The sequence below is a fragment of the Anolis sagrei genome, chromosome 2 (assembly GCF_037176765.1).
Source record: "Anolis sagrei isolate rAnoSag1 chromosome 2, rAnoSag1.mat, whole genome shotgun sequence".
NCBI classification, from domain to species: Eukaryota; Metazoa; Chordata; class Lepidosauria; order Squamata; family Dactyloidae; genus Anolis; species Anolis sagrei.
In genome coordinates, this window is record NC_090022.1 from 148,586,277 (window position 1) to 148,656,697 (window position 70,421).

The 70,421-nt window shown below is 45.0% G+C and overlaps 8 protein-coding genes across 9 annotated transcripts; 4 read left to right on the forward strand and 4 right to left on the reverse strand.

The window, feature by feature from the left end:
* Positions 1-9,042: 9,042 nt before the first annotated feature.
* LOC132768175 (histone H4) lies at positions 9,043-9,449 on the reverse strand. Its single transcript, XM_060763831.2, has one exon. The coding sequence runs from the start codon at positions 9,427-9,429 to the stop codon at positions 9,118-9,120; it is 312 nt and encodes a 103-aa protein (XP_060619814.1). The 5' UTR covers positions 9,430-9,449; the 3' UTR covers positions 9,043-9,117.
* A 2,447-nt stretch (positions 9,450-11,896) lies between these two features.
* Positions 11,897-12,515, reverse strand: LOC132768174 (histone H2B 5-like). The gene has a single exon (XM_060763830.2). It carries the CDS (start codon positions 12,354-12,356, stop codon positions 11,976-11,978), a length of 381 nt encoding a protein of 126 aa, XP_060619813.1. The 5' UTR covers positions 12,357-12,515; the 3' UTR covers positions 11,897-11,975.
* Positions 12,516-12,849: 334 nt separating this feature from the next.
* LOC132768172 (histone H2A type 2-C) lies at positions 12,850-13,292 on the forward strand. Its single transcript, XM_060763829.2, has one exon. It carries the CDS (start codon positions 12,869-12,871, stop codon positions 13,256-13,258), a length of 390 nt encoding a protein of 129 aa, XP_060619812.1. The 5' UTR covers positions 12,850-12,868; the 3' UTR covers positions 13,259-13,292.
* Positions 13,293-16,241: 2,949 nt separating this feature from the next.
* LOC132768171 (histone H3) lies at positions 16,242-16,705 on the forward strand. Its single transcript, XM_060763828.2, has one exon. The coding sequence runs from the start codon at positions 16,264-16,266 to the stop codon at positions 16,672-16,674; it is 411 nt and encodes a 136-aa protein (XP_060619811.1). The 5' UTR covers positions 16,242-16,263; the 3' UTR covers positions 16,675-16,705.
* Positions 16,706-18,987: 2,282 nt separating this feature from the next.
* Positions 18,988-23,732, reverse strand: LOC132768170 (histone H2A-IV-like). Of its 2 annotated transcripts, XM_060763827.2 has the most exons (3): positions 23,263-23,732; positions 20,723-20,800; positions 18,988-19,566 (listed from the first exon to the last, which is right to left on the reverse strand). In XM_060763827.2, the coding sequence occupies exons 1-2, from the start codon at positions 23,639-23,641 to the stop codon at positions 20,778-20,780; spliced, it is 402 nt and encodes a 133-aa protein (XP_060619810.2). In that variant the 5' UTR covers positions 23,642-23,732; the 3' UTR covers positions 18,988-19,566; positions 20,723-20,777. The 2 variants fall into 2 exon arrangements, with proteins under 2 accessions (XP_060619810.2, XP_067320052.1); XM_067463951.1 differs by lacking the exon at positions 18,988-19,566 and having other exon boundaries at positions 20,725-20,800; positions 23,284-23,716.
* A 6,854-nt stretch (positions 23,733-30,586) lies between these two features.
* On the forward strand, positions 30,587-31,138 carry LOC132768176 (histone H4). The gene has a single exon (XM_060763832.2). It carries the CDS (start codon positions 30,636-30,638, stop codon positions 30,945-30,947), a length of 312 nt encoding a protein of 103 aa, XP_060619815.1. The 5' UTR covers positions 30,587-30,635; the 3' UTR covers positions 30,948-31,138.
* A 1,657-nt stretch (positions 31,139-32,795) lies between these two features.
* On the reverse strand, positions 32,796-33,464 carry LOC132768169 (histone H2A type 2-C-like). The gene has a single exon (XM_060763826.2). It carries the CDS (start codon positions 33,422-33,424, stop codon positions 33,035-33,037), a length of 390 nt encoding a protein of 129 aa, XP_060619809.1. The 5' UTR covers positions 33,425-33,464; the 3' UTR covers positions 32,796-33,034.
* A 282-nt stretch (positions 33,465-33,746) lies between these two features.
* LOC132768168 (histone H2B 5) lies at positions 33,747-34,337 on the forward strand. Its single transcript, XM_060763825.2, has one exon. It carries the CDS (start codon positions 33,790-33,792, stop codon positions 34,168-34,170), a length of 381 nt encoding a protein of 126 aa, XP_060619808.1. The 5' UTR covers positions 33,747-33,789; the 3' UTR covers positions 34,171-34,337.
* Positions 34,338-70,421: the final 36,084 nt, after the last annotated feature.

Consider the following 70,421-nt stretch of genomic DNA (forward strand, 5'->3'; position numbering starts at 1 on the left):
TAAAACTGGTGTCATTTCAAAGATTACATTCTTTATTTAGATGTTTAAAATGGCCAGTGACATCATGTTGTAGAGACAAATATCAGAGAGATATTTGACTACTTAACTACTAAAGGAAATGAGAATGCTTGTGTTAGAGTTTGTTGTAATCATTGTGTTTGGAGGATTCATTAAAAAAATTGTCAATTAAAAGGCAATCCAGAATTTATTTTTACGAATACTTTTGGGAATCATAGTTGAAACATGTCTTCTTTGAAAAGAGATGCCTGCTGTGTTGTTTCTACAAAGTACTTCATGGTTAGTTCCAGATTTCCTCAGAATGTAACCAAGAGAGAGGAAGTTAGAGCCCTGAATGGTGGCTGCTTTACACACATTCACATGTATAGTCAAACCTCCACAATCGCTGAGGCTAAGGGCACAGAAGCACCATGGAAGTTGAAAATCATGAATACAGAAATTGCTGGGTTGTTGTAGTTTATTTCAGCTGTATGGCCATATTTTAGAAGTATTCTCTCCTGACTTTTTGCCTGCATCTAGATGTAGGCAAAATGTCAGGAGAGAATGCTTCTAGAACATGGGCATGCAGTCTGAAAAATCTACAACAAAAATCACTTTCACAGCCAAAACCATTTCACTTTGAGCCTGCCAGTCAGGAAAGGACTGAGGACATTGACCATTTGATGGGATTCAAGGCTAGCTTCAAACTGCAGCAGCCAGACAGCAAAACTCCCACAATTGCACTCTAAAGAAAGTTCCTAATGGGCACCACTATCCAAGTTTCAGACTGGCCCCAGGATTTTCTATGTAATTATTTATCCAGCAAAACCACTTTTTTCAATGCTAGCTTGAAGCTGCATTCAATAGTCATTCCTCCAGTTAGGGAGCAGCCAGGCTTTGAAACTGCAAGGCCATTCAGTGCTAATCAAATAATAATAAATAAAACTTTATTTATATACCACTCTATCTCCCCGAGGGGGACTCAGGCCAGTTTCCAAGTAACATCACCGAAACATACAAAGTAAACAGCAGAACATAAAATTAACAAAACAACATAAGCATAAAATTATCACAACAACACGTGTATATTAAAAATAATCCTGCCTGTTCAGAACAATTAAAAAGCCAGGCCAAGGTTAGTGAAAACTCAAAATATGAGGGAGCCGGGAATTAAGTACAGTGTTATAACAGGCACAGGTCTGTAGTTGCTCATTTCCAGGGCCTATTAGATGGATGACTGGGGTAATAGGTAAGAAGTGCAAGGCCATATTCAACTATATTTAGGGCTGGAATAGAACTGATCGTTCTCAAAGGCTTGTCTTCAAGCTCCAGGTCTTCACCATGTCGCTCTTACGAAAGGAGGGAGGATGGGGCCTGACTTATTTCCCTTGGAAGGGCATTCCAGAGGTGGGTGCACCACCAAGAAGGCCCTCTTTCTCGCCCCCACCAACCACACTTGTGGTATCAAAATGGCCAATTGTAACATCCACCCTTGCCTCAAGCAGACAAGAGTTCTTTCTCCCACCTTGGATATTCCATCTATATCTATATCTATATCTATATATATAATAAAGAAGAGTGTTTGTATCGGACAGAGGAATTGTGGAGGGCGGAAGGGCGGAAGGGCGGAAGGGGTATGTGGCAGCGTTCTGATTGGCCAGCCTGAAAGTTCCAACATTCGGATTGGCTGCCGCAGTGGTGCTATTTGCATATGGTCTCTGATTGGGCAGCTTCAATAGGAGCCCCTGGTGGAGAAGAGGGTTCATGGCAGAAACAGGGCATGACAGAAGGAACTTTGCATATGCTCTCTGATTGGCCAGCCTCAAATCCAAGATTCCGAGATGAGAAAGAGAGGAAAGGAAAGGCCGGGGGCTGGGTCAGAACACTCCCAATACAGACAGAAATAGGCACACAGAGCCCCCATCACCCACTCTACATCCTACTGCAGTTTGGAGGAGGATGAACCATGGATGATGGGACTTGCAGTACCACCACTCACATTCTGAGACCGCTGTTAACCTTATCCAATTACTGATCAGGACCAAACTTCGCACATAGACCTCTCATGGCCCACTTTACGTCCTGGTGTCGTTTGGCCGGGGATGGACCATGGATTATGGGACTTGCAGTACCATTGCTCAATTCATCAGACCACTGCAACCCTCATCCAAATTCCAATAAATACCAAACTTGGCACACTGAGTCTCCATGATGCACTCTACATCCAGGTGCAGTTTGAAGGAGGATGCACCATGGACGATGGGACTTGCAATACCTGCACTCCCTTCCTAAGACCAATATAACTGGCAACGATGATGGATCAGGACCACAATTTACACAGAGACCCAGCATGACCCACTCTACATCCAGGTGCGGTTTGGAAGAATTTGAAAATGGATGATGGGACTTGCAGTCACTTTACTCACTTCCTGAGACCACTGAGACCCTCGCCAATGACTCATCAAGACTAAACTTGGCACATGGAGCTTCAATGACCCACTCTACATCCTGGAGCAGTTTGAAGTACGACAGACCATGGATGATGGGACTTCAAGTACCTCCACTACCCAAGACTGCTGCAAAACTCATCTAATGACCAATGAAGACCAAAGTTGGCACACAGAGCCCCCATGACCCACTCTACATTCTGCTGCAGTTTTGGAGAAGGGTGGACCATGGATGATGGAACTTCCAGTACCTTCACTCACATTCTGAGACCTCTGCAAACCTCATCCAATGACGGATCAAGATCAAACTTGGCACATAGACCTCTCATGACCCACGTTACGTCCTGGTGTTGTTTGGAAAACTTTGGAGATGGATGATGGGACTTGCAGTACCTTTGCTCACTTCCTGAAACCACTGAGACCCTCACCAATGACTAATCAAGACTACACTTGGCACATGGAGCTTCAATGACCCACTCTACATCCTGGTGCAGTTTGGAGGAGGACAGACCATGGATGATGGGACTTCAAGTACCTCCACTCCCTTCCGAAGATTGCTGCAACCCTCTTCTAATGACCAATCAAGACCACACTTGGCACACAGAGCCCCCATGACCCACTCTATCTCCTGCTGCTGTTTGTAGGAGGATGGCCCATGGATGATGGGACTTCAAGTACCTTCACTCACTTCCTGAAAACAATGCAGCCGTTATCCAAAGTCCAATAAAGACCAAACTTGGCATACAGAACCGCCATTACCCACTTTCTCTAATAACCCGGGCAACGCCGGGTCCCCAAGCTAGTATATAATAAAGAAGAGTGTTTGTTTGTATCGGACAGAGGAAGGGCGGAGGGCGGAAGGGCGGAAGGGGTATGTGGCAGCGTTCTGATTGGCCAGCCTGAAAGTTCCAACATTCGGATTGGCTGCCGCAGTGGTGCTATTTGCATATGGTCTCTGATTGGCCAGCTTCAATAGGAGCCCCTGGTGGAGAAGAGGGTTCATGGCAGAAACGGGGCATGACAGAAGGAAATTAGCATATGGTCTCTGATTGGCCAGCCTCATTTCCAACATTCCGAGATGACAAACAGAGGAAAGGAAAGGCCGGGGGCTGGGTCAGAACACTCCCAATACAGACCGAAATAGGCACACAGAGCCCCCATCACCCACTCGACATCCTACTGCAGTTTGGAGGAGGATGAACCATGGATGATGGGACTTGCAGTACCACCACTCACATTCTGAGACCGCTGTTAACCTCATCCAATGACTAATCAGGACCAAACTTCGCACATAGACCTCTCATGACCCACTGTACGTCCTGGTGTGGTTTGGCCGGGGATGGACCGTGGATTATGGGACTTGCAGTACCATTGCTCAATTCTTCAGACCACTGCAACCCTCATCCAATTACCGATAAATACCAAACTTGGCACACTGAGTCTCCATGACGCACTTTACATCCAGGTGCAGTTTGAAGGAGGATGCACCATGGACGATGGGACTTACAATACCTAAACTCCCTTCCTAAGACCATTACAACTGCCAACAATGATGGATCAGGACCACAATTTACACTGAGAGCCTGCATGACCCACTCTACATCCTGGTGCGGTTTGGAAGAATTTGGCAATGGATGATGGTACTTGCAATCATTTCACTCACTTCCTGAGATCACTGCGACCCTCGCCAATGACTGATCAAGACCAAACTTGGCAAGCAGAGTCCCCATGACCCACTCTACATCCTGGTGCACTTTCGAGGAGGACAGACCATGGATGATGGGACTTGAAGTACCTCCACTCCCTTCCCAAGACTGCTGCAACCCTCATCTAATGTCCAAACAAAACCAAACTTGGCACACAGAGCCCCCATGACCCACTCTACATCCTAATACGGTTTGGAGTAGGGCATGCCATGGATGATGGGACTTGAAATACCTCTACTCGCTTTCCGAGACTGCTGCGACCCTCAACAATGACTGAACAACACCAAACTTGGCACATAGACCTCTCATGACCCACTTTATGCCCTGGTGAGGTTTGACTGTGGATCGTGCATGGATTTTGGGACTTGCAGTACCTTCGCTCAATTCCTGAGACCACTGCAAAACATCATCCAATTTCCGATAAGGACCAAACTTGGCACACCGGGTCTCCATGATGCACTCTACATCCTGGTATGGTTTGGAGGATGATGCACCATGGACAATGGGACTTAGAGTACCTTCACTCAGTGAAACCACTGAGACCCTCATCCAATGACTGATGAAGAGCAAACTTGGCACACAGAGCCCCCATGGCCAACTCAACATTTTGGTGAGGTTTGGGAGAGAACAGACTATGGATGATGGGACTTCAAGTACCTCCACTCACTTCCCAAGACTGGTGCAACCCTCATCTAATGACCAATCAAGACCAAACTTGGCACACAGAGCCCCCATGAGCGACTCTACATCCTGGTGCTGTTTGGAGGAGGACGGACAATGGATGATGGGACTTGCAGTACCTTCACTCACTTCCTGAAACCACAGTGACACTCATCCAAATACCAAGAAAGACCAAACTTGGCACAGAGAGCCCCCATGGCCAACTCAACATTCTGGTGATGTTTGAGGGAGACTATGGATTATGGGACTTGCAGTACCTTAACCCATGTTCTGAGACTGCTGTGATCCTCATCCAATGACTGATCAAGACCAAACTTAGCACACAGAGCCCCCATGATCACTTTACGTCCAGCTGCAGTTTGAAAGGGGATGGACTTTGGGTGATGGGACTTGCAGTACCTTCACTCACTTACTGACACCACTGCCACCCTCATCTAATGACTGATAAAGACCAAACTTGGCACACAGAGCCCCCATGACCCACTCTATATCCTGCTGCTGTTTGTAGGAGGATGGCCCATGGATGATGGGACTTCAAGTACCTTCACTCACTTCCTGAAAATAATGCAGCCGTTATCCAAAGACCAATAAAGACCACACTTGGCATACAGAACCGCCATTACCCACTTTCTCTAATAACCCGGGCAACGCCGGGTCCCCAAGCTAGTATATAATAAAAGAGAGTGTTTGTATCGGACAGAGGAATTGTGGAGGGAGGGCGGTGTATGTGCCAGCGTTTTGATTGGCCAGCCTGAAAGTTCCAACATTCAGATTGGCTGCCGCAGTGGTGCTATTTGCATATGGTCTCTAATTGGCCAGCTTAAAGAGGAGCCCCTGGTGGAGAAGAGGGTTCATGGCAGAAACGGGGCATGACAGAAGGAAATTTGCATATGGTCTCTGATTGGCCAGCCTCAAATCCAAATGACAAAAAGAGGAAAGGTAAGGCCGGGGGCTGGGTCAGAACACTCCCAATACAGACCGAAATAGGCACACAGAGCCCCCATCACTCACTCTACATCCTACTGCAGTTTGGAGGAGTATGAACCATGGATGATGGGATTTGCAGTACCACCACTCACATTCTGAGACCGCTGTTAACCTTATCCAATGACTGATCAGAACCAAACTTCGCACATAGACCTCTCATGACCCACTTTACGTCCTGGTGTGGTTTGGCCGGGGATGGACCGTGGGTTATGGGACTTGCAGTACCATTGCTCAATTCATCAGACCACTGCAACCCTCATCCAAATTCCAATAAATACCAAACTTGGCACACTGAGTCTCCATGATGCACTCTACATCCAGGTGCAGTTTGAAGGAGGATGCACCATGGACGATGGGACTTGCAATACCTGCACTCCCTTCCTAAGACCATTACAACTGCCAACGATGATGGATCAGGACCACAATTTACACAGAGACCCAGCATGACCCACTCTACATCCAGGTGCGGTTTGGAAGAATTTGAAAATGGATGATGGGACTTGCAGTCACTTCACTCACTTCCTGAGACCACTGAGACCCTCGCCAATGACTCATCAAGACTAAACTGGGCACATGGAGCTTCAATGACCCACTCTACATCCTGGAGCAGTTTGAAGTACGACAGACCATGGATGATGGGACATCAAGTACCTGCACAACCCAAGACTGCTGCAAAACTCATCTAATGACCAAAGACCAAAGTTGGCACACAGAGCCCCCATGACCCACTCTACATTCTGCTGCAGTTTTGGAGAAGGGTGGACCATGGATGATGGAACTTCCAGTACCTTCACTCACATTCTGAGACCTCTGCAAACCTCATCCAATGACGGATCAAGATCAAACTTGGCACATAGACCTCTCATGACCCACGTTACGTCCTGGTGTTGTTTGGAAAACTTTGGAGATGGATGATGGGACTTGCAGTACCTTTGCTCACTTCCTGAAACCACTGAGACCCTCACCAATGACTAATCAAGACTACACTTGGCACATGGAGCTTCAATGACCCACTCTACATCCTGGTGCAGTTTGGAGGAGGACAGACCATGGATGATGGGACTTCAAGTACCTCCACTCCCTTCCGAAGATTGCTGCAACCCTCTTCTAATGACCAATCAAGACCACACTTGGCACACAGAGCCCCCATGATCCACTCTACATCCTGCTGCAGTTTGAAAGGGGATGGACTTTGGATGATGGGACTTGCAGTACCTTCACTCACTTACTGACACCACTGCTACCCTCATCTAATGACTGATAAAGACCAAACGTGGCACACAGAGCCCCCATGACCCACTCTATATCCTGCTGCTGTTTGTAGGAGGATGGGCCATGGATGATGGGACTTCAAGTACCTTCACTCACTTCCTGAAAACAATGCAGCCGTTATCCAGAGTCCAATAAAGACCAAACTTGGCATACAGAACCGCCATTACCCACTTTCTCTAATAACCCGGGCAACGCCGGGTCCCCAAGCTAGTAGATAAATAAACCTCAGTCTCTATCAGACCCATCAACCTATGAGGATGCCTGCCATAGTTATTGGGGGGGGGGGGGGGTGTCGTGTCAGGAGTGACTCCTGGTGTGGGAGAATTGGCCGTCTGCAAGGACGTTGCCCAGGGGACGCCTGGATGATTTGATGTTTTTATCATCCTTGTGGGAGGCTTCTCTGATGTCCCCGCATGAGGAGCTGGAGCTGATAGAGGGAGCTCATCCGCCTCTCCCCGGATTCGAACCTGCGACCTGTCAGTCTTCAGTCCTGCCGGCACAGGGGTTTAACCCACTGCGCCACCGGGGACTCCATAGATATGGGTGAAACGTCAGGAAAGAATGCTTCTGGAACATGGCCATACAGCCCGGAAAATTCACAGCAACCCTGTGATTCCAGCCATGAAAACCTTCAACAACATGTCAAAATGAAAGCATTTGGAAAGAGGTGAGATCAACCACATTGATGAAGCAGGCTGTGTCAATGAATGCATCTACACTGCAGAATTAATGCAATTTGGGACCAGGGCCCAAGGCTATGGAATTATGGCAGTTGTTGTTAGTGAAGCATTCGACTCTTTGACAGCAAAGGCTGAAAATCTTATAACCCTACAACTCCCTTGATTCCAACCTGTATCCATTCTACAGTGGAGATGCACCTTAGGGAAGTTTATGCTGCCCACATCGCAAGCTAGTTGTATTCAAAGAACTTGCTTTGCAACTGTGAACTGGAAGGTAGTAATGTGATTTCGAGATAAGCAACACAAAAAACTGGGGGGGGGGGGGGCGCAATAGTACATTTTGGAGAAAGGTGATCCATTCCATTTTATTTGTTTTTGTAGTGAGATATAAGACAGACTCTGACACCGCGACGCTATTTGTTTGGATGGCAAGGCTCATATAGCATAGCCCTCAAACTACTGTTCCCAGCGTGCATTGCGCGTTTCAGCAACAGAATCACGCTCACATACACAACTGCGGTTCTTATTGGCTACAGTCACCGTGACGTCATCGAGGAGCGAACAAAGGATTTCACAAACTATTGTCGAAGGCTTTCATGGCCGGAATCAATGGATTGTTACAGGTTTTTCGGGCTGTATGGCCATGTTCTAGAAGCATTCTCTCCTGACGTTTCACCTGCATCTATGGCAGGCATTCTCAGAAGTTGAGGAGTCTCACAGCCTCCGAAGATGCCTGCCATAGATGCAGGCAAAACGTCAGGAGAGAATGCTTCTAGAACATGGCCATACAGCCCGAAAAAGATACAACCCAGATTTCACAAAGGCTGCAGGAAAGACGGGCTGAAGCTTCTGCAATGGGAACACGTGCCATCCATATTTTTTCCTGCTCTAGTTCCTCGGTCCCTTTAAGAGAGCCATAGTATTTCTAAGCTAAGATTGTGATCATAACAACGGAAGATTTCTTGCTGGCTGATCAGATCAATCCCTTTGAAACCGGGCTGTTTAACAGCCAGAATGGGTGCATCTAGAATAATTTAACACCGCTTGAAATGCCATGTTAAATTGTAGTTGGGCAAGGGCTTTAGCCTTCTGTCAAACTAGAACTCCCACGATGAGCCATAATCCCAAAATTACGTAACATTCTAGAGAAGAGGCACCCATAATCATGCTACCCAGATATAGCACTGACTCAAAATGAGCTAGCAAAACCACCTCTGGGGATTCCCTGCCTTGCCAAGTGACCCTAGGATAGGCATAGACTGCAGACAGCGAATGAAACTCTTTTTTGAAAATGTGGTGGCCCTTAAAAGGGCCTTTAGGTTCGCTGGGTGCTCGGAGGCGCTGTCTTTAGCCGCCGAAGCCGTAGAGGGTCCTCCCCTGGCGCTTGAGGGCGTAGACCACGTCCATGGCGGTCACCGTCTTCCTCTTGGCGTGCTCCGTGTAGGTCACGGCGTCGCGGATCACGTTCTCCAGGAAGACCTTCAGCACGCCGCGCGTCTCCTCATAGATCAGGCCGGAGATGCGCTTCACGCCGCCGCGGCGAGCCAGGCGCCGGATGGCCGGCTTGGTGATGCCCTGGATGTTGTCCCGGAGCACCTTCCGGTGGCGCTTGGCGCCTCCTTTTCCGAGCCCTTTCCCGCCTTTTCCACGACCAGACATCCTTAATCACGTCCTCTCTCTTCTCCGAACAATGACAAACTGTGCCAGCGGCTCCAGAAGCTCTGCTTTATATTGTCTGCAAGCCGACCAGAGGGAAAACTTCATCCTGGAGGCGGAGGCTACGAGCCGCGGGTTTCCGCCTCACCAGAGAACGCCCCTCAGCAGCTTCCGCCAGTGAACAACGAGAGCTTTTTGAAACGACCAATCAAAACATCACAGCTTCAAGGAGGACAAAAGCGCGCCTTTCATTTCCTTTCCTTTTTTGTTTTTGCCGAGTCTGCGCAGAAAAGACTCTTGGTGCCTGTCATGCTTTGAAATTAAACCCTTCTTATTTGTATGTGTGTGAAAGAAGGAGGGGATACTTGAGGAAGTGTTAATAATGTGAGCAAACTGATACAAGATTGCCTAACTATCCGGTCTCATTGCCTCTCTTATTCTGTTCCTTTCGCCTTGGTGCTATTTTGTAGCAAGAAATAAAGCAGTGCAGTTGTTGAAAGAGAAAGCTACCACTTCCCATGGAGCTTGCTCTGACCCCTTCCACACAGCTCAATAAAATCCCACATTATCTGCTTTGAACTAGATTATATGGCAGTGTGGACTCAGCTAACCCACTTCAAAGCAGATATTGTGGATTATCTGCTTTGATATTCTGGATTGTCTGGCTGTGTGGAAGGATTCCTGTTCTAGTATTTAGTGGTGCTTAAGATAGGGTGCCTGCCTACAGGGATTAAGTGTGGTGTACTAAACCAGGACTCAGGGAGACTAGAACTCAGGCCTCCACTTTTTCAAGGAAACCCACTGAGGGTGCATCTACACTGTAGAATTAATCTAGTTTCACACCACTTGAACTGCCATAGCTCAATGCTACAGTGTTGTGGAGGTTGCAGATTTAGAAGAGCTTTTTGGCTTCTTTAGAAAAGAGTGCTGGTACCCCAACAAACTACATATCCCATGACCTCATAACACTGAGCCATGGCAGTTAAAGCAACATCAATTCTAAATTGTAGCTGCACCCTTCATCTGCTGATGGCCAAAAGGAGAGAAATCAGTGTAGCCTCTCAGAGATTTCCAGAGATTAGAAGCACCCACCAAAAGATCCTTCTTCCCACAAATGTAGTCTACACTGTTGAATTAATGCACTTTGGCATTTTGACTGCCCTGACTCCCTGCTGTCCAATCAGGGGAGTTGTAGTTTTACAAGATCTTTAGTCTCTCTGCCAAAGAGTGCCAATGCCTCACCAAACTACAACTCCAAAGATTTCAAAGCATCTCTCATGTCCCTGCATGGGAAACTGGAGCTGACAAATGGGACGCTCATTTCATGGCAGTTGGATTGGTATCCGACTACTTTAATTCTGCAATACAGAGTATATGCACCCTTAATTGTAATATTAGCTGGTGGAGCCTCGGTGGCACAGTGGGTTAAACCCTTGTGCCAACAGGACTGAAGACCAAAAGGTTGTAAGTTCAAAATCGGGGAAAGTGTGGATGAGCTCCCTCTATGAGCTCCACCTTCTCATGCGGGGACATGAGAGAAGCCTCTCACAAGGATGATAACACAGCAAAACATCCGGGCATCCCCTGGGCAATGTCCTTGCAGATGGCCAATTCTCTCACACCAGAAGCAACTTGCAGTTTCTAAAGTCACTCCTGACATGACAAAAAAGTTGGTTGTATCTATATTTATCTGACCTCTAGTTTTAGGAATTGGACATGCCCCCTGCCCTACTACCCTACTAATACAGATAAACCTCAAACAAGCTTGTCTTCTTGATTTACAGATATATTTTTTAAAAAAATCACAATTATAGAAGAACCATGTTTAGTATTAAATCAATAAGAAGTCAGGCATGTATCTTAAATCCAAACCCCAGTCTCCCGACTAAACAAAACAAACTGCAGCCTTCCGGATAACACTGTATCACAACTCCTATTCAGCTCTGGTCATGATGTGTAATGGTGAGGATTTATTTATTTATTTCAAATACTTGTACCTCGCCTTTCTCACGCGCGAAAGGGGGACTCAGGGTGGCTTCACAACAAGCACCATTCGGTGCCATCACAATAAGAACAATCAACAAATTCATTAAAACATAACATTAAATAAAGTTTCTAAAACATGCCATTTAAAATCAAAGTCCAGGTCTTCTTCTCACTAGCTGCTATTCAATGGTCAAACACAAGGTCCCACAACCAAGTCTTGAGTTTCCTTCTGAAGGACACGAGGGAAGTGGCCAATTTGAGGGCATTCTACAGATGAGGGGCCACTGCTGAGAAGGCCCTAGTCTTATAGTCCAGCATCTGGACAGACACATACAATGGGTGAGTTGGATTTAGGCCTGTGAGCCTTGGGCTTGATACATGTGTATTAAGACATTCTTTGCAGTGCTTGTCTCCTCAAGATGCGTTTAACTCTAAATAAGCACTAAAGAGTGTACTGATGATTGTCATTGAAAACTTTTCAGTGAGCCAAGCTTTTTTTGTGAAAGGGTGTGTGGCTCTGAAAAGAGCCTTTGAGATCCCTGGAAGCAGACAGAGCCCCTTCTCTACTTGGAGCTGGTGTACTTGGTGACGGCCTTGGTGCCCTCAGAGACGGCGTGCTTGGCCAGCTCCCCGGGCAGGAGGAGGCGCACGGCGGTCTGGATCTCGCGAGAGGTGATGGTGGAGCGCTTGTTGTAGTGGGCCAGGCGGGAGGCCTCTCCGGCGATGCGCTCGAAGATGTCGTTGACGAAGGAGTTCATGATGCTCATGGCCTTGGAGGAGATGCCCGTGTCGGGGTGCACCTGCTTCAGCACCTTGTACACGTAGATGGAGTAGCTCTCCTTGCGGCTCTTGCGCCGCTTCTTGTCCCCCTTCTTCTGGGTCTTCGTCACCGCCTTCTTGGAGCCCTTCTTGGGCGCGGGAGCGGACTTGGCAGGATCAGGCATTGTGAAATCAACAACACAAATCAACACAAGGGCAGCTGCCTCTCTTTTGACGTCTAAGTCGAAGGAAAGAAAGCAAGCTCCTCCTCTGCGTCTCCTCTATTTAAAGGCTGTCTATGCAAATGAAGGTAGCCTAGAAGCAGTCTTTCATTGGCTATTTAAAGCCTGTCTATGCAAATGAAGGTAGCCTGGAAGCAGTCTTTCATTGGCTATTTAAAGCCTGTCTATGCAAATTAAGGTAGCCTAGCAGCACTCTTTCATTGGGTGGCGTGGTTTGCCGAGACGCGCGCACATGCAAATCCTAGGCCTGTGGCATTCTCAGTTCCGATTGGAAGGAAGCGGCTTTCTGTTCCCTCATTGGTGAGGGCGACACATTCTATTTGTTATTGGCTCAGAATACCTGGCGTTCGGAGCAACCAATCAGAAACGTCAATTCCGAGTATGAGGAGGACATAAAAGGCCCCCGCTTGGCTCTTTAGTAATCAGTGTGTTGGGAGTGTCTTAGTGGACTCATAATGTCTGGCCGTGGCAAACAAGGAGGCAAAGCGAGGGCGAAGGCGAAGTCTCGCTCTTCCAGGGCAGGGCTCCAGTTCCCCGTCGGCCGTGTCCACCGCCTTCTCCGCAAAGGGAACTACGCCGAGAGAGTGGGAGCCGGAGCCCCAGTTTACCTGGCCGCGGTGCTGGAGTACCTGACGGCTGAGATCCTGGAGTTGGCCGGCAACGCGGCCCGGGACAACAAGAAGACCCGTATCATCCCCCGCCATTTGCAGCTGGCCATCCGCAACGACGAGGAGCTGAACAAGCTCCTGGGCAAAGTCACCATCGCCCAAGGAGGGGTCCTGCCCAACATCCAGGCCGTGCTCTTGCCCAAGAAGACCGAGAGCCACAAAGCCAAGGGGAAATAAGGCCCTCAACGAAATAAAGAAGCCCCCCTCTGAACGTCGAACCCAAAGGCTCTTTTCAGAGCCACCCACACTTTCAGAGAAAGAGCTGGATCTACACTAGAGGCCCTCGGCCAAAATAAACTCTGGCACAATAAATATTGCTGGACTCCCAAGGTGACTTTAATAGAATAGAGTTGGAAGACACCTCATAGCTCATGACTAACTGGAGATCTCTTCCAAAGGGCACTTAGAATCATAGAGTTGGAAGAGATCTCATGGGCCATCTAGTCCAACCCCCTGCCAAGAAGCAGGGAAATTTTCATTCAAAGCACCCCCGACAGATGGCCATCCAACCTCTGCTTAAAAGCTTCCAAAGAAGGAGCCTCTTAACACACTCCGGGGCAGAGAGTTCCACTGCTGAACAGCTCTCACAGTAAAGTTCTTCCTCGTGTTTAGATGGGATTTCCTTTCTTGTAGTTTGAAGCCATTATTCCACGTCCTAGTCTCCAGGGTAGCAGAAAACAAGCTTGCTCCCTCCTCCCTATGACTTCCTCTCACATATTTATACTGCTATCATGTCTCCTCTCAGCCTTCTCTTCTTCAGGTTAAACATGCCCAACTCTTTAAGCCGCTCCTCATAGCAATTGTTCTCCAAACCCCTAATCATTTTTGTCATAAGCTGTCTTAAAGAAATCCAGACTTAGGTTTTCTAACCGCGGAAGTGCTTCTCCTTGGCTTCCTCAACAAACAAGGAAGTCTGATGTCTAAGGGGCATCAACACTCTAGAATTATTGCTCCTTGGCATTACTTGGTTTATATTAAGGAATCCTTGGGCTTGTATTGATTTTGCAGTGTGGAAGTGAACCCCAAAAGAAAGGTTTTTGAGAGCCAATTCCCAGCCTGTTCTCTCCCTGAGAAGAATCCGGTTGAGCCAATCATTGCGCAGCGCGGGCTATTCAAGCCAACTCCCGCCCACTCCGCCTCCTCCAATGAACGTCGTGGCTTCCTTCTCGCTCTGGTGATGTCCCCGCCCATAATATGCCACCTTCACTGCCATGGCTCAGTGCTGTCGAAACCCGGGAGTTGTAGTTTGTTGGGGACAGACAGCAGTGTTTGGAAAAGAGCCTGTTCTAGACTAATAATATAATATAATATATTGTATATTCATATAATATTTATAATATAATATATTGTATATACATATAATATTTATTTATTTATTTCAGGTATTTTTACCCCGCCCTTCTCAACCCCCTAGGGGGAACTCATTTATAATATTATAATGCTATACAATATAATACTACTACTAATAACACAATGTTATAATAACATATTTTATATTACATGTAATATGACTCATAATATTACAATGTAATGGTATAGTGCAATATAGTAATATATACTACTGATATTGTACTATGCGAATAATATAATATATTGTATGTATATATATCTTGTAAGCCGCTCTGAGTCCCCTTTGGGGTGAGAACGGCTGTATGACTATGTTCCAGAAGCATTCTCTCCTGACGTTTCGCCTACATCTATGGTAGGCATCCTCAGAGGTTATGAGGTCAGTTGGATATACTAAGCATATGGGGTTTATATATCTGTTGATGTCCAGGACGAGAGAGAGAATCTGACAAAGCATTCCCCCAGGCAGGAAGCAGCCAGACTTTCAAGCTGCAAGGCCATTCAATGCTAATCAAAGTGACCAATTGCAACATTCACACTTGCCTCAAGCAGACAAGAGTTCTTTCTCCCACCTTGTACAACAACTATCTGGGGATTAAATCAGAACCAGAGAGTGTGTGTCTTGTGTGTGCTTGCCAATGGTAATTCCATAGATATGTTATAACAACCTCATGGATTTCATAGTTTTCTTAGGCAAGGAATACTCAAAAGGTGGTTTTACTGGTCTCTTCCTCTGATATAAAATGTACAGCTCCAGCTTTTCCTTGGTGGTCTCCCATCCAAATACTAGCCAGGCCTGACTCTGCTTAGCTTCCAAAATCAGCTGGATCTGATGCACCTGGGATTTTCAGGGAATTATTTCGCTCTACATTTCCTAAAATTATAGTTTTCCTGAGCCAAAGAGGGGAAACCCTATCGAATTGATCCATGGCCTTTCAACTGCTCACAAAAAAGACATGTGGGGAGATTCCACATTCTGGGGTTATGTCATAAAAATATGAAAAAGGGTTTAATAAACCTGCAGCACATTTTGCTATAGCTTTTCAATGAGTATCTCATCGAGTCTCAACCCATTCAATTTATGGCAGCCACAAAAACAATATTTCTGGAGCATAACAATTCGTTTTAAAGGAAGTACCACACAATCAAACAGGAATAACATGTTCAAATCAGGAACAGATTTTCCCCAAACTTTGCTACATAGTATTATTACTGCTGTGTGCCTTCAAGTTTTCTAAGGCAAACGTCTCATAGGAGGGGTGTTTTTTTTGGCTAGTTTTCCCTAGAAGAGGTTTGCCAATACCCTCCTTTGAGGCTGAGAGAGTGTGCCTTGTCCAAGTGGGGTCTATAGCCAAGTTGGTGTGGTTTGGCACCACTTTTAGTGCCTCCGGGCTATGGAGCTGTAGTTTGATAAGGCCCCAGCACTCTTTGGCCGAGAAGACTCAAGATCAGACATGAGCCTACTTGGGCCCTCACTCCAGGTGTTTTGGACTTCAGCTCCCAGCATTCCTAACAGCCTCAGGCCCCTTTCTTTTCCCTTTCCCGCTTAAGAGGCTAAAGGAAAGGGCCTGATGCTGTTAGGAATTGTGAGAGCTGAAGTACAAAACAGTAAGAATTGAATTTCCCGCCATTCCTAAGGGGAATCAGTGGAAGCTTCAGACGCAAGAGAGACGCGAGACCAGTGAAGGTTCTCTCGTCCAATCCCTTCACAGCGCGGGGAGTTCAAAGCGGCGACTTCAGCCAATCAGAAGAGGGTGGTTTCTCTATAAATACCCCGTCTCCGCACGCGCTGCTCCAGAAGCCTGTAGGCGTTTGGAGAGCGAGGAAAGGCAGCTATGGCTCGTACCAAGCAAACTGCTCGCAAGTCCACCGGCGGGAAAGCTCCCCGCAAGCAGCTGGCGACGAAAGCGGCTCGGAAGAGCGCCCCGGCCACCGGGGGAGTGAAGAAGCCTCACCGCTACCGCCCGGGCACTGTGGCCTTGCGGGAGATCCGCCGCTACCAGAAGTCCACCGAGCTGCTCATCCGCAAGCTGCCTTTCCAGCGCCTGGTGCGGGAGATCGCCCAGGACTTCAAGACCGACCTCCGCTTCCAGAGCTCCGCCGTGATGGCCCTGCAGGAGGCCAGCGAGGCCTACCTGGTGGGGCTCTTCGAGGACACCAACCTCTGCGCCATCCACGCCAAGAGGGTCACCATCATGCCCAAGGACATCCAGCTGGCCCGCCGGATCCGCGGAGAGAGGGCTTGAGGGAGGGAAGGAGGCCAGCAAGAAGGGCTCCCCCCAGGACCCACGCCCACAAAAGGCTCTTTTCAGGGCCACTCACAGGACCCCAAAGGGAGCTGGCTTTACTCTTCTGGTGCCTTCATTTGGAGTTTTGTCCCAATTCCACCAATGCTTAATATGAGTATTGAGGGATTTTACCTAGGATTTGCAGAGCCCCTCGGTTCAAACCGAGGAGTGGCTCCCGCTATTAGCCCCAGCTTCTGCCAACCTAGCAGTTCGAAAACATGCAAATGTGAGTAGATCGATAGATATCACTCCGGTGGGAAGGTAATGGCGCTTCATGCAGTCATGTCGGCCACATGACCTTGGAGCTGTCTATGGACAACTCTGGCTCTTTGGCTTAAAAATGGAGATGATCACAATCCAGAGTCAGACACGTCAGGGGAAATTTTTTACCTTTACCTTACCTAGGATTTAGCAACAAAAAAGTATTTTCAGGACACAACTGCAACTTGATACCAGTGCCCCTGGGAGTTGTAGTTTTTGCTAAACGTGACTTGATTAAACTATAGCTCTCAGGCTCCCATAGCACTCTGCCAGCGTGATTCAAGTTGAAATCAAATTCCATTCCTTCTAGATGCATCCTCCCTGAGGATGAGGCCCTAGTGCAGAGTTTCTTAACCTGAACTGAAGGGGATCGTGAGGGGGTGTCAGAAGGGTCACCAAAGACCACCAGAAAAACACTATTTTCTGTTGGTCATGGGGCTTCTGTGGGAAGTTTGGCCCAATTCTATCATTGGTGGGGTTCAGCATGCTCTTCAATGGTAGGTGAACTATAAACCCTTTTACCTTTAACCTTACAACTCCTAAATCTTGAGGTCTATTTTCTCCAAACTCCGCATTTGGGTATATGGAGTATTCGTGCCAAGTTTGGTCCAGATCCATCATTTGACAAGCTGGAATGTGTCCAGAGGAGGGCGACTAAAATGATCAAGGGTCTGGAGAACAAGCCCTATGAGGAGCGGCTTAGGGAACTGGGCATGTTTAGCCTGAAGAAGAGAAGGCTGAGAGGAGATATGATAGCCATGTATAAATATGTGAGAGGAAGCCACAGGGAGGAGGGAGCAAGCTTGTTTTCTGCTTCCTTGGAGACTAGGGCGCGGAACAATGGCTTCAAACTACAGGAGAGGAGATTCCATCTGAACATTAGGAAGAACTTTCTGACTGTGAGAGCCGTTCAGCAGTGGAACTCTCTGCCCCGGAGTGTGGTGGAGGCTCCTTCTTTGGAAGCTTTTAAGCAGAGGCTGGATGGCCATTTGACAGGGGTGATTTGAATGCAATATTCCTGCTTCTTGGCAGGGGGTTGGACTGGATGGCCCTTGAGGTCTCTTCCAACTCTTTGATTCTATGAACTTCTATGAACTATTGTTTGAGTCCACAGTACTCTCTGGATGTAGGTGAACTACAACTCCCATACTCAAGAGGAATGCCCACTAAACCCTTCCAGGTCATGGGAGTTTTGTGTGCCAAGTTTGATTCAATTCCATTGCTTGTGGAGTTCAGAATGCTCTTTGATTGTAGGTGAACTATAAATCCCAGCAATTACAACTCTCAAATGACCAAATCAATCTTTGTTTACATTTAGAGAAAAGACTACATTGAAATCTTTGTGATGTCAAACTCTGCAGGGTAATGGAGGACTCTGCATTGTTTTTACTCTAGGAGAAGCATCCTCTTTTATGATAATCTAGGATTCGCAAGCCAGTGGTTCCTAAGTCAAAAATATTATTAACTAAAAGGGAAACAGCTTAAACGGAAAGGTAGCTTTTCCTCTCAAAGCTGAATCCTGCTTAAGAAATGTATACTGTATATACATATAATATTGATACATTATATTATAATGTAATACAATACTAACAATATATTATAATTATATATTTTATATTACATGTAATATTACTAATTATTACAGTATAATGGTATAGTACAATATAGTAATATATAATACTAATATTGTGCTGTGGTAATAATATAATATATTGTATTTACATATTACTTGTAAGCCGCTCTGAGTCCCCTTCAGGGTGAGAAGGGCGGCATATAAATGCCATAAATAAATAAAATAAATCTGCGCTCTTTGAGATAGGGAATTGTAATTTGGCAAAATGCCAGTGTTCTTTGGCAGAAAAGGCTCAGGACTCCATAAAACTACAACTCCCAGGATTACACAAACACATATCCTTTACAGTTGAAATAAAGTTAGCTTTTCTTCTATAGTTCTCTGCGAACCATTCTCTGTGAGGTTTTTAAGCCATGTGAAAAATAACAAGGCGACACTTGCAAGCTCGTGTTTATTTAACGTCTAAGAAAGAAATTCAGCAAAAACACAAATAACTATAACTTCCCCCCAGTTGTTTTGCCCCTCTTCAAATATAGTCTCCATCAATACTTTAAAACTTTCCTTAGCAACATCAGCTGAAGATATTGGAAGCAGAGCAAGAAAAGCTGCAAGTCTTTGCCACTTCTCTGTGAATCTCAGAAGAAATTTCTTGGAAAAGGAAATATTTGTTTTGGTTCCGTCTTTGGTTTTTTTTCTTCGTGTTCCAAGACCAAACATTCTAATACTATTTGCAGAAGCTGCATTTTTGCTCCTGCAAAGGATGTTTGTGAAAATATTCATTTGTGCCAGGGGTGCAGCTTTTCTTATTTATTTATTTACGACATTTATATGCCACCCTTCTCACCCCGAAGGGGGCTCAGAGTGGCTTACAAGATATATATAAATATATTATATTATTAGCATAGTGCAATATCAGTATTAAATATTCTATATTCTTAAGGTCTCTTGATACAATTCTGCTTGAAATAGGTGCCAGATACATATGCAGGATGTCTGGTCAGCAGCTCCACAGATTCCTAAATATGAAAGAAAGTGTTTTTTTAAATAAAATTTTATTAAGCTTTCAAAAAATGTTACACATAAAAAGCAATGTGGAGGGGGTAAAAAGAGGGAGGGGAAAAGGGGGGAAGTTGGGATAGGTATGGGTAGGGGAAGGAAATAAGGTAAGTTAGAAAGAAAAAGGGGGAAGCGAAAGAACAAAGGAGAAGGGGGTTTTGTCTTCCATTTTTATGCATTGTAGTTCTATCATTTGGTAATTTTTCTCTCTTCATAGTCTATACAAAGCTATGGAAAGAACAGAAAATCCTATCAAAGGAACAATGATTAGAAAAAAATGACAGAGATAAAAGATATGGACAGACTGACTTTTTTACTTAAGGAGAAATACAGGAAGACCTATAAAACAAACTTTTCCAAGAATATCTAAAACTTGGCAGGTTATTTATTTATTTCATATCAAAAGCATTGTATAAATTAGTATAAAACTGGTACTCTCACATTTAGTAGCAACTTCCCATCACACATAGGGGGCGGGGGAGCAATGCCAGCTAGCTTGTAGAGTTTATCAACAGGTGTAGGTTTAAGACATCCTGTGGATTTTCTGCATGTGTCATTCAATGCAATGTTCACCTGCTTTCCATGGGCAGACCTATGTCAAACAGGGCAGGCACACTCAGCAATTGAGTAAGACAAGGCCAGGGCTGATGTTCTTACTAATTTTGGGTTTGCACTCCATGTGCTGCTAGTAAATTTTCGCAGGATGTTATTGCACACAGCTACTTTGTGCTTGGTGTTCAAGCAGTGTTTCCTGTATGCTAGTGTTCAATCTAAGGTCTTAGCACAGTGGTTCTCAACCTGGGATTCCCAGATGTTTTTGGCCTTCAACTCCAGTGGCTAAACTGGCTGGGATTTCTGGGAGTTGTAGGCCAAAAATATCTGGGAATCCCAGGTTGAGAACCACTGTCTTAGCAGATAAAGAAGTAATAAGGTAGCATTGAGATCTTAGCAGATAAAGAAGCAATAAAAAGAAAGAAAGAGGACAACAATTACCAGAATAAGGGGTTAAGTCAATTGACAGTTCTCTCTGATTATATGAAAATAAAGTGTTATTAAAATGCCTTTCTGTTCATTATTAAAATTCCACTGAAGATTTCTCTTGATATGTTCACAAACCTGGACTTCTGTAGATGCTGGCTTCTGCAAGCAATAGTGCATGGTTCCCGGACCATCACCAGAGTTGGTCCCAGCTTCCTACAAATTAAAAACACAGATTCTTCATATTTTTGTATTTTGTTTCGAGTTACATTGCAGTGTTCTCTGCTGTGAAGGGCAGTCCAACACAAGTTGCTTCTCTTGGAAATAGCAATCTTCTAAAAGCCTCCTAGTGAACATCTTCCTCCTGGAAGTTCTGCAAAGGTCTCTGTTCGGTAAGGGCCCTTTGCAGCAACCATAAAGCAGATTGGACCAGGTGTAGGGGCCCCACGCCAACAGAAGAGAAGACAGATTGCCCAGGGTAGAGGTCAGGGATTTTCCCAACAGTGAAGAAACAGTTGCCTGCCCTTGGGGGCAAGATCAGGAAAGCCAATAGTTTGTTAAGAAAACTTTGAATCCAATCATTGAAGATTTGTTATTTGTTCAGTAATAAAGATATTGTTGCATCTTTAAAGACTTTGAAACCCATCTTTCAGGAAAATCCCAAAAACCCACTCTTTGAGGCAACCCCGGCGTCCCGTTGGTCTCACAGAATTTAAGTCCTGTTTATAGTCTTTTATAGGAGCCCAGTGCACAACAGCACACTATCCAAACAGAGAGATGCTTTGGAGTGTTAACCATACGGAAAATGCTCTGTGTTATCTGCAGATAAACTACTTCAAACCTATCTTTAATTTGATTGATAAGCAATGTACCTGTATGCTGAATGCATGAAGTTTGTAAGTAAACCAACTATGTTAGTTTTAATGTTAGTTTTATTTTTTGGTCCCTTGAGAGCATGATTTAAAGCCAAATATATTTTATGGGAGAGTAGATTGCCATCTTGTCCCTGTGACATCAGCGCCCCTCCCCCAGCACCAACGGCCACTCTGGGGCCAGAATTGTTTTTATACTATGTCTTGTATTTTCTTGTTCCTATGTTGTACACTGCTGTGAGTCGCCCCTGGGCTGAGAACAGCGGTATATAAGCAAAGTAAATAAATACATAAATAGATGCTTTTGAGGCAATTGAAAAGAACACTTCTGAAACTCTGCTATGTATTTATATGCATTGGCATATATTTGTTCCTAACAGTTCAAAGAGATATCTAGCCAGCTCCTCTGGCTGCGGATAAGCTTCTGGTCCCAATTCAAGGTGCATGCTATCATCTACAAAGCCCTAAACGGCTCAGGACATACCTATCTTCATGATTGCATTTTCCCCTATGAGCCAGCACGAACTCTAAGATCATCCGGGGAGGCCCTTCTCTCACTTCCACTGTTATCTCAAGCACAGTTGGTGGAGATGAGGGAGAGCGCCTTCTCAGTGGTGGCCCCTCGGCTCTGGAACTCTCTCCCTAGGGAGATTAGACTGGCACCCACCCTGTCCACCTTTTGAAAGGACCTAAAACATGGATATGTGCCTATGACTAAACAGTTCACCAGATAACTGGCCTCTAACTGTAATTTTCAACAGATCCTACACTTTAATACTTCCCCCCTGCCCCATAGTCCTGGCATTCCAATGCCAAATGACATTACCCTTCCAGCCCTAACTTTCATCGGATTTTGCACTTCTCCTTTACCCCAGTCCTGAAACTATTGCACAAACTTAGCCCTCTGAGCTCAGTATTTATTGCTATTCAGGCTAAAGATTGCTTTTATGATGTTGTGTTATTTTAGTTTTGATTATTTGATGATTTTAATTTTGATTTGATTTGATTGCATTGTGTCTTAATCTGTGTTTTCCCAGGCTTGTCCCTATGTAAGCTGTCCAGAGTCCCTTCAGGAAGATGGAAGCAGGGTATAAAAATAAAGTAAGTTACTTACTAGGTTTATCAGTCTAACAGCTGAGAAACCTAAGTGCCTTGCATGAATGCTAGTGGATTTTTACCACTAAGGAGAAGACTGACTCAAGCGAGTTTTTAACTCTTCTCAGGAAGATATTTTACAAAAAGTTACAATCTCTAACAAGGTCATGATTTTCCAAAGGTTATGATTATTCCAAATAGTGTGGATGCCAATTAATCTCCAAAATGGTCACACTTCCAAAAGCCTGTGGAGATTCCTGGTTTTCCCACAAAAGGTTATGAATGACATTTTCCAAAAGCTTTTACACTGCCACCGCTGAAGGTTTGCCTGCAACAAGCTTACCCATGTTTCATAGAAGAAGGCCTATTAGCAACATAAGTTGAGGGTATTTTTTTGTATCCTAGCCTCCTTAATGTCTATACTGAGTAAGGCCTCTTGCAAATAACCATGATAATGGAGCGGACACCCCTCAGAACTACAGACCATGATTGCTAAGGTGCATCTACACTGTAGAAGTAACCCAGTTTGATACCACTTGAAGTGCCATGGCTGGAGGCTATGGAATCATGGGAGTTGTAGCTGGGTGAGGCACCAGCACTCTGGCCTTGTAAAACTCCAACCCCTCGGATCCCATGGCTGTTCAAGTGGTATCAAACTGGGTTAATTGTAGTGTATGGATGCCAACCTAGTCCCCAAGCTGCCCCACTTACCTCTGGATTTGAAATCCTTACACTTGGGCAAAATGGCAGGCTGGACGCCGGGCAGGACCCCTCCTTGGGCGATGGTGACTTTGGCCAGGACTTTGTTGATCTCCTGGTCGAGGCGGATGGCCACCATCACGGAGCGCGGGGTGATGCGTTTCCTCCCGCCGTCCCGAGCTACATTACCGGCCAGCTCCAAGATCTCCGACGTCAGGTACTCCAACACCGCGGCCAGGTACACCGGGGCACCGGCTCCCACCCTTTCCGCGTAGTTCCCTTTCCGAAGGAAGCGATAGATGCGGGCAACGGGGAAACGGAGCCCCGCCCGGGAGGAACGGGACTGGGATGCGGCCCGGCCTTTGCCGCCTCGCTTCCCGCGGCCAGACATGCTCTCCTGCTTTGGCGCCTTCTCCCCAATGAGAAAGGCAAGCCTGCTCTTGCCCCTGCAGCCGGCGCCGAAAGCCACGCCTCTGATGGCTGTGGCATTCAGATGCCACAATGAGAACCAGAACTGGCTGCCCAATCAGAGGAAGCGAGGCTGGTTTCCTTCTCGGAAGTGTCAGGGAGGAGCGCAAGAAGCACATGGACAGAAGGGCAGCACCGTTTTAAGGCAAGGGGGTTAATTGGGAATTTTCTTTAATACTGTTTCTCTCCCTCTCTTCCTCCCTCTCACACTCCCTCCCTCTCCCGCTCTCTCTCTCCCCCTCTGTCTCTCACACTCCCCCTCTCTCCCTCTCCCCCCTCTCCCATTCTCTCTCTCCCATTCTCTCTCTCCCACTCTCCTCTTCTCTCTCTCTCCCTCTCCCCCTCCCTCTCTCCCACTCTCCCCTTCTCTCTCCCCCCTTCTCTCTCCCTCTCTCTCTCTCCCCCCTCTCTCTCCCCTCTTCCTCCTCTCTCTTTCTCTCGCACTTCCCCTCTCTCCCTCTCTCTTCCCCTCTCTCCCACTCCCTCTCTCTCCCTCTCTCCTCCCGCTCTCCCCCCTCTCTCCCACTCTCCCTCTCTCTCTCCCCCTTCTCTCTCTCCTTCTCCCACTCTCTCTCTCCCTCTCTCTGTCTCTCCAACTCTCTCCCTCCTCTCCCCCTCTCTCTCCCCCCTCTCCCTCTCCCTCTCTGTCTCTCCCACTCTTTCCCTCTCTCCCCTCTCTCTCCCACTCTCTCTCCCTCCCTCTCTCCCCTTCTCTCTCTCCCTCTCCCCCTCTCTCCCACTCTCTCCCTCTCACCCCCTCTCTCTCCCACTCTCCCCCTCTCCCCCCTCTCCCACTCCCCCTTTCTCTCCCTCTCTCCCTCTCTTCCCCCTCTCTCCCCCCTCTCTCCCCCCTCTCTCACTCTCCCCCTCTCTCCCACTCTCCCCCTCTCTCCCTCCTCTCCCCCTCTCTCTCCCCCTCTCCCTCTGTCTCTCCCACTCTTTCTCTCTCTCCCCTCTCTCTCCCACTCTCTCTCCCTCCCTCTCTCCCCTGCTCTCTCTCCCTCTCCCCCTCTCTCCCACTCTCTCCCTCTCACCCCCTCTCTCTCCCACTCTCTCTCCCACTCTCCCCCCTCTCCCCTCTTTCTCCCTCTCCCACTCCCCCTTTCTCTCCCTCTCCCCCTCTCTCCCTCTCTTCCCCCTCTCTCCCACTCTCCCTCTCTCTCCCTCTCTCCCTCTCTCTCCCACTCTTCCCCTCTCTTTCTCTCTCCCCCTCTCTCCCTCTCTCTCCCACTCTTCCCCTCTCTTTCTCTCTCTTTCTCTCTCCCACTCTCTCCCTCTCACCCCCTCTCTCTCCCACTCTCCCCCCTCTACCCCCTTTCTCCCTCTCCCACTCCCCCCTCTCTCCCTCTCTTTCTCTCTCCCCTCTCTCCCTCTCTCTCCTACTCTCCTCCTCTCTTCCTCTCCCCCTCCCCCTCTCTCCCACTCTTCCCCTCTCTCCCTCTCTTTCTCTCTCCCACTCTTCCCCTCTCTCCCTCTCTTTCTCTCTTCCCCCCCTCTCTCCCACTCTCCACTTTTTCTCTCCCTCTCCCTCCCTCTCCCGCTCTCTCTCTCTCTTGGTTTGCTTTTTAAAAACTCAATTGCTTTACATAAAAAAACACAAATAGGCAAAACCACAATGCCATTGCCTATACATCAGGCATGGAAAAACTTCAGCCCTCCAGGTATTTTGCACTCCAACTCCCAGAAATCCCAACTGGTAGGAATTGAGGGAGTTGAAGTCCAAAACATACGGAGGGACAAAGTTTTCCCATGCCAGCTAGACATGCATATACATCCACAATGACATGATGGCAACAGTCTTGGACAGCATGGAATCATAGAGTTGAAGGAGACCTCGTGGGCCATCCAGTCCAACACCCTCCCAAGACTGACTTGGCCACGGTAGTCCACGCTCTGGTTACATCCCGTTTAGACTACTGCAACGCTCTCTACGTGGGGTTGCCTTTGAAGACAGCTCGGAAGCTCCAACTAGTCCAACGCTCGGCAGCCATGATTTTAACAGGAGCGGAGCGCAGGGAGCATACAACCCCCCTGTTGCGCCAACTCCACTGGCTACCGATCTGCTACCGGGCTGAATTCAAAGTGCTGGCATTGGCCTTTAAAGCCCTAAACGGTTCCGGCCCAAGCTACCTATCTGACAGCATCTCTGCCTATGAACCCACCAGGAGTTTGAGATCTTCCGGGGAGACCCTGCTCTCGATCCCGCCTGCTTCTCAAGCTCGGCTGGCGGGGACGAGAGATAGGGCCTTTTCTGTGGTGGCCCCCCGGCTTTGGAACACCCTCCCCATAGAGGTACGATCAGCCCCTTCGCTGATGGTGTTTCGGAAAAGATTGAAGACATGGATGTTTAAACAAGCATTCGGTTAATCCGTTGTAACGAATTGTGATGACTAAGGATTGGTTATACACGGACGATGAATTTTGGATTACGATTCCAGTTATGAGATGCATAGGATTGTTATTGGTGGCCCAATAATTTGTACTGTATATGTGTTTTATGCTTTTAACTGAATATTGTTTTTTAAATGTTGTAAACCGCAATGAGTCGCCGATTTAGGCTGAGATATTAGCGGTATACAAGTGCATTAATAAATAAATAATAAATATAAGAAGCAGGAAAATTGCATTCAAAGCATCCCTGACAGATGGCCATCCACCCTCTGCTTAAAAGCCTCCAAAGAAGGAGCCTCCACCACACTCTGGGGCAGAGAGTTCAACTGCTGAAAGCTTCACAGGAAGTTCTTCCTCGTGTTCAGATGGAATCTTCTTTCTTGTAGTTTGAAGCCATTGTTCCATGTCCTAGGCTCCAGGGCAGCAGAAAACAAGCTTGCTCCCTCCTCCTTGTGACTTCCTCTCACATATTTATACATGGCTATCATATCTCCTCTCAGCCTTCTCTTCTTCAGGCTAAACATGTCCAGCTCATGAAACCACTTCTCATAGGACTTGTTCTCCAGACCCTTGATCATTTTGGTCGCCCTCCTCTGGACACATTCCAGCTTGTCAACATCTCCCTTCAATTGTGGTGCCCAGAATTGGACACAGTGTGATTCCAGGTGTGGTCTAACCAAGGCAGAATAGAGGAGTAGCATGACTTCCCTGGATCTAGACACTATACTCCTGTTGATGCAGGCCAAAATCCCATTGGCTTTTTTTGACACCTCATCACATTGTTGGCTCATGTTTAACTTGTTGTCCACAAGGACTCCAAGATCTTTTTCCCACATACTGCTCTCGAGCGAGGCATCCCCCATTTTGTATCTTTGCATTTCATTTTTTCTGCCAAAGTGGAGTATCTTGCATTTGTCACTATTGAACTTCATTTTGTTAGTTTTGGCCCATCTTTCTAATCTGTCAAGATCGTTTTGAATCCTGCTCCTGTCCTCTGGAGTATTGGCTATCTCTCCCAATTTGGTGTCGTCTGCAAACTTGATGATCATGCCTTCTAGCCCTTCATCTAAGTCATTAATAAAGATGTTGAACAGGACTGGGCCCAGGACGGAACCCTGCGGCACTCCACTCGTCACTTCTTTCCAAGATGAAGAGGAAGCATTGGGGAGAATCACCCTCTGGGTTCATCCACTTAACCAATTACAGATCCACCTCACCGTAGTTTTGCCTAGCCCACATTGGACTAGTTGGTTTGCCAGAAAGTCATGAGGGACCTTGTCCAAAGCCTTACTGAAATCTAGGCACACTACATCCCCGGCATTCCCCACATCTACCCAGCTTGTAGCTCTATCGAAGAAAGAGATCAGATTAGTCTGGCATGACTTGTTTTTGATAAATCCATGTTGACTATTAGCAATGACCACATTTGTCTCTGTTTGCAGACCACTTCCTTGACAATCTTTTCCAGAATCTTGCCCGGTATCGATGTGAGGCTGACCGGACGGTAGTTGTTTGGGTCGTCCTTTTTTCCCTTCTTGAAGATTGGGACCACATTGGCCCTCCTCCAATCTGCTGGAACTTCTCCCGTTCTCCAAGAACTCTCAAAGATGGTTGCCAATGGTTCCGAAATGACTTCCGCTAGTTCCTTCAGTACTCTGGGGTGTAGTTGATCTGGCCCTGGGGACTTGAACTCATTTAGAGCAGCCATGTATTCCTGGATGACTTGTTTCCCAATTTGGGGTTGGATGTCCTCTAATCCCTCATTCACCCCATCTTGCGAGGTTGAAGATGACTTTCTTTTTGTGAGAAGACCGAGGCAAAGAAGGCATTAAGTAGTTCTGCCTTTTCCCTATCTCCTGTCAGCATTACCCCTCTTCTCCTCAAAGAGGCCCTATCATCCCCTTGTTCTTCCTCCAAAGTGACCCAAAGTGTCAAACAGGGATGTGTTATTGCTCCAACCTTATTTTCCATCCTCATCGCTATGATACTCCATCTTGTTGATGGGAAGCTTCCCACCGGAGTGGAAATTATCTATCGGACAGATGGCAAGCTATTTAACCTCAGCAGACTGAAAACCGAAACGAAGGTCACAACAAAATCTGATATAGAACTCCAGTATGCCAATGATAACAAAGTCTGTGCATATTCAGAAGAAGATCTACAAACCACTTTAAACACCTTTACAGAAGCATACAAGAAGCTCAGCCTCTCATTGAACATATAGAAAACCAAAGTGCACTTCAAGCAGGCACCAGCCAATTCCTCTGTGATGCCAGAAATACAGCTTAATGGTGTAATGTTAGAAAATGTTGACCATTTCCACTACTTTGGCAACCACCTCTCCACAAAGTCAACATTGACACTGAAATACAACACCACCTGAGCTCTGCAAGTGCAGCATTTTTCCAAATGAAACAGGGAGTGTTTGAGGATTGGGACATCCGTAGAGAGACCAAGGTGCTTGTTTATAAAGCTATTGTCCTCCCAACCCTACTATACGCCTGCAAAACATGGACAGTCAACAGATGTCACACCCAACCCCTGGAATGATTCTATCAGCATTGCCTCCAAAAACCCCGCAAATGTCTTGAAAAGACAGGAGAACTAATGTCAGTGTGCTGGAAGAAGCAAAGACTGCCAGCATTGAAGTGATGCTCCTCCACCATCAACTCCACTGGACTGGCCACGTTGTCTGAATGCCCGATCACTGTCTCCCAAAGCAGTTACTCTACTCCAAACTCAAGAATGGGAAACAGGATGTTAGTGGACAGGAAAAGAGATTTAAAGATGGGCTCAAAGCTAACCTTAAAAACTCTGGCATAGACACCGAGAACAGGGAAGCCCTGGCCCTTGAGCGCTCTAACTGTTATTCCCCAGGTTTGACCCTTACCAGTGAGCTATTTTACATTTGAATTGCATTTGAAATATTATCCATAGGATGAGCTGCCTTCTTAGGAGATTTTGGAGAATATCCATCACATAATAAAGTGATTACATCAACTTGCCATTCTCCACTTTAGAGTTGCATCAACTATTTTCCACCCTTGATCCTCTACATATTTTCCTGGTTTGATTTCACATTTTTTCCCTTCACTTCAGCATTGTATAGATGAATTTGTGTTTCAGAGCAAGTTGTCCATTTGAATGGTAGTGAGGCCAAACAAGGTCTAAACATTTTTGGAGTCCTGGGACGTCACTACACTGTAGAATGAATGCAGTTTGACACCACTTGAATCGCTATAGCTCATTGCTAAGGAATTCTGGGAGTTGTAGTTGTACAGTATTGAGCCATGGTAGTTAAGTTCGTGTCAAACTACATTCATTCCATGGTGTAGATGCACAGATGAAGGGAAAATGAAAAGTTTTACCCTTTTTTCCACCCTGTTTCTTTCAGCCCTAATCTTCAAATATATGGTAAATTGTACTGCTTCAACTGTTTTGACAGGTGGTTGAGAAGAATTACACCATGTAACAAAATTTGAAAAATAATGAGTTCCTGGTTTGAAAGTGTGATTTCCCGTTGAACTGTACAGTACTTACCTTGAAAGTAGTTGTTGTACTCCAGAAACTTCGTTTTTGTGCCTGCCACAAACTATGTTGAATTGGTTGAACCTCCATGAGATATTCATTGGAAAAACTATGGCAAAATGTGCTGAAGGATGTCCCACAAAAAGGAAAATTTTGCAGTTTACTGTATTGTCGAGGGCTTTCATGGCTGGAATTTGGGCCATATGGCCATGTTCTAAAAGCATTCTCTCCTGACGTTTCGCCTGCATTTTTGCAGTTCAATAAACTTTTCCCATGTTTTTATGATAGGACCAGGCCCGTAGCCAGGATTTTGTTTCGGGGGGGGGGGGGCTGAGTCCGAGTGAAAGAGGGTCTACCCTAGCAAACCTTTTGTATCGTTACGCCAATACCCCCATGCATATGGGATATATTGATCATGGTGATCAGATCATGATATGAATAAACATAACAGTTTAAATAATGTACCAGAAAGGCCTTCTCGCGGACCACCATGAGAATTTGGGGGGGGGGGGGAATGCCTGGATAGGACCAATAACGAAATAACCCTTACAACCCAGGAACAAAAATCGCCTTGTATAGTGATATTAGGAAAGGCATCAGAGCCTTCTCTTCCAGCGAAATAGCAGCAACCTCTCCTTTATTGGTTGCATAGAAATAGTTCTTCTTATTGGACAAGGCTTGACAAGGTTTAGTCCCAAAGTACCAGGATGTGACATTCCAATTGCCGGCTTGAGGGGAGAGGAGGTGGAGAAAACTAAAGAAAGGCGCCACTTTGTCCTTATTCAAGCGGGGATGTCTGATTGGTCGTTTCAAAAGGCTCTCGTTGTTCATTGGTGGAGACGAGTGAGCGGCGTTCTATGGGGAGGTACGAATGTGAAGCTCGTCGCCTCCTCTGACACTGCTTCCAGTTTTCCCTCTGGTCGGGCATTAGTCAATATAACACCAAGCACTAAAGCGAGGAGGGCATTAGCGCAGAGCGTTTGTGGAAAGTTGCAGTCATGTCTGGTCGTGGTAAAGGCGGGAAGGGGCTCGGGAAAGGAGGCGCCAAGCGGCACCGGAAGGTGCTCCGGGACAACATCCAGGGTATCACCAAGCCGGCCATCCGGCGTTTAGCTCGCCGCGGCGGCGTGAAGCGCATCTCCGGCCTGATCTATGAGGAGACGCGCGGCGTGCTGAAGGTCTTCCTGGAGAACGTGATCCGCGACGCCGTGACCTACACGGAGCACGCCAAGAGGAAGACGGTGACCGCCATGGACGTGGTCTACGCCCTCAAGCGCCAGGGGAGGACCCTCTACGGCTTCGGCGGCTAAAGACAGCGCCTTCCAAGCACCCAACGAACCTAAAGGCCCTTTTAAGGGCCACCACATTTTCAAAAAAGAGTTTCATTCGCTGTCTGCAGTCTATGCCTATCCTAGGGTCACTTGGCAAGGCAGGGAATCCCCAGAGGTGGATTTGCTCATTCCTTTCACTGCAATGGAATGTAGGCGTAATTGGCGGTTTCCTACCCAAGCACAAACCAGAGCTGCCCCTGCTTAGCTTAGTGTACTTAAAAGCCTTCCCCCATGGTAAGCAAAAACAGCAAGTTGGCACTAATGACAGGTAACATTGTGACAATAGAGCCTTGAGAACTTTCTCCTCTTTTTTGTCATGTGCGGGTGACTGAATGAAGAACAAAGTGATCTTGTATTGTTGAAGGCTTTCATGGCTGGAATCACTGGGGTTGTAGGTTTTTCGGGGTTTATGGCCATGTTCTAGAAGCATTCTCTCCTGACGTTTCGCCTGCATCTATGGCAAGCATCCTCAGAGGTTGTGAGGTCCTCACAACCTCCAAGGATGCTTGCCATAAACGCAGGCAAAACGTCAGGAGAGAATGCTTCTAGAACATGGCCATAAACCCCGAAAAACCTACAATAACCCAGTGATTCTAGCCATGAAAGCCTTCCACAATACAAGATCACTTTGTTCTTCATTCAGTAGTCAACAACCCAAAGTGATCTGCTCTATTACTGTTGCTGTCTGTTTCCTTCAGGTTGCTTCCCACAAAGTGAACCTCTCACTGGGATTTTTGGCCAGGTTTGTTCCAAGGGGGCTTGCCTTTTCCTCCCTGAGGCTAAGAGAGTGTGACTCTCCCAAGGGCCGCTCGGGGTGCTTCTAGGCTGTGGGATTCTTGTGGCACAGGCATGGTTTCTTGGTAAAGCACAAAGTGGATTGGATGTTCAACAGCAAACCTTTGCTGTTGAAAATGGAAAGGAGGCATTTGCGCCCCCCAATGAAGCCCCCCTCTCCAAGCAGGTTGTAGGAGGGGAAAGAACACACATTCGAGGACGCTTTGAGACAGTACAAACCTTGGGTGCATCTTTGTGGAGAGAAAAAAGCAGGGTATGAATAAACATCATATAATTATATATTATAATATTAAATATTATATTATAACATAATATATGCTATTCTATAATAGATATATTATATTATAATAATATATTTTTATAATCTATAATAATATAATTCCTTTTGTACTGTAGAATGATTATATATTTTTATAATCTATATAAATAAAAATGTCATGTTAATTTGTGGGATTAACATAACTCAAAAACCATTGGACGAATTTACACCAAATTTGGACACAATACATCTATCAAGCCAACAAATGACCACTCATAAAAACACTTAAAGAAGACTTAAAAAGCCAAAAAATACATTACAATGCATGCGCAAAACTACACACACACACACACACACACACACACACACACATATATGAAAACAGACATACACAATATATGTCTGTTTGTGTACAAACACAAATATACAAACTGGGCCACAACAACTCGTGGCAGGGGACGGCTAGTATATAATATAATTCCTTCTGCACTGCAGAAGGAATTAATTATATTTTTATAATATATAATATAATAATTCCTTCTGTACTGCAGAAGGAATTAATTATAATATATTTTATAATATATAATAATTCCTTCTGCACTGCAGAATGAATATATTTTTATAATATATAATACCTTCTGTACTGTAGAATGAATTATAACATATTTTAATATATATATATGTGCTGTGGAATGAATTATGTAATATAATAATGTTTTTATAAAATATAATATAATTCCTTCTATAATGTAGAAGGAATGCAACTTGATTCAACTGCCATGGAATAATGCTATGGCATAATGGGAGCTGTTTGACAAGCTCAGGCTTCTGTCCAAGTGTGCTGGTGCTCCAAACTACAACTCCCAGGACTCTATGTCACTGAGACAAGGTATTTCAAGTGATGTCAACCTGTGTTCACTTCTCAGTCGAGATGCTCACGATTCCAGCCCCTTTGTTGACATGAGTGGGTGGCTCTGAAAAGAGCCGTTTGTGTGGCACTGCTATGCGTTCCTCATTTGCCTTTGGCCTTGTGGCTCTCGGTCTTCTTGGGCAAGAGCACGGCCTGGATGTTGGGCAGGACTCCGCCCTGGGCGATGGTGACTCCCCCCAAGAGCTTGTTCAGCTCCTCGTCGTTGCGAACGGCCAGCTGCAAGTGGCGGGGGATGATGCGGGTCTTCTTATTGTCGCGAGCCGCGTTGCCAGCCAACTCCAGGATCTCGGCCGTCAGGTATTCCAGCACCGCGGCCAAGTAAACCGGGGCCCCGGCTCCCACCCTTTCTGCGTAGTTCCCTTTGCGGAGAAGGCGGTGGACACGGCCGACAGGGAACTGGAGCCCTGCCCTGGAAGAGCGAGACTTCGCCTTCGCCCTCGCTTTGCCTCCTTGTTTACCACGGCCGGACATTGCGGCAACCCTGCTTCCCCGAGCACACCCACACCGCGCGAGAGAGCAATTAAAACAAGCGGGAAAAAAACCCCACCGGGGCCTTTTATGCCTTCCTCGCGTAGGGCAGCGCCGCCGCCGATTGGCCTCAAGAGCCGTTTAGAGCCAATCAGAACGCCTTGCTTTCACGCCGCCCAGTTAGAACAGTCGGAGGCTCACCACCTCCAATAGGAAGCGGAGGATTACAGAACTCTCATTTGCATGCCAGCAGAAATCCCCCGGCCAATAGGAACGTCCTGCTTTGGAGCCCTTCATTTGCATAGGGAGACTATAAATACAGGGAGGGAAGGAGTTCGCCTGCCTCAGAGTTGTCAGTGAACGCAACGATGCCTGAACCCGCCAAGTCCGCTCCCGCGCCCAAGAAGGGCTCCAAGAAGGCGGTGACGAAGACGCAGAAGAAGGGGGACAAGAAGCGGCGCAAGAGCCGCAAGGAGAGCTACTCCATCTACGTCTACAAGGTGCTGAAGCAGGTGCACCCCGACACGGGCATCTCCTCCAAGGCCATGAGCATCATGAACTCCTTCGTCAACGACATCTTCGAGCGCATCGCCGGAGAGGCCTCCCGCCTGGCCCACTACAACAAGCGCTCCACCATCACCTCTCGCGAGATCCAGACCGCCGTGCGCCTCCTCCTGCCCGGGGAGCTGGCCAAGCACGCCGTCTCCGAGGGCACCAAGGCTGTCACCAAATACACCAGCTCCAAGTAAGCCTGAGAGGAAGAGGAAGAGAGGCTCCCAAAACCCAAAGGCTCTTTTCAGAGCCACCCACCTCTTCGACAGAAAGAGCTGGAGGCACTCGCCTGCCATCATCTCCGGGACAAAACTCATCCCTATATATAATACACGTCTAATAAAGGAAATGTGGGCGCTCTCAACGTAGTGGGTCTTAAGCTTTTTATAAAATGTCATACAGCCACAGATCACAATTATAAGTTTCATACAAGTCATTCCTAGCTGGCAGGGGAGGGAGTAGTTTGACAGTCAGCTGCGGGAAGGAGGGAGAGGCAAAAGCTGGCTTCACAGATCCTGGGTTGCCCTCTGCTGCCACCTAATGATCAGGCCGAGGCATTGCAGTCGTATAATCCACTTGCTATTCAGTCCAGCTCCTTAGAATCATAGAATCAAAGAGTTGGAAGAGACCTCATGGGCCATCCAGTCCAACCCCCTGCCAAGAAGCAGGAAGCAGCACCTTGTATACATAGATGTTGTGTGTCCTTGCTAGTCAGAGACACACAACAACAAAACTTTATATATCACTGTCTCCCCAAGGGGATTCAGAGCGGTTTCCAAGTAACATAATCAATACATACAGGAAAAACAGCATAAACATAAAATTAACAAGATAATATCAGCATTAAAACCACAATAACACATATATTTAAAACTAGCTGTCCCCTGCCACGCATTGCTGTGGCCAACTCTGTTGATCTGGAAAATAATGAGAAAGTGATGGTTTCTAATATATGTAATTTCTTTATGCTTGTGGGTAAACAGTATTTCTTACTGTTTCTTTGTCAGTGTTGCTGTGGAGAGTGGTTTGCCTACTCTGGAACATATTGTCCTTCTTTAAGGGTCCCTTTCAAATCTATAATACTATATGTGTGTGTGAATCATATCTATCAATATCTATGGCTGGATGACTCTTTGTCAGGAGGGCTTTGATTACATTTTCTTGCCCTGGTGAAGGGAGCTGGACTGAATGGCCTTAAGTAGTTTCTGTTGGTCATGGGGGTTCCGTGTCAGAAGTTTGGCCCAATTCTGTCAGTGTGGTTTCGGAACGCTCTTTGATTGTAGGTGAACTATAAACCCCAGTAACTACAACTCCCAAATGCCAAAGTCTATTTTCCCCAAACTCCATCTGTTTGGGCATATTGAGTGCTTGTGCCAAGTTTGGTCCAGATCCATCATTGTTAGAGTCCACAGTGCTCTCTGGATGTAGGTGAACTACAACTCCCAAAGTCAGGGTCAATGCCCACCAAACCCTTCCAGTATTTTCTGTTGGTCATGGGAGTTCCGTGTGCCAAGTTTGGTTCAATTCCATCGTTGATGGAGTTCAGAATGCTCTTTGATTGTAGGTGAACTATAAATCCCAGCAACTACAACTCCCAAATGACAAAATCGTAATTTTTTGAGTGATGGTCACTCCTTGTGTTGTGAGACATTTTGTTGCCAAATTTGGTGTGATTTCGTTCATTGGTTCTTTTGTTTTTAAGGTACTCATTATGCACAGAGCATTTTTTTATATATAGATATCATGCCTGATCACGGCAATTTAAAAGGCTGGGCCGGGCTACTGCGATTTTAGAGGGCCCGGGAAATTAGGTAGAGTCTATGGCTATACACTTCCAGGGCCTAACAGAAAAGAGTGACCTGGGTAATTGGTATAAGAAGAAGATATGGCCAATTTCAACAGTATCTGAGGCAGAGCTAGAACTAGTCGTTCTCAAAGGTTTGTTTAAACCACCAGGTCTTCAGGCTTTTACAAAAGGAAGGGAGGGATACACAAAGCACTCCCCACAGATGGCTATCTTGTCAGAAATATTAAAAAAATTAACTGGGTATTTTTTATTACAAAAGTGAGCCAAGAACTGAAAGAGTTAGCAGGCCGAAGCCTATTTGTGGGCCAAAGCTAGCATCATCCTGAAGAGTTTGAGGCAAACCTCTGTGAGAGAAGCCTCCTGTGAGAAAGCTCCAGTATGAAGGCAGCCTATGTGTTTGTTTATCTGTGTTATGGAAACCTTGTTCTTGTAAATAGTGCAACCATAAAGGAAAGCCTCCTATGAAAGAGATGACATTGGTCTGTGTGTTTATGTTCCTTTTGTCACTTTGAACATCTAGGTCTTCCCCAGCCATTCTGTTCCCAAATGAGACATGCCGCATTATCACAGGGTGTCTGCGCCCTACACCACTGGAGAAATTACACTGCTTAGCCGGAATTGTACCACCTGACATCCGCCGGGAAGTTGCAGCCAATAGTGAAAGGACCAAGGCAGAGACATCTCCAGCTCATCCCTTGTTTGGGTATCAGCCAGCACGTCAACAATTTAAATCAAGAAATAGTTTTCTAAGATCTACAGAGACACTCGCTGGAACACCTCAGCAAGCGAGAGTTCAAAAGTGGCAGGCTCAAACCCAGCACCTCAATCCGTGGGTAATACCAGATGAGAGACTCCCCCCTGGGCACACAGAGAACTGGGCAACTTGGAAGGCGCTGAACAGACTGCTCTCTGGCACCACAAGATGCAGAGCCAACCTTCAGAAATGGGGCTACAAAGTGGAATCCTCGGCATGCAAGTGTGGAGAAGAGCAAACCACTGACCACCTGCTGCAATGCAACCTGAGCCCTGCCACATGCACGATGGAGGACCTTCTTGCGGCAACACCGGAAGCACTCCAAGTGGCCAGATACTGGTCAAAGGACATTTAATCAGCTACCAAGTTTGCAAAATTTGTGGGTTTTTTTTTATCTGTTTGTTTGTTTTGTTCTGTTAAAAATGTAATACAATGTTATGGTTGCGGATGACACGATAAATAAATAACGAGAATCAGATTCTTTGGAGGTGTTCTCTCATATAAAAAGCAGTTTTTAATTGTTTTTTTTTCCTTTCTTTTGCTGGAATCCTTCACTCACTACTAATATGCGCAAAAGTGGAAGGCCATTATACATTCAATAACCAAATATTGCATGGCTCTTCTACTCTTCCATCCCTCCCCAGAGCTATTTCAACCCATTTCTGCAGCATCTCCAGTGAAAGAAACTGGTCTGGAAAACCCTAGAGAGCTGCTGTGGGTTTGTGACCACTGTCTGGAGTCAAATGGGTCACTGCTCTCTGTCAGTATAAGGCAGCCCCTTATGCTTGCAAGTATAATGGTCTCCAGGAAATGGCAAGAGGTGGGGATCAGGGGAGTAGCTAGGAATTACATCCATTTTCTGCTGTGCTTACCTGTACAGGCATAGGAAGCTACAAGTGCATTATATGACTAACTACTAATGATAATCCAGAGCCCCCAGTGGCGCAGTGGGTTAAAGCGCTGAGGTTTGAACTTGTTGACCGAAAGGTCACAGGTTCGAATCCAGGGAGTGGCGCGAGCTCCTGCTGTTAGCCCCAGCTTCTGCCAACCTAGCAGTTCAAAAACATGCAAATGGTAGCAAACTGGCATCCAGTGGAGCCTGCGTAGCGCGCCGGGGGGGGGGGGGGGTGTTGTGTGCTCCCTGTACACATAACCATAACCATATTCTTAATTTATGAGTTGATTAATGTTGCTTATTAGGTCTTGGATTGGAAGTAGCCTGAAGAAGAGCAGACCATGTGGAGGAGAGTTCAAGAACCCACCTATTCCAAGTTGTCCTGGTTCAATGCATCTATCTTGCCACTACAGGGCAGTATGCTCCTTTTGGAAACTTTTTCAATTTAAGTTTCTCCCAGTGTAATTTATTTTTGTCTTGAAGAACTTGCATCTCATCCACCAGTGGATTTTTACTGCTAAATTGATATGTTTTTAATACAAAGTCAATTTATTTTTCCCCAGTAGACCATCTACACCTGCATGCATCTGAATAGGGCTGGATGTGTACTATTGCCATGAAGTAACCAAAATTATGTGCTCATTGTGCAGTTTAAATACCTTACGCAAATATGGATGGATCTATATTTATTCAGGTTTAAGATAGAGCACCCAACTATGCAGAAGGCCAGGGTTATCCTCAGCATCATTCCATCACTACAAACTGAGTCCAACGTGCAGAAGTATTAGTTTGCACTCAATCCATAGAGAGAGGATAAGTTGATTTATAGACAAACTTACTTACTTAGGTGATCACTCGTAGCTTGAGGATTATTGTCTTCTAGATGTGGTGCCCTGGCGGTGGGTCCGTAGGTGGCTGTGGAGCCCTATTCTTGATTCGCATCTTCTCCCACAGTGAGAGCATCAGTTTCCAGATGGTAGGCGGTTCTGGTCAGGGTTGGCTAGACATACCTTCCTCTTGGCACATTTCTCTCTTTTGCCCTCTGTTCGTGTCTCTTCAAATTCCACAGCACTGCTGGTCACAGCTGACCTCCAGTTAGAGTGCTCAAAAGCCAGTTCTCAGTGTCTATGTCACAGTTTTTAAGGTTGGCTTTAAGCAAACAAACGGGAGAAGTTGAAAGGGTGGATTCAGGCACATGAGGGAACCTGTATTCCTCCAAACATTATTGGACTCCAACTTCTATTAATGTCAGTCAGCAAGGCCAATGGTTGGGGAGGGTGGATGTTGTACGCATGGTAATAATGGTATGTGTGTGTGTGAAGGGGGGGGGGGTGTGTGCAGTTTTGAAGATGGGCTCTTCTCATGCCTGCTGGGAACAGTGTTGCATCTTCCCTTGTGAACTAAAACAATCCTGCACTTGACCTTTGCTTCTTAGTTCTTTCTTTGGCCACGATCCTTCTCCAGCTTTGAATGGCATGGTTAGAGGGATTACATCAACATACAAGGAAGGCTCTCCTTGCAATGCAGAACTTTTTTTTTTTACACCTTGTGTAGCCAACATTACCTATTTTTTTTTTCAAAACCAGAAGTCTCTCTCAACTTCCTCTTGTTTTTGGAAAAAGGGACACTGGTACCCCGCAAGGGTTGGTTTGGTGGAAAATGGAGCGAGGTGGGAGTGAAGTCTTGAAATCCATGATCTTTTATTAGACTGATCTATCACCTCTGGAACTTGATGGATACAGACATCCAGAGAGATGGAAATTTAGATTTGGCAGGGTCTTCCTGTCTCACTCTCCAGAAGGTGTGTCTGATATGCCCTCTTTTTTTTTTTACACATACATCTATATAGGATGTGGGAGCTCACTTCTCTTTTTCTCTGACCATTCTGCTTGTTTTAGAAAATGCGGAAATGGCAGCACCTAGCCCTGTTGCAACAGATATATATGGAACTACCGCTTTCCAAATCTGTCACGGCTGTTGTTATTCTTGCAGTGAGTGCTTAAAGAGTCCCCCCTCCTCTTTTCAAATAAGTAGTTTACTTCTGAGGAAGTTACTGGAGTTTTGTGGCTTTTCTTCTAGGCAGAGGATCTGTCTCTTATTCCTCTGTGTAACATCTCCAGTTTGGGGACAGTAGGAGAAAAAGGAGAGGGAGGACAAACACAGATGGGTTTGCAAAGTGTCTGTCTTAATTGATATTCCCTTTGTGCCTCAAGATTTTGTTTTATTAATTATTTACAAAGAAATAGTTAAATCACAACCTATGAATAATGTGATCTTTTCTGTAGTATGTAGGCAATAGAAAACAGTAGACAATAAATTAAATAGGATCAAAACACCTTCAACAAGTTGACAAATTAAAGAAAGTTTAAGAAGTTTGAAACAGTTTAAAACTATGTGCACAAATATTTTGGAGTGAAATATTTTGCTTCAAAGTGTTGATCTTAAAGGCACCAGACCCCGTATGATCTTTGATGCTAAACAGGGTCAGTTCTGGTTAGTACTTGGGTGGGTAGCCACCAATGAACATCAGATGTTGTAGGCTATATTTCAGAGGAAAGCGGTGGCAAACCATCTCTGAGTATTCCCTCCCTATGAAATTCATGTAGTTTCTGTAAGTCAACAGGTATCTTGAATGTATATGAATCTGTGTGCACACCTGTAAACATAAACACGTGTTTTTACTAGGTGCCTAAATAAAGCCATTGTTTATTTTGACTTCCAGAAGAAGGCCATTAAAGAAAGGGGGCAGTAGCACAGCTGAGAAAACCCAGAATATATCTACATCTCTGGGTCATAGAGGAGGGCCTCTCCAGCAGATCCCAGTCATCCTGCAAGTGTATATAGTGAAAGGTCCTCTTTCAAGTATACGGACATCCCTGTCCTTATAGCAGTGGTTCTCAACCTGGAGGTCCCCTGGTGTTTTGGCCTCCAACTTCCAGAAATCCCAGCCAGTTTACCAACTGTAAGGATTTCTGGGAGTTGAAGGCCAAAACATCCGGGGACCCACAGGTTGAGAACCACTGCCTTATAGGGTTGATAGTATAAAACCAACAGCTCTGGGGTTAGATTTTTTTTTTCTGTCTATGAAAAAGGCAGTGCTTAAATTCTGTAGTAATGGAAGAGGGTAAAGGCTAGATGAAACCAAAATTTGGGGAAGTGATGGGACAGGTTTGAACTATAATTCTCTGATGTCTGCTGGCAATGTTGGCTGGGAAAACTTAAGGACATGTGGGAGTTATAACTGAAAATACTCACTTTTGAAAGTTCTAGATAAACCCCAAAAGCTTTGTTTTTGATTGGATCTGATTTTAGCAAGGCTCCTCTTTCTAAAAGCAGTACCTAAAAGGTGGCACATAAGGGAAGCAAATAGAAGAAACCTATATGGCCATTTTGATCCACAGCAGAACCATTACAGCACTGAAGGACATCGAAATCAAGGATGTACTAGGCCATGATCCTACGAAAACTGAGAAATTGTGCTGCAATATAATTCTTTCTACCGGGGATACAGTTTTCGAATGAAGGCATAAGATGTTATTGGCATCAGGTTTTTAATCCTTGTAGTTTCAAGGTCATCAATAAGAAGGCATGGCAAACATGGGCAATGTTGAGAACCATGGGAGGCAGGCATGTAGCTTGGGGGGGGGGGAGCTTGGGGGACTTCAGCCCCCCCTCCCCAAATTCTCATGGTGGTTCGTGAGAAGACCTTACGGTACATTATTTAAACTGTTATGTTTATTCATATCATGATCTGATCACCATGCTCAATATATCCCATATGCATGTGGGTATTGGGGTAACGATATGAAAGGTTTGCTAGGGTAGACCCTCTTTCACTCAGACTCAGCCCCCCCCCCCCCGAATCAAACTCAGCTTCCCTCCGAAATAAAATCCTGGCTACGGGCCTGATGGGAGGTAATACAGATAATACAAGAAGGTATCTTTACCATCATCTGAGCTGAGAATTCTTTATCCAAACAGTCTTGGATCAGAAGTGCTTTGAACTTGGGTTTTCATTTTGGATTTTGGAACACCTGTATTTGCATCCATGTACTTAATGAGATACAGTATCGTGAATATCTTTCCGATGATGTCTCACCTCTCAGGAGAGCAGTGCATAGAGCAAAGGAGTGGCTCACAACATAAGTAGCTTCTCTTTCTTGAATGCTGTGCTATACCACATCCTGAGCCCATTCTTAGAAACAGTGACACAAACCTCAATTGAATGCAGACTTTCTCAGAGTTGCCTCGCTGTACCTCAAGGTGGGAGCTGGCCCCACAAAACAGCAAGAAAATGAGTAAGATGGGCAAATAACTTAATTCGCTATAATGCTCCTGCCTATATACCTTTGTCAAGATCTATGCTGTTTGGTGTTTCTCTTGACAATGGGGCAGTCAATCCATGCTAGGATTTGGCTAGTTTCAAAGGAGCTGTCCAAAGTACTAAACTCATTTAAGAATAAGGGTTCAGCACCTTGAAGGGCTTTCCAGCACCTGGACAGAAACCTGGAGTGGATTCTCTACCCTACGGACAACTATTAACAGCCAGGAAAGGTGCTTTTCTGGAGTATAACTGTCAATACCATATTGGACATTCTGGTGTTTGTTGTCCAAAAAACTATTTTTTCCGAGTTTTCTTCCTATGCACCTGTAAGAGCCATTCTTGGGGGAAAGCACGATTGTAGGCAAAGGACTGAAAATAGTCTTGGCTGGAGAAAAGCAAACTCACTTCTCAGTTTTCATCCAGATGGATAGTATGCTTTGCCAACACCTTTTCATGCCAAAGCAGCACGGAGACCCCTGGCACCCACCTATCTTTTAAGCAATATAATAACTTTTAATAATAACTTTATTCTTGTACCCTGCCTCCTTCTCCCCGAAGGGACTCAGAGCGGCTTACATATAGCACAAAGTGCCTAAAACAGAGCATAAAGTAAACACACAGTATAATGCAATAAAGTAAAACATATAGCATATAAAACAACAGTTTTAAACTCAGAACAACACCCAAAATCTATGGTGACAACGATCATAGAACATGGCCAGACTGTAAACAAGACAAGGGAATGGGATAGTGCAAATTGTAGCTCAGGAATAAGGTTATGGGATGGACGTGCAGTGGTGTGTCATTGATTGTGGAGCATTAAGGCTAGATGTTCTCAAAAGCTTGTTTAAACATCAAAATCTTCAGATCCTTATGAAAAGAGGACAGTGTTGGGGCCCACCTAATCTCCCTGGGGAGAGCATTCCAAAGCTGGTATCCATTTCCTGGACAGTTCAATGGGTATATCTACTTTACAGCCCTGCTCTCCATTTCCAAAGTCTATTCCAGTTCCACTTGGAGAATCCTTTGGAACACAGTTGGATAGCAGGCAGAAGAAAGAAAAGAAAGAAGAAAGAAAAGAAGTCCCAGCAAGCAATCGTGTGATGTTGGATGCTGCCATTTATTATTTCTTTGTTCTTTCGTGTCATGATGTCTGCAACAAAACTAGAAAAGGTGGCATGGAATTCTGAGATGATCTGAACTAAGATTCTCCCATATATACACTAACCATACTTTGTGACAATTATACTGAGCCCTTTCAGATGTTCCTCTAAATGACACATACTTGAATTTGGATTCTTCTTTGGCTACACAAGTGGGAACCTGGGGAGCATCCAGACGTGGTGGGGTTTCAACGTCCATTTGTTCTAGCCAGCATAGTGACTAAAGATAATGGAAATTGAAGTTCAACAACAACTGTAAGGCAATGAGTTACATCTGCAAATGCAGTGGAAAGGTTGCTTCTCCCTGTGGGGTGTGTGTGCACCAGTATGTAAATTCCTCATATTGAGGAAGATAGGCAACAGCCATTTGTGATGTTTTTGTCACCTAAATTTTCTTTGACTGATATATAGCACTTTTGTAACCACAAAGAGTCCTTCTCCACAAGGCTAATGAAGTAAACATGAGGAGGGCTCAGATGATAAGACCAAAGAAGATGTATATAAAGACATTCATATGAAAACAGGGTTGATAATGTGGAAGAGCTTAGGAAACTGACCTCAAAAACACATCTCTCTTTGGACATATCTGTGTCAGGCCCACAGTCTCCCCCATCTTGCATATCCATATGCAGCCTTTGTAGGGATCCCAAAAGACCATGGTTCCTTATCTGTCGAAACAAAGCGTTCCCCACCTTCTGTGATTAGAGAGCCATCCAACTGTCTTCCAACTGCTCTGATAAAGAACATTGCCACAAAGCTCTAAGAAACAGGGGGAGGGTTGGGTTGAGACACAGAGAGTATGGCTCAGTGTGAAGAAGCTCCTTTCTTGATGCATGAATGAAATAGTCCCAATTACTGTGAAATCTCCATAGCCATGGGTTCTGCATGAATATTATTTGATAGCGGTATTAATCTATCAATTAAATTTCCACAGAACCACAAGTGAACTGGTAGTTGTATTGTCGAAGAACTGGTAGTTGTTTTGAGATGGTATGGACTATGTCAAAGCAAGTTAATCATTTTAGAAGAGGCAAAGACAAGAAGCACAAAATGGCCAAGCAATTGTGAATAGAGTAAATATAAGAATTTTATATGTGAACCATTTTCCAGTGTCTTATCCTTTGCACGGTTAGAAATTTGGTGACTGAAGGAACTTTTATTTGGGAGGACAGAATTATTATTGTTGTCCATCCCATTATGACATCTTGCCTACTCATTAATGCCATACTTGAGGTCATTTCCCTTTACCTCCAAACCCCTGATTGCCTGTGGCATTACGTTAGACCAAAACAGAGAGTGATGTTATATCACTTCTGGGTTTTTTTTGTCATTAATGGTTATTGTTCTTCTTTGCTGACATGTGTTGGGGGGGGGGGGATGTTGGAGATTGAGCAACAAAACTATCACATTTTGTTGTGATCTTGAACATGGGGTCTGGAGATGTCCTGTGTGTGATGGAGTTTGTCCCCAAAGAAGCTGAGAGCAGCAGATAACTTAAGCACTACACTTTCCCCACCTTTGGATTAAAGAAAGGAATCCATACAGTAGGAGAGGGAACTGATTTCAGGTGGTTCTCAGAGACTCTCAGAGATGAGGGGAAGAATTAAAGAATGATGAAGTAAGCAAAACTCTTGCACATTGATGCAAATGTGGTGGGGCTGGAGGAAGGTGATAGCACTGGCTTTGGGCAGCGGTGATCCAAGGACTCTTGTTGCCTGATGTAGGAGGAATACCACAGTCATTTGCTGTTTTGACATTTGCTGTTTTGACATTTGTGGATTTGACTATTCACAGATTTGATTAACATGTTCTCTCTAGAAATTTCTGTCCTCCAGTACGACCCTGTGGTCAACTTCCTATTGTCATGCTGGAGGACCTAGGGATTTGTAGAGAGAGAACATCTCTCTCAGAATCTCTGGATCCTCTAGTCAGCTTCCAGGGGAAGTCAACCATAGAGTCATGTGGGAAGACCTAGAATTCTCAGATGTGTTTTCTCAAGTTTAAAAAAGCAATTTCTTTATTTGTGGTTTTTTTTTTATTTTCACGGGGGTGCCCCTAATGGCCTAACTCCGGCAAATGTGAGGCTGACTGTACACACTCTCTTTTACTTACTCACACACTCTCACACAGTCAGCAGCCATCGCCCACCTTCTCTGTTCTCTGGCATAAAGAAGCTACCCTGCTTTTCATCTTCTCTCAGGCTGGTCCTTCCTAGGAGCCAGGGATTAACAGTGGAGTATCCATGGAAATCACTTTTGTTTTGGGCTTGGGGTGTTGGGAACTGCAACCCAAAATGTCTGAAAGGTCCTAGGTTGGAAAAGGTGGAGAAACAAAAAGAATACTGATCTGACCCAGAGCTAAGATGCAAAGTTTGCATGGTTTTGTCTTTACGTATAAGGCTAGATAATGAAAGTTGTTTCCTCCCTGCTACCAAAGAATATCCCTCCACAATATTCTTCTTGGATTGGAAGACACTATTTTCTGTTCAGGATTTTTAAAATATATATATATGCAGAAAACAGGTTTTGTACAAAAAATAGGTGTTTTCTCTGTGGAATATTTCTTGGGCAACATACTGGGATAAATATTTGGAAAAATCATACAAATATCTTACTGATCTTTTCCCACCTGAGAATGATGCTGGAAATTTGAGATTTTTTAAGGACCCATAGGTACCAAGGGACGCTTCACAAGTTTCACTAACCATGAATGTTTCAAGTCAGGAATCAGGAATCTCACCAGGTTGAAGGCAAATGGCAAAAGCGTTTATTCAGTCTGCACAGAAAGGACACTTGTACAGCAACGGGCGCTCAAAGGGTACAAGCACAAGGCATATGGGAAAAGAAGGCATTTTTATACATAAAAGTTTGCATGCATTAGCATTGCTACAGTTCGAAATTTTCTCCCATCTCCCTGATTGGCCAGCACCCAAAAGCCACCTGTCATTTCCCAGGCCTCTGATTGGCCGGGAGGCAGGCTTTAGCTGGTGTGTATCCTGATTGGTGGAGATGGTGATGACACGGCCGGGGATCCCCTCTTAGCTGGGCAGGGAGGCCCTGGGACTTCAAATGAGCCAAGGAAGGTAGTCTCCAATTCTAATGTAACTCGCTTTTCTGTAGTTAAAATGTCAGACATGCATACCTGCAAAAGAAAATGCAAATGTTGGCTAGCTATCTATGTTGTCATCCTCCTCCTACCTTCCCATTTTGTTTCAGGAAGGCTCCCTACTTTTCGAAAATGTCTGTGCATGTATGCTTTCTCTTCTTCAGAATAAGTTTTTTTTTTAAAGGAAAACTATTTTAGGATTTTTGTGTGTGACATCAGAGGCATTAGCCAATCAATATTGTGCACACCCAACCCCCAAATTATTCAGTCCTGAAAAGGAAAAGATATTTAGACTGAACACAGAAAAAGAATGCCTTAATTAGCCCAATGCTACAAATATAATTTCTGTCTACGCTCTGTTGCCTGCAGCCTAAATGGCTGGATTACAGGAATTCAGTCTCATCTGTTTTATAAACAAACAGTTCAAAAACACATCAAAACTTTTTGTGCCAAGAGTTTTTTTTAAGCACCATTAGTACAGGTTGAGTATCCCTTATCTGAAGTGCTTGGGATCAGAAGTGTTTTGGATTGTGGATTTTTTTATTTGGAATATCTATATTTGCATATATGTACATAATCTTGGAGGTGGGACTCAAGTCTAAACATGAAATTCATTATTGTGTCATACACTTCTTCTACACACAGCCTGAAATTAATTTTAGACACAATATTTTGATAATGTTGTGCATAAAGCAAAGTCTGTTTACATTCAACCATCAGAAAGCAAAGGAGTCTCAGCCATCCTCATGAACAGTTCTGGAGTATTTCAGATTTTGGAATTCCGCATAAGGGATGTTCAACTTGTAATTTGTTAAGTGATATGTTTTATTTATACCCCCAGTGGTGCAGTGGGTTAAACCACTGGGCTGCTGAACTTGCTGACTTAAAGGTTGGCAGTTTGAATCCAGGAAGCGGGGTGAGTTCCCGCTGTTAGCCCAGCTTCTGCCAACCTAGCAGTTTGAAAACATGCAAATGTGAGTAGATCAATAGATACTGCTCTGGTGGGAAGGTAACGATGCTCTATGCAGTCATGCCAGCCACATGACCTCCAGACAACGCCAGCTCTTCAGCTTAGAAATTGAGATGAGCACCTCCCTCCCCCAGAGTTGGACTCAATTAGACTTAATGTCAATGGGAAACCTTTACCTTTACTATGTTTTATTGGACAATCTTTGCACTATCCTGCTGTTTCTCTGCCCCCTTTTCCCACCTGAACCTTTCAGCACAAATCTATCCTCGGAAATACTTCCCACTCAGTTTCAAACAAATGTATAAAAGTCTACAACTCAAATTAGCGTGTTTGTTCAGGAGCCCCCTGTGGCGCAGTGGGTTAAACCCCTGTGCCGGCAGGACTGAAGACTGACAGGTCGCAGGTTCAAATCCGGGGAGAGGCGGATGAGCTCCTTCTGTCAGCTCCAGCTCCTCATGCGGGGACATGAGAGAAGCCTCCCATAAGGATGATAAAAACATCAAATCATCCAGGCGTTCCCTGGGCAACGTCCTTGCAGACAGCCAATTCTCTCACACCAGAAGCCACTCCTGAAACGACAAAAAAAAGTTTGTTCATTTTTTCTCATTATATTTCATATACATTATTTCACTTTGAAGTTTGAGTTATCTGGCTTAAAATGTCAGCCCTGAATGTGAGCTGAAAGCATCATGTAATGAGGACAAGAAATGTGAGGTCCTTTGGCTGCTGTTGGGTTGCAACTCTCAGTATCCCTCATCATTTAATTATTCATTTACATATGCTGGCAAAGAGTGATGGGAGTTGCAGCCCAGCAACTCCCATACAATAACATACTTCCCCACTCCCCATTAAAATAACAAATCATATCTAACCCCTGCCTCATATCTATATAAATAAAAATGTAATGTTCATTTGTGGGATTAACATAACTCAAAAACAACTGGACGAATTGACACCAAATTTGGACACAAGACACCTCTCAGGCCAACGAGTGACCATTACTCATAAAAACATTGAAAAACACAGCAGAACAGACTTAAAAGCCAAAAAAGCAAACCACACACATACACAAATATATGCACACACATACATGCATATATATATATATATATATATATATATATATACACACACACACACACACACACACACACAAAACACATACACAGAAAGGGGGAAGGAAGGAAGAAAGGAAGGAGAGAAGGAGGGATAGAAAGAGTGAAAGAAGGAGGGAAGGAGAGAAGGAAATAAAAAAGTGAAATAAGGAAGGAAAGAGAGAGAGGGAAGGAAGGCGAAAAGGAACAAAAGAGAGAAAGAGGGAGGGAGGGAGGCAGGGAGGGAAGGAAGGAAGGAACCAAAGAGCAAAGGGAGGGAGGAAAGAAACAGGTAGAGAAGGAAGAAAGAACAAGGGAAAGAAGAAGGAAAAGAAAAAGAGGGAAGCAAGGAAAGGGAGAGGGAAGGAAGGAGAGAAAGAAAGGAAAGAAAGAGGGAGGGAAGGTTTGGCCACAGTCACTCATAAAAACACTGAAAAACACAGTGGAAGAAACTTAAAAAGCAAAAACAAAACAAAACATTACAACACATGCACAGAACCACATAAATATACATACACAAATATATAAATATACACATATACACACACAAAACACATATGCACAGACTGGGCCACAGCAATGAGTGGCAGAGGACAACTAGTGAAATCATAAATTGCCATAATCTTTTTGGCTCAGAGATGACCCCATCAATTCATATTATATGGAGCAATGACAGATATAGTGTAATAATAGTAATGCAATTCTGTAGTGTGAATGAGCCCCATGTTGGCTGTGAGTAGTGGGAGTTGTGGTCTACCCAATATATCTAAAAGAATCAGCTGAGTTAAAGAAGGCTGCTAGCAAATTATTTGGGACATGTTTCCTTTTTCACTCAAACAGCCAAAAAAAACCTGGCTCTGGAAAGGGGTCTCCTTAGAATTGCATGCCTAGACTGTCTCTGATCTGTCTACACTTGTGGTCAAGACAAAAGCATTTGATAGGGACTTCCTTCCTGGTTGGAAAAAAAAGTGTTTGTGTGATTGCCGTGTTTGGTTTGGCTCAAGCCCTATCCATAAACAGGGAAAGGCTCCTTGGGTTAACAGTTCATCTGAGATTCTTTTCTTCTGGCTCAGGATCCTGACAAATGATCCCAGGGTCATGGAAATCCAGTTTTGTTTCTGGATTCATTAATACACACAAATGGAATTCAGCAGCAGACCACAAAGCAACTATGCAAAGCATGAATCAAGGATGCTATGCATCCTTACGGGCCTCCCCTTGCCAAGCCCCAAACCAAAGAATGGAAATGCGCTTAAGGCTCCTACACGCTCTGGACGCAGGCCCGCCAATTACCCCTGACCCTGCCTGCCAGCTCATGCATTCCCCCTTCCCACGTACATTAGCTGGGCCTTTTTAATCACAGCAAATCTCACCACAGTTATTTGCTCCGATCCGGCCTTTCAGCCCACCGGAGAATTGAAGAGTTCAAAAGAGGGAGAGATCACTTCCCTAAGTTAAAGTAAGAGCACCAAAACTTTCCCCAAATATAATGAGGAACCAGAACTCTTACGCAGCCCACAGCATTTGGAAGATTCAGCCAGACTAAGCTTCCCTTTGCTTCTCTGTTGTTGTTTTTTTAAATACCTATATTTGCTGTTCTTCAAGACTGTGGTCATTTCAAGGAAGTTTACTATAAAGAACATGTGCAACGATATAACAGCAATATAATAAATACTCTATATATTCAAGTATAAGTCAAAAACTTTTAGTCAATGTCTCTCTCACTGTTGATGTACAAGACTGAGAATTGCTTTGTTACTAGAGTCTGTCCGTGTTTATTAAATACAACTACATGTAATTGGTACATCCTCTCAGGCAGAGTAGCATCAACTTTTCTTTTCATGCCCTGTGCAGCAGATGTGTCAAAATACAACTCTTCCCATCCTGTCACTACTTCAGGACAAAGGGGGTAAAGGGCTATAGTCCCACACATCTGAAGGCTGATGCGTTGGGGAAAGTTGTGGTCCAAAGCAACTGGAGGGGAGAGAGAACGTGGGAGATAAAGCTGCTGTGTTTTCTCTGAGTGAACCACCTAAACCACTCCCGATTTGACTCCTGACAAGCTCTTCAGTCACATCACTCCTTTTGAAGACCTAACAGGTTGAAAATCTCACTTCCCCCCTCCCCAGCCTCACCACTCTTTATCCATCCAAAGATATGAATCTTCCACCTGACTCAGTATTGTAACTGGCAAGCTGTTCCGAATTTCACAAAGTATCATTGCCAATTTAAACAGAACTTTGGGCAATTATATTAGGTAGTCATGTGCCTTGCTTTACAACTTCTTTTTGAATGGCTGTCAGAGGTCTACATTTGAAGACATCTGTGTATGGGTTGGGAAACATTGGCTCTCCAAGTTGCTAGACTGTAATCCCCAACATCCCCAAACATGAGCATACCATCCCCTGTTATGTCAGCTCCACTGGCTGCCGGTCTATTTCTGAGCACAATTCAAAGTGCTGGTTTTGGCCTATAAAGCCCTATATGGTTCCGGCCCAGCTTACTTGTCCGAACGTATCTCCCTCTACATTCCACCTTGTAGTTTAAGATCGTCCGGGGAGGCCCTGCTCTGGGTCTCGCCAGCTTCGCAAACGCGTTTGGTGGGGATGAGGGACAGGGCCTTCTCAGTGGTGGCCCCCATCTGTGGAATTCGCTCCCCAGTGAGATCAGGTCAGCTTCATCCCTCTTTTCTTTTAGGAAGAAACTGAAATCATGGTTTTGGGACCAGGCCTTTGGACAGCAAGCATGACAGCGCTTTGGATGTTGAACTGGACTGAAAGTGGCTATTTGGTTGAATAACAATGTTTTAAAATTGTTTTTAATTTACTGTTTTTATTGTTTAAATTATGTTATATTTATTATATCTGTTTGTATGTTGTGGCATCAAATTGTTGGCAGTGTAAGCAGCTCTGAGTTCCCCCTCAAGGGCTGAGAAGGGTGGGGCAGAAATGTTGGAAATAAATAATAAATAAATATCTCTCATTGCTGGCTATAGCAGCTAAGTGCTGATGGCAGCTGCTGCCCAACAACATCTGGAAAGCCAAAGCTTAACTACCTCTTCTGTGCAATGCTGGGATAAAATGTCCCTAAAGGAAGAGCAAGAATGCCAAATGTGCCTGTTGTGAGTTTATACCTGAACTTCAGCATGGCAATGGGAGCCTTCTCATTCCGGACCACACCTGGAATATTGTGTCCAATTCTGGGCACTGCAATTGAAGGGAAATGTTGACAAGCTGGAATGTGTCCAGAGGAAGGCAACTAAAATGATCAAGAGTCTGGAGAACAAACCCTATGAGGAGCAGCTTAAAGATCTGGGCATGCTTAGCCTGCGGAAAAGAAGGCTGAGAAGAGAAATTATGAGGGCCATGTATAAATATGTGAGGGAAAGCCAAAGGGAGGGGGGAGTAGGCTTGGTGTCTGCTGCCCTGGAGACTAGGATGTGGAACAATGGCTTCAAACTACAGGAAAGGAGATTCCACCTGAATATGAGGAAGAACTTCCTAACTGTGAGAGCTGTTCAGCAGTGGAACTCTCTGCCCCAAAGTTTGGTGAAGGTTCCTTCTTTGGAGGCTTTTAAACAGCGGCTGTCAGGGGTGCTTTGAATGCAATTTTCCTGCTTCTCAGCAGGAAGTTGAACTGGTTGGCACACGAGATTTCTTCCAATTCAAGGATACTATGATTCTGTGATGCTGGAACTGGGGATCTGCTCTAAGAGGTTTTAATATGAACTTTGCAAGAGCTACCTAAGGTCTGAACCTACTTTCAAAATACATTCAGCTCCTTTAAAGTTAAAGTAAACCATGACACAAAACCACTATCCACTGGCATGGATGCTATCAATTGCCAGGGGTCAGCAAGCACACAGGTCACCCAACCACAGTCTTTCCCTCCATCATGAATAGTATCATATTCCTACTGAAATCATGATCAAAACTTCAAAATGTATATTTAGCATGCAGCTATGAATCTCTTCTGGTCTCTTTGATTAGATGACACATTTCCACTTTTTGTCCGTCTACAAGTGGCTGCTCTAGGTCATCTGGAACAGGTCAACTCAACAGTGGCCTCCAGTTGGATGCTAAATAACAGTTGCTTCACCAATTGACCTGGGAAACAAAAACCATTCTGGCTAGGTTTGTTGACATTTTTGCTGCATGCTTTGGAGCCAAAGAGCAGAAAAGCAAATGATGGGGTAATATTTCCCACTAACAGAACTTGGGAAGGTTGATTGGCAATGCCCAGAATCCCCCAGATACCAGCTGGGTGGCCAATTCTAAGAGGTTTTGTGCAAAAACAAAAATGACCTTGCCAAGCTCAGTTGCTGCTACAGCTTTACTAAAAAGAAAGAAAGAAAGAAAAGAAAGAAAGAACAAGAGAAAAAGAACAATTTTAGCAATTTTTCTGTTTTCCTAGCCTTGCTGCACTTTGCAATGTTTCAGAGATGGAAACTCACATTGGTGGGCCAAGAGGGCAAAATATATGAATGAGAAAGAGCAGACAAACAAGGAGAACATTTCTCTGAGGGCCCTTCCAGACAGGCCCTATATCCCATGATCTGATCTCAGGTTTTCTGTTTATCCCAGATTATCTGGAAGTGCAGACTCATATAATCCATGTTAAAGCAGAAAACCTGGGATCTGATCCTGGGATATAGGGCCTGTCTGGAAGGGCCCCGATTCTACTGCAAAAATCACTCTTCTCCCATTGTTTAATTATGTACAAATTGCTTTTGCACAATGAACATTATTTGCAGCCAATTAAGTAAATTGAGGGCAAAGGGGGAGGAGGAGAAGAAAACTGGGACACTTTAAAAGAAGCTGGAAAAGATGACAAAAATGTAGGATTGTTTTTATCAAAATGGGCAGCTCAATTGTATGTCCTGCTCCCCTCTTCTCCCCAAATGATCTTCACTTCAGGGCCTTAAATATAAGAAGTATTGTGTTGTTTCAAGACAGAATCACCTTAATTCCAGGAATCAACTCACTTGGGCTCACTTCCATTTCATGTTTCACTTCCCAGAAATTAAACAGAGAAACAGATCTGTTGTTCCCACCTGGATCTTTCTTCGATAGTTATCTCCTCAATGAGATGCTAAACTCACACGCTGCCTCCCTCTGTGCCAGGGGTGAGGGAGGAGGAAGAAGAAGAAGAACTGGAGACAAAAGTAAGAGGGTGAAGGTACAAAGGCCCTGGTTGCACCTGCCAGTGATGGAGGAAATGTGGTTTTGCCTTTTGATCTGATAAGCATCCCTATTGCAGGTGTTTAGGGGGTGAATGCAAGTTACAGAGGTTTTTTCCCCCCCGCCTTGGTACTTTCTCCTTCACTGCATTGCCGTCTGCCATTTCAGGTTTTTCTTTTAACCCTTAGAGCACCAAGAGGGAGCCAGGTTTGTATTTGCCAAGGCTTCTCTCTTAGGCCCCATCTACACTGCCATATAAAATCCAGATTATCTGCTTTGAATTGGGTTATATGGCAGTGTGAAAGGTAAAAGTACAGGTTTCCCCTTGATATTATGTCTAGTTGTGTCTGACTCTGGGTGGTGTTGCTCATCTCTATTTCTAAACCGAAGAGTTGGCGTTGTCTGTAGACACCTCCAAGGTCATGTGGCCAGCATGACTGCATGGAATGCTGTTACCTTCCCAGCAGAGCCATACCTATTGATCTACTCACATTTGCATGTTTTTGAACTGCTAGGTTGGCAGAAGCTGGGGCTAACAGCGGGAGCTCACCCCACTCCCCGGATTCAAACCACTGACCTTTCGGTCAGCAAGTTCAGCAACTCAGCGGTTTAACCTGCTGTGCCACTGGGGGCTCCATATGGCAGTGTAGTGTAGATTAATGTAGTATTGTAGTGTAGTATTGCTGATATGTTGATATTATTGTTGTGATATTCTCTTATTGTAAACTGTTTTTATATGTTGTACACCGCCGTGAGTCGCCCTAGGGCTGAGAACGGCGGTCAACAAATGCAGTAAATAAATAAAATAAATTAATATAATTCAATTCAAATAAAATAATCTGAATTTTATATAGCAGTGCAGATGGGGCCTAGATGAGTAAGGCCCCTTTCACACAGCTGAATAAAATCCCACATTTTCTGCCTTGAACTGGACTCAAATAACCCAGTTCAAAGCAGATATTGTGGGATTTTCTGCCTTGATATTCTGGGTTATATGGCTGTGTGGAAGGGCCCTAAGTGTATTACTGAAAGTGGACCAGATTTACTGTGGGATGAGAGACCCAAATCCTGATTTCTGATAGTCATTTAGAGCTCATCAGGCATGAATGTGCATTGGCTATAAACAACCATATTGAGAGATAATTTACCTTGAAGGGGGGGACAGTTTTCCATTCATGGAGGAGTCCGCTATGGGATACTTCTTTTAGATTGAGTTGCAAATGAGAAATGGTGGGAATTGGATTCCAACTGCAAGACTCTCTTTGATTTACCCCCAATTTAGAGTGAGCTTTTAGACAAATTTTAAAGACTTCTTTTGAAAGTGTGATTTCGTCTCACCTGGCCAGTTCCTTTTAAAGGTCCAAAAGCAGTGTGTAAGTGGATTTTATTACACATTAATATGCATTGCCAGCTAAAGAGGTGGTCTCACCACAACACTGTTAAGCTCAGTGTAGAATTACCTAAGTGCGCCACTGATCTTTTCACAGGGAAACAATCTCCACCCTTCGGAGCCCACTAAGGGTCGCTTTGGCCTTAGTCCCAGTCTGGGCGGGTGCGTGGGAATTGTTACTGGATTAAATAGTTGGGAGATGCTTAGCTCAGAGAGACGGGCAGGGAGGTGGAGGTTTTAAAAACAAATAGAAGCAGCTACAACATACATACACACATGAGCAAACAGCCTCCCATCATATTAAAAGAAGGGTGAATCAAAACAAATAACCATAAAGCATAATTTTAAAAGGTCTGATTATCTTCCCTGTCTAATCATGTTAGCAAGCAATAAAGTCTAGTTTCTAAAAACAGGGACTACAGAACTGAAGTCCTCTGTGTCATATTTCAACCTAATGTTCTCCAGATGTTGTAAGATTTCAGCTCCCATCATCCCTGATCCCTGGTCATACTGACTAATGGGTATTGAAATCTACAGCATCTGGCAGGCATCAGGTTGTGCAAAGTTGCAGTGCATTTGGCCTCCAATTCCCATTGATCTTAGACTATTTATCCAGCAACCAGGTACAATGAGAACTAGAGTTCAATGATATTGAAGACCAACAGAGATTCTCTACTACTTTAGATGAAATACCAAAGATTTTCCTAATTTTGCCGCCTGGGCCTCTTGCCGCCACTTGGGCCCTGCAATGCCTCCTCAATCACAGGGCTCAACAAGGAGGAGGAAGAGGAAGGTAAAGAGAGCGAGGAGGGAAGAAGTGCCACTCTATATAGTGTTCCCTCGCTACTTAAATTAATTTTTTTAAAAACCCGCGAAACACCGAGTCTGCGACAAGTTAACCGCGAAGCAGCGAGGGAACACTGTAGAGAAGTTAGACAGATCTCTAAAACTATGAATTTCAAATGTTGGGTGCAAACTGAAGAAGATGTTATCCCTTGACCCAACAAAATGTGAGCTGGAGCTGAGAAGAGAATGTCCTTGAACATCCTTACTAATAGGCAGGCTCATAGAGGAAAATAAGAGGTCCAAAATCCACATGGAGCTTTGAAAGTTCAAGCCCTCACTTTAATCTGGGGCTAATAAACAAATAAGAAGCCAGTTTTGTAACATCAGTGGATGATATTCCCAGCTACCATATTCTGAACAAGTTGAAGCTTCCAGACACTTTTGAAGGCAACTCCGTGCATACTGCTGTTGTCCCATTGTGACAATAATGAGATATGCAGGGCAGGCAAAAATAGATTATGCAAGCACCTTCAATTGGCCAAAGGACTCAAAACAGGAATTCACATAGCCTATGAGTATGTCATTTCAAGAAGTGGTGGGATGTCCAGAAAAAAGAAAAAGAGATGAATTATATATCTATATACTCGAGTATAAGCCAACCTGAATATAAGCTGAGGCACTTAATTCTACCACAAAAAACTGGGAAAACTTACTGACTCGAGTATAAGCCGAGGGTGGGAAATGCAGCAGCTACTGGCAAATTTCAAAATAAAAATAGATACCAAGAAAAATACATTAATTGAGGTATCAATAGGTTAAATGTTTTTGAATATTTACATAAAGCCATAATTTAATATTTACATAAAGCTATAATTTAAGGTAACGGCGCGCCATGCAGCCATGCTGGCCACATGACCTTGGAGGTGTCTACGGACAACGCCAGCTCTTCAGCTTAGAAATGGAGATGAGCATCAACCCCCAGAGTCGAACACAATTGGACTTATTGTCAGGGGAAAATCTTTACCTTTACTATCACCTTTTATAGCGCCAAAAAGTTAAAACCATTATTCTCTGCCCTGCCTCCCAATGCATAGAAAACGGTTTTCCACAGAGTTTGATAAACCACACCCCAGAGTCGGTTACGACTGGACTTAATGTTAGTGGGGAAATCTTTACCTTACCTATAATTTAAGATAAGACTGTCCAACTCTGGTTAAACCATTATTCTAACCTTCTTCATTGTAAATGTGCTTACGTGTTCTTCTTATAATAATAGATTAAAATGATAAATGCAATAATGATAATAGAGTAAAATAATGGAAATGTAATAATAACAATAATAAAATAATAAATGTAATAATAATAGAGTAAAATAATGTAAATATAATAATAGCGTAAAATAATACAAATAATAACAGAGTAAAATAATAAACTTTGACTCGAGTATATACGGTACACAGCCTAGTGGTTTGAGCACAGGACTACAACTTTGAGTCTGGAGAACATGGTTCGAATCCCCACAAAACCATGAAATCCTGAGATTTGCACACAACAGCTTGGTGGCATCGGTGTTCTAGGATACTTATAGAAGAGTGCTTGGAAATCTGTGGCCCTCCATATATTGTTGGACTGCAATTCCCATCCATCTTAGACAGGACATCAGGTAGTCTGAGTATATTTATTTATTAATTATTTTATTGTGGGAGACATCTGAAGGGCCATATAATCCCAATCTCTAGGGGCCATGGTGAGAACATGGGAAAAGTGCAAGGATGTTCTGGACCAGACAGGTCTTTGGTCTAACTCATAAAATATACAAATTAAACTCAATATACAAAGTTGAACTTTGTATATTGAACTTTACTCAATATACAAAGTTGGTGCAACTTTCGCATCTCTGCTCAACAGGACACTGATTTTGGAAAGATGCCACCTCTTAGACTTCACAACTCACAAGTCTTTGTCAGTGGATTTGTTTGGTTTTGCTTCTTCAACTGGAAATCCTTTTTTTTTTAAAAAAAAATCAATTCATAAAGCATATGGAAAGCAGAAGTTCAACACTTAATAAGAAGGAAGGGAAAGTGATTCAGGAAAAAAGATACTCCCAAAATATTCTGTGGAGGGTGTGTTGTGGGGGGCATTCAAGAAAGGGTTGGTGGAAGAAAGATAAGAAATAAAAGGCAGAAGAACTAGCCTACTGTCAGCTCTGAATCAGGCTTGCTATTCCACTTTTAAAAAGCCACTGTATGTGTGCAGACAAGAACAGATAGTTATAATACCCCGCCACCTGCCAATGAGTATCTCAGCATCTAGCTCTTGTTAAATGCACAGCTACAGAGGCTGATTGAAAAAGTGGCAACCTCAGGTCCAAAGCAATTTTTTTGCAAATGTGCCAACATGAAAGGCCAGGTCTGGTACTACCATTCAACAACACAAACCCAGTGAGACAACCAGCCACTGCTCTTCTCAGGCTTTTCTTTTGTGAGTGTAACTTCAGAACTGTGGCTTGTTCAGGATCAAATTTACCAAACTCTGTGGGAAACTGTTTTCTATGCATTAGGAGGCAGGGCAGAGAATAATGGTTTTAACTTTTTGGCGTATAAAAGGTGATAGTAAAGGTAAAGGTTTTCCCCTGACAATAAGTCCATTTGTGTCCGACTCTGGGGGTTGATGCTCATTTCTAAGCCGAAGAGCCAGTGTTGTCCGTAGACACCTCCAAGGTCATGTGGCCAGCATAACTGCATGGAGCACTATCAAGTTTTAAGAAACTTCTCCATGCCGTTTCTCTGTTTGGTTTGCTGAAGTTTGCTCCCCTCCTCTAGATCAGTACATTACACACATATAGTCTCACAGAGGCGTTTTCCTCCACTCCTATCCCCCATCCTTAGGTGGAATCTTAATAAAGCCTCTTCCCCACAAAATGAAAAAAAAAACCCATCTGTGAACTCTTGTCTATTTCCTGAGGTCTGTCAGGCTTTCCCTATAGGGTGCATTTCATTCCTTCACTTTAGCAGCTGTTCCTCATTCATCCCCACCCCACCCCCAGCCCCACAATGCAGTTTTCCTGTTTTGTTGGAATATTTGAATCTCCCCTCCAGGGGCTGGGATGGGGAAGGCAAGCAAACAGCTGCACATGTTTCTCCCCCCACCCCGACATGCTCCCTTTCACCACCACCCCCTTTCTTTGCTATTTGGAGCAGCTATAAATAGCTCCAGGCAGACCAGGAAAAATGTGGATTGTAACTGGGGTTAATAGGCAGAAAATGGAGCTCAGCTGTCCTTACTGGAGCTTTAGAGTCAAGCTGCAACTTGGCAGGGAAGAGGGGGGAAATGCCAAGCAAGTGCCCCCTAAGGCACCCATACTATGAGAACACACAGTTAAAGAAAATACCCGTTTATTCTGCCTGGGATGAGAAAAGGGGTGATAGCATCAGCTGGAACATTTTCAAATATGACCTAAGTGAGAAAGTTGCCCCTTTCCCTTCCCCATTTTTTCATTCCTCTCCAGCACTGTTAAGGGTGCAATTCTGTCACCATTTACTTGTATGAAAACACATGAATCACGTTGATTTTATGTGGGGCACCAAAGAGGAACTTTGCAGCTCTCCAGATGAAGTTGGATTCACAACTTCATCTAGAACTTCATCCAAGTTTCACAAAGCTCAGCTAAGCATGGACTGGGGATGATGGAAGCTAGGATTGGGCTACCAGAGAATGCCTCCAGGAGTCTTTGGGTAACTCCATGGAGCTGTACACATCACATATAGTGCTTTTATTCCACTATGACTGACATAGTTCTGTCCTATTGATGCTGGATATAGTGCAGACACCTGATTGGTATAGCCCACTATGGCCTAGAACTCCAGAGCTGATGTCTCCCCATCTCTGGAACTGGGCTGGCATAAGCAAGGCCACAGAAAAGTTTTTGAACTTTTGTATGGTTTTGTTCATTACCCTAATAAAATGTACATCTCCTAAATGGTTTGGGTCCAGGCTACTTGTCCAATCGCATCTCCCTATACAGGCCATCTCGTGCACTGCAGTCAACGGAGAAGGCCCTGCTCTCGGTCCCATTCCCGTCTCAAGCACAGTTGGTGGGAACAAGAGAGGGAGCCTTCTCTGTGATCACACACTGTCTCTGGATCTCTCTCCTTAAAGAAATAAAAATTGCCCCCCCCCCCTCTTCTTCTTTAAGAAACTTCTGAAAATGCACTTATGTACCTTAGCGTATGGAGAGGAGGAGGACTAAGTTATTTTAATCCACTGGAACGTTGACGAACCATTTGCACTATATGATGGCTATGAAATATTTTTAATAAACACCTCTGTTAGCCATGTCAAATGCAATTTATTTTAACTGCTTTTAATGATATATGTTCAATGTTCATTTATGTCTTAGTTTTATTGCCTAATTGGTTTATTGCTACTTAGTATCATTTCAATATTTATTTATTTCATTGTAAGTTTATTATTGTCATTGCACATTATTTTGTATTATTTCTGATATTGTTTGTACTTTGTAAGGCACTGAATGTTTGCCTGTCTCTGTATGCAAAGTGCACTGAGTCCATTTTGGGAGAGAGGGTAGTCTAGAAATAAAGTTCTAGTATTATCTCTAGATCTGGGGTTAGCATGTGAACGAATTGAAAATAATTACATAAAGGAGCATTAAGGCATGCGTCTATGTGACCTACCAAGTATGCCTGTGCCAATAAATGTGATCTACAAAATAATGATGTAGCTGTGATGTATTAAGGTGTGTTTTGCCATTTTGATAAAGAAAGGTATTAATGTATTGTTGAAGGCTTTCATGGTTGGAATCACTGGGTTGTTGTAAGTTTTTCAGACTGTATGGCCATGTTCTAGAACAGGGATCCTCAAACTATGGCCCGGGGGCCACATGTAGCCCACCGAGGGCATTTATCCGGCCCGCCGAGGAGGAGGCCCCCCCTCAGTGGAATCAGTCTTGGCTCTGCTAGTGCAGAGCTCCCTTTGTTCTTTCTGTCTCCGGCTCATGGTCTCTCTCTCTTTCACAATATACAGGGTTAGTCAAAATGAATAGGCCAATTCGGGTACAATTAATTTTCTTATTGGCCTATTCATTTTGACTAACCCTGTATAATTACATATTGTTTTTGTGATTAATCACTATGCTTTATGTTCAGTTTGCAACAATGAAAATACATCCTGCATATCAGATATTTACATTACAATTCATAACAATAGCAAAATAACAGTTGTGAAGTAGCAACAAATATAATTTTATGGTTGGGGTCACCACTACATGAGGAACTGTTTTAAGGAGTCACAGCATTAGGAAGGTTGAGAACCACTGGTGTATATGGAGAGAGGGCACCTGATGATGTGCAGCTAAAGCGCTGAAAAACAGAGTGCATCTACACTGCAGAATTAATGGAGTTTGACTGCTATTGTGTAATGCTATGGAATCTTGGGATTTAAAATTTTATAAACTGTTTTGCCTTTTCTGTTCCCCTTTTGTTTTGTTTTTTACTTCAAAATAAGGTATGTGCAATGTGCATAGGAATTTGATTATAGTTTTTTTTTAAAAAATCTATAGTCCGGCCCTCCAGCGGTCTGGGGAACAGTGAACTGGTCCCCTGTTTAAAAAGTTTGAGGACCCCTGTTCTAGAAGCATTCTCTCCTGATGTTTTGCCTGCATCTGTGGCAGGCATCCTCAGAGCTTGTGAGGTTTGGCACATAACCTCTGAGGATGCCTGCCATAGATGCAGGCAAAAAGTCAGGAGAGAATGCTTCTGGAACATGAGCATACTGCCTGAAAAACTTACAACAACCCAAATGTATTAATGATTATTAGTCCTTTGTCATGCTCAAGGTGTCTGCTTGTTTTATGGTCTTGCAACCCAGTCACCTTTTTGCTTTGTGTTCTTAAGTGACTGAAATATAGTGAGGACCGGACCCATTTTTAGGGATTTTTTTCCATGTCAGGAGCAACTTGAGAAACCACATGTTGCTTCTGGTGTGAGAGAACTGGCTGTCTGCAAAGAAACACCCTGATATTTGATATTTTACCATCCTTGTGGGAGACTTCTCTCATGTCCCCGCTTGGGGAGCTGGATCTGACAGAGGGAGCTCAACACGCTCTCACTGGATTTGAACCGCTGACCTGTCGTCTGCAGTCCTGCTGGCACAAGGATTTAACCCATTGTACCACCGGGGGCGTAACGCACGGGGATAACACTATTGAATCCTGGGGTTTGTAAACTATTTAGCCACTAGGGCTCTGTGCCTTCTCTCAATTGCCAGTCTCATTATTCCATAAGATGGAATCATGGCAGCCAAAAAGATGACATAATTCCATAGCATGAAATATCTGGAGGGACAAAACTGTCTTCCCTGAAACAGACTGATGGCATATCATTTTCTGCATCTGTCTCAAACATGTTGTTAATATTGAAGCAAAGCTTGGAACCTTAAAGGTTCTCCCTGATTTAGTGAATGTCCTCTAGTTGAGAACAATGTTTGATGAATTAAATTTAATGCCATTATGTTTCAGTAAGCAGTTTCATCTAATAATTCTTATTTAATCTATTTGATTGCCAGATGCCTTGAGTTCCATGGTTTTAAGAGAAAGAAAAGGTTAAAAGAGAGAGAAAAACAACCTAAGTAGGGTTTTTCTTTTTTACCCTGGCAAAGTTTATCTTAACAATAAAATATAGGGAACACTGAGCTCTGTCTTTTCTCCTACTCTGACTAGAAGAGTGTAACAAAACAGCTTTTTCTGATCCCTGCTCCCAAGCCCTGCAGGTCTCTTTTGATGCTGTGGTACCCGATACTGGGGAAGGTAAGCTGAGCAAGGATGGGAAAAGGCAGACAATGACTGGCAAAGAGAGCGTTTTCATCTTGGCCTTAAGCAGAAGCAAGGGCAGACTTTGTCCTTACCCTTTCTTGTCTAGGAAAGAAAAAAGAAAGAAAAAGAAAAGCTCTTGATAAGGGAAATTCCCCCAGGGTGAAAAGCAATACGCTTCTTCCACGCTGCATTCATAGGGATGTTCAAAGCCTCATTCATCAGGGTGAAACAGCTTAGGGGTGAGGGCTGGACTGAGGGAGGGGTTGTAGGCTCCATTTTTAGCACTGGGGCTTCTGTTCTGGACCTGAATAGGCTCCCCCCTCCCCACTTTAGTGCCTTTTTCCCATGACAAGTTCTGACCTGCTTAGGGTAAGGGAACCCCAAAGGTTTGCTCTCCTTTAGGCTCACTTAGGAAGAGCCTCAGATAGGCTGAAGTAGCAAACACACCAGGCCTGTACAACCTGTGACCCTCCAGGTGTTTTGGACTTAGTTCCCATAATTCTTTATTTCACATATTTGTATCCTGTCATTCTCACCCTAAAAGGCGACTCAATGAGGGCTTACAGCAGTTAGAGATACGATGCCAATACATGTAAATATAAAAATAAACAAATACAATTAAACTCATACAGTTAAACATGAGCGAAGGAAAATAGATGCTTTTGAACTGTGGTGCTGGAGGAAAGTTTTGAGAGTGCTTTGGACCGTGAGAAGATCCAACCAGTCCATCCTCCAGGAAATAAAGCCCGACAGCTCATTGGAGGGAAGGATACCAGAGGCAAAGATGAAGTACTTTGGCCACATCATGAGGAGACAGGAAAGCTTAGAGAAGACAATGATGCTGGGGAAAATGGAAGGAAAAGGGAAGAGGGGCCGACCAAGGGCAAGATGGATAGATGGGATCCTTGAAGTGACTGGCTTGACCTTGAAGGAGCTGGGGGTGGTGATGGCCGACAGGAAGTTCTGGCATGGGCTGGTCCATGAGGTCACGGAGAGTTGTAATTGACTGAACGAATGAACAACAACAACACAGATTTCCAAGCCCTATTCTATAAGAATCCTCCTGACACACACTTAATTACTTAATACTTAGGCAATCCCTCGTTGGCCGAGTAGGATAGTCTTACAAGATCAGTGTACTGGGGGTCCCCTCGATGGACTGTCACCTTGTCGTGGTGAGGGGGCTTGTGTGTTCCAATGAACCTGTAGGCACAACAACTGGAGTCGTGCACTCCCAGGAGTGGCCGCGGGGGAGGTTCCAGACCAAGCACAGTCCGAAGACCCAAAGACCTCAACGGCGGAGCAGGCGGAGGATAACATGCCACATGTTACAACGGCTGCGAAGGCGGAAGAAGGCTGCAACAGACTGAGAAGCCACGGTCATTGTGTTAAACTACATCACCAGTGGAACCTCACTCTGTGAAGTCTGTGTGTTGATCAGTTGTGCACTGACCTCCACACATTAAAAAAACCCACGCACAGGCGTCTTCCAAAGAAAATAAAAACCAAGCAACCAAAGTCCCATGGCGATCAGCGAGTGGCGACGGGGGCAGGACTGTGAAATCTGGAAGCCCCTAGTCACAGACTGGCACATGGGCGGTGGGTACGGACTCAGTCGTTCTACCTCAAGGTCCGAGGCAGTTGAGTAGTTCGGCAGCTGTATCTACGACTGAGCAGCCCTATTGAGGACCCACTCTGCTCACCCCACATGGGGAGGGGGCTAGAAAAGGTGCCCTAAACATAGTCTGCCTCACTTATCCCTGACTGGACTGCCGCGTCCAGTGGGGTCACCACCCTGCGGCCAAAAAAGGAAAATGAACCTCGGTACGTGGAACGTACGGACTCTGATGGACAACAGTGGCAGTGAACGCCCCGAACGCAGAACTGCCATCATTGCAAGGGAGCTGGGACGCTTCAACATCGACATAGCAGCCCTTCAGGAGACCCGGAGAGCAGGAGAGGGACAGCTGAAGGAAGAAAAAGGAGGCTACACCTTCTTCTGGAAGGGACTGCCCGAAAAAGACCAAAGAATGCACGGAGTTGGCTTTGCCATCAGGAATGATCTGATGAAACATCTGTCCGAAGCACCCACTGGCATCAACGAACGACTCTCAACCCTCCGAATCGATCTTGCCAAAAACCAACGGGCAACCATCATAAGTGCCTATGCACCAACACTAGATGCTGACGAAGACATCAAGGAGAAATTCTACTGTCAGCTGGACAACGTCCTATCGGGGATACCTAAGGAGGACAAAATCATCCTCCTGGGGGACTTCAATGCAAGAGTCGGGCGAGACTTCGACCTGTGGCCAGGAACCATCGGAAAAGACGGGGTTGGAAACAGCAACTCAAATGGCATCCTGCTTCTCACCAAATGTGCGGAACACAACCTTGTCATCACCAACACGCTCTTCCGCCAGAAAAACAAGTTCAAGACATCATGGAAGCACCCCCGGTCAAAGCATTGGCACCTCTTAGACTATGTAATCACACGCGCCAGAGACCGCCGTGATGTGCTCCTCACAAGAGCCATGACAGGTGCTGACGACTGCTGGACTGACCACAGGCTAATTCGATCCTCGATGGCTCTCAAGATTGCCCCCAAGCGCAGACTCCAAGGAAGGAAGACAAGGCGCAAAATGAACACCCAAGTCCTTCAGGAGCCCTCCAGACGAGCCCATCTCCAAACAGCACTCAAGGACCATCTACCCACAGTACACCCCGAAAGTGTCGAGGAACATTGGAACAAACTGAAGACCTCCATCATCCAAGCCTGCGAAGAAACTATTGGATACCAAGCCAAGAAACATCAAGACTGGTTTGATGAAAATGACATCGAGATCCAACAGCTAATTGACAAGAAAAGGAAAGCCTTCCAAGCATGGCAGAGAGACATCAACTGTGCTGCTAAGAAAAAGATCTATGCCAGTGCAAAAGCTGAGGTCCAAAGAAGGACAAGAGAACTCAAGAACATCTGGTGGACAAAGAAGGCTGAAGAAATCCAACACCTGGCAGATACCCATGATGCTCAGGGATTCTTCAAAGCCACAAAGGTCATCTATGGACCAAGAAACCATGGGATACAGCCTCTACGCTCATCAGATGGAACCAAACTCCTGAAGGACCAAAACTCAATTGCACTACGTTGGAAAGAACACTACCAAAGCCTCCTGAACCGCAGCTCCAATGTGGCCGAAGAGGTCCTCTCACAAATCCCGCAACAACAAACCAGGGACGAGCTTGCAGCACTGCCTAGTTTGGAAGAAGTCAGCAATGCCATCAGCCAACAGAAGAATAACAAAGCCAGTGGACCAGATGGGATCCCTGCTGAAATCTTTAAAGAGGGAGGACCTGAGCTGACACACCAACTCCACCAGCTCATAGAAAAAGTGTGGGTGACCGAGAAAATCCCAGCAGATTTCAAGGACGCCACCATCATCACCCTCTTCAAAAAAGGGGAAAGAACAGACTGCGGAAACTATCGAGGTATCTCCCTTCTAACCTCTGCTGGGAAAATCCTCGCAAGAATCCTTGCAAACCGCCTTCTGCCCCTCTCAGAAGACACCCTCCCAGAATCCCAGAATGGCTTCCGCCCCTCCAGAGGAACCGTGGACATGATCTTCACTGCACGACAGCTCCAAGAAAAATGCAAGGAACAAAACCAACCTCTGTACATGGCATTCATCGACCTTGCAAAGGCATTCGACACAGTGAATCGCAGCGCTCTCTGGACCATCCTCCACAAAATCGGGTGCCCAAACAAATTTGTGAACATCCTGCGGCTCCTCCACGATGACATGATGGCAACAGTCTTGGACAGCAGTGGCTCCCAAAGTGACCCATTTAAGGTGGAATCAGGTGTCAAACAGGGATGTGTTATTGCCCCAACTCTATTCTCCATCTTCATCGCTATGATACTTCACCTTGTTGATGGGAAGCTTCCCACCGGAGTGGAAATAATCTATCGGACAGATGGCAAGCTATTCAACCTCAGCAGACTGAAAGCCAAAACCAAGGTTACAACAACAGCTGTTATAGAACTCCAGTATGCTGATGACAATGTCGTCTGTGCGCATTCAGAAGAAGATCTACAAGCCACTCTAAACACCTTCGCAGAAGCATATGAGAAGCTCGGCCTGTCATTGAACATTGAGAAAACCAAGGTGCTGTTCCAGCAGTCGCCAGCCAATCCCTCTCCAATGCCAGTAATACAGCTTAATGGTGTCACATTAGAAAATGTGGACCATTTCCGCTACCTTGGCAGCCACCTCTCCACCAAAGTCAACATCGACGCCGAAATACAACACCGCCTGAGCTCTGCAAGTGCAGCATTTTCCAGAATGAAGCAGAGAGTGTTTGAGGACCGGGACATCCGTAGGGATACCAAGGTGCTTGTTTATAAAGCTATTGTCCTCCCAACCCTGCTCTATGCCTGTGAGACGTGGACTGTCTACAGACGTCACATGCAGCTCCTGGAACATTTCCATCAGCGCTGCCTCCGGAAAATCCTGCAAATCTCCTGGGAAGACAAGCGGACAAACGTCAGTGTGCTGGAAGAAGCAAAGACCACCAGCATTGAAGCGATGGTCCTCCAACATCAACTCCGCTGGGCCGGCCACGTTGTCCGGATGCCTGACCACCGTCTCCCAAAGCAGTTGCTCTACTCCGAACTTAAGAACGGAAAACGGAACGTTGGTGGACAGGAAAAGAGATTTAAAGATGGGCTCAAAGCCAACCTTAAAAACTCTGGCATAGACACTGAGAACTGGGAAGCTCTGGCCCTTGAGCGCTCCAGCTGGAGGACAGCTGTGACCAGCAGTGCTGCAGAATTTGAGGAGGCACGAGTGGAGGGTGAAAGAGAGAAACGTGCCAGGAGGAAGGCGCGTCAAGCCAACCCCGACCGCGACCGCCTTCCACCTGGAAACCAATGCCCTCACTGTGGAAGAAGATGCAGAGCAAGAATAGGGCTCCACAGCCACATACGGACCCACAAGGAAATCCATAATGGAAGACCATCTTACTCGTCCAACGAGGGATCGCCTAAGTAAACTAAGTACTGGGGGTCCATAGGTGACTGTGGAGCCCTATTCTTGATCTGCATCTTCTTCTGCAGTGAGGGCATTGGTTTCCAGATGGAAGACGGTCTTGGTCGGGGTTAGCTTGATGCGCCTTCTTATTGGCACGTTTCTCTCTTTCGTCTTCCATTTGTGCTTCTTCAAATTCTGCAGCATTGCTGGTCACAGCTGACCTCCAGTTGGAGTGCTCAAGAGCCAGGGCTTCTCAGTTCTCAGTGTCTATGCCAGAGATTTTAAGGGTGGCTTTGAGCCCATCTTTAAATCTCTTTTCCTGTCCACTAACATTCTGTTTTCCGTTCTTGAGTTCGGAGTAGAGCAACTGCTTTGAGAGATGGTGGTCAGGCATCCGGACAACGTGGCCGGTCCAGCGGAGTTGATTGCTTCAATGCTTCTTTGCTTCTTCCAGCACACTGACGTTTGTCCGCTTTTCTTCCCAAGAGATTTGCAGGATTTTCCGGAGGCAGCACTGATGGAATCGTTCTAGGAGTTGCATGTGACATCTGTAGACAGTCCACATCTCACACGCGTATAGCAGGGTTGGGAGGACAATAGCTTTATAAACAAGCACCTTGGTCTCCCTTCGGATGTCCCGGTCCTCAAACACTCTCTGCTTCATTTGGAAAAATGCTGCACTCGCAGAGCTCAGGCAGTGTTGTCTTTCAGTGTCGATGTTGACTTTGGTGGAGAGGTGGCTACTAAGGTAGTGAAAATGGTCAACATTTCTAGTGTTACACCATTAAGCTGTATCTCTGGGATTGGAAAGGGATTGGCTGGTGACTGCTGACACAACCACACACACACATACAAACATTGTAGATGTGCTCTTACACACACACTCCTTGCAATGCCCCTCGCCAGCATATGCACCCGTCCTTTCTTACCTCACTCAGTTTCTCCAGATTGGTAACATGACAGTAACACATTGCTGAAGTTTGACTCACAGGACTTGGAAGGATGGATTGGCAGAGGCTGAGCTTGAGAACTTTACTATGCCATCTGCATAGTAACTCTAACCCTTTATTTTGTCCCTCTCACTACCAGGCCAGGCTTGTTTACTTTTTGCAGAGAGCAAAGCCATCCAGGGAGGGGACCACAGCAGCTAGGCTCCCTTGGCTACTTTCCTGGGGGGGGGGGCTTCCCCCTCCTTCTCTTCCTCTTCCCAGGGCTCTTTCTTGCAATGTGATAAAGCCTTTCCTCCCCTCCTGCCTGGGTCCTCCTTGGCTTCCTCCCTCCCCTCCCGCCTGCCTCTCTCTTTCTCTCTTTCTTTCTCTCTCTCTCTCGGCTCCTTTTCACTGAACCTCAGTCAAGGCTGTGGTTGAAGAAAGCAGCAGCCTCCTCCTTCTTAAAGCAAAAGGAGACGCCGCCAAACGATGAACTCCCTGCTTCGAGGGTTTCCCTGAATGCATGGACTTCGCCAGGGTAAGTGCCACTGCATAGCCTTCTACAGTGCCTAGGGCCACCCCTTGCATTCAATACCAGGCGAGGAGATGGGTTTGCCAGTTCCTGGCACAAGTCATGGTTTGTGCTCTCCCTTCCAAGTGCTAACCAGGGCTGGCCCTGCTTAGGGTGCAGCATGAATGCAGCCTGACACCACTGTTGGTCATGGGGGTTCTGTGTGGAAAGTTTGGTCCAATTCTATCGTTGGTGGGGTTCAGAATGCTATTTCATTGTGGGTGAACTATAAATCCCAACAATTACAACTCCCAAATGCAAGGTCTATTTTCTCCAAACTCTACCAGTATTCACATTTGGGCATATTGAGTATTTGTGCCAAGTTTGATCCACATCCATCATTGCTTGAGTCCACAGTGTTCTCTGGATGTAGGTGAACTACAACTCCAAAAACTCAAGGTCAATGTCCACCAGACTTTCCCAGTATTTTCTCTTGCTCATGCGAATTCTGTGTGCCAAGTTTGATTCAATTCCATCATTGGTGGAGTTCAGAAGGCTCTTTAATTTTAGGTGAACTATAAATCCCAGCAACTCCAGCATTACCAAATGACAAAATCAATCACCCCCAACCTCACCAGTATTCAAATTTGGGCGTATCGGGTATTTGTGCCAAATTTGGTCCAGTGACTGAAAATACATCCTGCATATCAGATATTTACATGACGATTCATAACAGTAGCAAAATTACAGTTGTGAAGTAGCAACGTAAATAATGTTATGGTTGGGGGTCACCACAACATGAGGACCTGTACTAAGGTGTCGCAGCATTAGGAAGGTTGAGAACCACTGGTGTAGATGTCTCCCATCCAAGTACTAACCAGGTCTGAGCCTCCTTAGGTCTCCCATCCAAGGCAGATGAGGGACAGGCAGCTGGGGAGCTTGTGGGTCGGATGGGGGAGGGAAGAGGAATAGTGAGGTTTAAATACAATTTTAATTGTATTTATTGTCTTTTAATTGTAATTTAACTCTATATCCACCCCCCCCCCCGGTGGCACAGTGGGTTAAACCGCTGAGCTGCTGAACTTGCTGACTGTAAGGTCGGCAGTTCGAATCTGAGGAGCGGGGTGAGCTCCCGCTGTTAGCCCCAGCTTCTGCCAGCCTAGCAGTTTGAAAACATGCAAGTGTTTTCGAAACATGAACATGCTTATCTAAAGAAGAGAAAGCCATGGACAGAATGAAAAGGGGTAGAAAATAAAAGAAGCAAAGAAGAAGGGAAAAGGAGAGAACCTCATAAAAGATACTGGGAAGTCAATAACTTTATATATTTTTCCCTCTTCTTTACTTTATTTTAATCTACTTTTCCCTGCATGGTGACAATTTTTATGCTTATATTTTGTTTTGTTAATCTTATGGTTATGTTGTTTTTTACTTTGTATGTTTTGTGATGTTACCTGGGAACCGCTCTGAGTCCCCTCGGGGAGATGGAGCAGTATATAAATAAAGTTGTTATTATTATTATTATTATTATTACATCTCTCACTTACTATCCCATAACTCTTTCTACCCCTTTAGGAAAGGTATCACTTTACTGTCCCTTCCCCCCTCTTCCCTTGCTTGCCCCTCAAATCTCTTCTTTTTCTCTTTACTCTTATCTTTAACTGATCTCTATCTATACATATTT

What these genes read in the sequence shown, in the direction of transcription:
- LOC132768175 (XM_060763831.2), bottom strand. Translation starts at nt 9,429, where the DNA reads ATGTCTGGTCGTGGAAAAGGCGGGAAAGGGCTCGGAAAAGGAGGCGCC.
- LOC132768174 (XM_060763830.2), bottom strand. Translation starts at nt 12,356, where the DNA reads ATGCCTGATCCTGCCAAGTCCGCTCCCGCGCCCAAGAAGGGCTCCAAG.
- LOC132768172 (XM_060763829.2), top strand. Translation starts at nt 12,869, where the DNA reads ATGTCTGGCCGTGGCAAACAAGGAGGCAAAGCGAGGGCGAAGGCGAAG.
- LOC132768171 (XM_060763828.2), top strand. Translation starts at nt 16,264, where the DNA reads ATGGCTCGTACCAAGCAAACTGCTCGCAAGTCCACCGGCGGGAAAGCT.
- LOC132768170 (XM_060763827.2), bottom strand. Translation starts at nt 23,641, where the DNA reads ATGTCTGGCCGCGGGAAGCGAGGCGGCAAAGGCCGGGCCGCATCCCAG. An exon ending in TAAGGATTTCAAATCCAGAG is followed by an intron (nt 20,801 to 23,262) that starts GTAAGTGGGGCA and finishes TTTAATTTGTAG; the next exon opens with GAAGCTGGGACCAACTCTGG.
- LOC132768176 (XM_060763832.2), top strand. Translation starts at nt 30,636, where the DNA reads ATGTCTGGTCGTGGTAAAGGCGGGAAGGGGCTCGGGAAAGGAGGCGCC.
- LOC132768169 (XM_060763826.2), bottom strand. Translation starts at nt 33,424, where the DNA reads ATGTCCGGCCGTGGTAAACAAGGAGGCAAAGCGAGGGCGAAGGCGAAG.
- LOC132768168 (XM_060763825.2), top strand. Translation starts at nt 33,790, where the DNA reads ATGCCTGAACCCGCCAAGTCCGCTCCCGCGCCCAAGAAGGGCTCCAAG.